At 43.4% G+C, this 72,089-nt stretch overlaps 3 protein-coding genes across 3 annotated transcripts; 2 read left to right on the plus strand and 1 right to left on the minus strand.

Annotated features, from left to right (window-relative positions):
* Nucleotides 1–26,469: 26,469 nt before the first annotated feature.
* Nucleotides 26,470–27,198, minus strand: LOC141022898 (uncharacterized). The gene has a single exon (XM_073499178.1). The coding sequence runs from the start codon at nt 27,196–27,198 to the stop codon at nt 26,470–26,472; it is 729 nt and encodes a 242-aa protein (XP_073355279.1).
* Nucleotides 27,199–31,708: 4,510 nt separating this feature from the next.
* On the plus strand, nt 31,709–32,486 carry LOC141022899 (uncharacterized). The gene is made up of 3 exons (XM_073499179.1): nt 31,709–31,800; nt 31,848–32,277; nt 32,385–32,486. The coding sequence occupies exons 1-3, from the start codon at nt 31,709–31,711 to the stop codon at nt 32,484–32,486; spliced, it is 624 nt and encodes a 207-aa protein (XP_073355280.1).
* Nucleotides 32,487–42,647: 10,161 nt separating this feature from the next.
* Nucleotides 42,648–46,924, plus strand: LOC141022900 (uncharacterized). The gene is made up of 4 exons (XM_073499180.1): nt 42,648–43,214; nt 43,310–43,314; nt 45,595–45,646; nt 46,862–46,924. Exons 1-4 carry the CDS (start codon nt 42,648–42,650, stop codon nt 46,922–46,924), a joined length of 687 nt encoding a protein of 228 aa, XP_073355281.1.
* The last annotated feature ends 25,165 nt before the right edge of the window (nt 46,925–72,089 follow it).

Here is a 72,089-nt window from a genome sequence, read left to right on the forward strand (position 1 = left end):
AGGTAACCTGTGCTAATACCTCTGCTATCTTCAAGAATGCTTGGTGGCAGTATCGGAATTACCTGAAGAAAACGTACTTCACCGACAAAGAAACTCATCAAATTCCCTTATGTTCTCCTGAGACACATTTACTGGACAATGACTGGGAACGCCTTGTTCTGTACTGGTCCCAAACCAAGAATGTGGTAAGGTCTATGAGCTCATTCTATTTTAAGTACTATATTCTTGCGTCTTACTGTACTCTGTTCATGTAGAACAAGTGCCTAAACCTAAAGACCAACTGTTCTAATTTAAGATTCCATTGCTATCATAGTTCAAACAAGCGCTAGGCGTTAATTGTGCGTTTTGCCACCGCCTTGCGCTTTACTGACCAAAGTGCATGCTTATGTGCAGTTATGCACAGATTAAGCGTAGTTATGCGCAATGCGTTTCGCCAATGCCTAGCGCCTAGGCGCGCTTAAGCGCTCGCTTAGGCGCACCTTTTTTAACTATGATTGCTATCGTGCATACTGCTTTGCTCTTGTATCACTGTATTTACTCATACAAACTTATTTTTAAATTGAAGGATCCAATCGAAACTTCAATGGCACAGCAGGTATGTTCACGCATGTTTCTTTAACAGGCTTGCTCTTATCAATAGCTCTGTTGATTTCAATTTCAATTGTGTATACAGTTGATTCTCATATCATGCACATTACTAGCATCACAACAGAGCCAATAGTGTTGTTGTACATGTAGACCCGTGGTACCCATCTGAAATCTTGTTGTGCCGTGTAGTTTCCCACGCTTTGTATTCTTTCACTGCTGCTTTGTCTTGAACTGATATGATTTGAACCGTGTCTCTATTTTGATTTGGCAAGATAATGCAATGACCATAGGACATAGATATATGTTTGTTTGATGCTTTTATTATGTACTAGTACTTGGCAATAGAAGACTTGGTAGTTTAATCCTGTCCACCTTACTAATGAACTGGTTCACCGAAATGAGTTTCATATACTAGTACATGCTAAACTGTTATGTGTCTGCTTGTTTCTTCTTTTAGAATGCTGACAGAATATTGGGGAAGAGTGCCTTATTAAGCAATGGTAAAGGAAGTAATGCAGATAAGGTTCAGGATAGTGACACATCCTTGTTGGTCTCCAACAAAGCTGATAAAACAGCTAAGGAAGACTATCTCGAAGACAATGAGACAACCCCAAAGTCCTGTCTTGGTTTAGTGTTGGAGTTACTGCCCACTACCGCTTGCACAAGCTATTCAAACTCACTATCTGAATCAGTTCGGTTTCTTGAGTCTCAACTACAAGCTGAAAGACATCGATCAGCTGTGCTGCGACAAGAAGCGGAAGGACTGCGGAAGTCCCTGGAGCATTCAGATGCATACTTTCTGGTGCAACAGCAAGCGTTAGAGGATTTTAGCGCCAAACATGACAAAGCTAATAAGCTTGCTAAGCTTATTGCCAGCATGGTGGATACCACGTTTCTTGAGCTCTTATGAAGTTGTTTCAGTTATGCTCTTGTTTTGCTGCCGCGTTTATTTGCACTGGTGGCCAATTTTGATGGCCAGTGTATGTAATATGCTGCTTTGTTCCCTATATTTGCACTGGTGGCGAACTTTGATGCCCAGTGGATGTAATATGTGTAATGGCGGTAATAGGCTAGCGTTAATTGCTTGCTTATTTATTTCCTTATTGTCTTGTTTAGTTGTTTGCTTGTAGTCACTACAGTTCTTTTTCTGTGCTTTTGTAGTGGCCACAATAACCTATTTTTGGAAACTAGGCCAAAATAATCATGGCAACACACGGACTGTTGTAACCATGGGCCTCCTGCGGGCCGTATGATCCATGGGCCTTCTACGGGCCGTAGGATCCATTGGCCTTCTATACGGGCCGTAAGATCCATGGGCCTTCTACGGGCCGTAGGATCCATGGGCCTTCTACGGGGCGTATCATCATTTCGCCAATCATGGGCCGTACTATTCGTGGACAATAAAAGGCCGTTTATTGGCCGTATTTGATAACTATATGAAAACAGCCCAACGGGTTTTTTTCGACATGAAAACGTCCCAACGTATTAACGGGCCGACTGTAACCACGGGCTAAATTTGGCCCACAAGCAGAAAATGACAGTAACGGGCCGTAAGTAAACGAATGTGGAAATGAGCCCAAGAATAAATGGGCCCCGAGAAGGCCGAAAGATAACATGGGCTGGAAACGGCCCAATGGAATAATGGGCCGTTAATGGGTATAAAGTGATACACTGTTCATTACGGGCCAGTTTCACCACGGGCCGTTAATGGGTATAAAGTGGTACACTGTTCATTACGGGCCAGTTTTACCATGGGCCATTAATGGGCCGAGAGTAATAAGGGCCTCATATGGGCCGAAAGACGTCATGGGCCATACATGGGCCGGAAGTTAAAACGGGCTGGAATTATATTGGACGGCCCAAATGACGCTACTGGGCCTAATTCGGTTAGGCCGTAAACGGGCCCTGGGTTAGCGGGTTGTAAATGGGCTATATGCGAACAGGCCGCTAACAGGCTTGCCGTGGGCCGGCCCGCCACCTTTTGACCAAGTCAAACGGGCCGGCCTTTTCACAGGAATGGGCCTCTGTTGTGCCATGCCACGTGTCGACGTATCATAGGCGCTTTGTGTCCAATGAGTGGATGACATCTGTCCCAACGGTGAGCCGACACGTGTTTCCTCCAGCCAATGATGATTTTACACGTGGAAAATCCCCATTGGTCGGGGCTGTTAACGGGTTATTGGATCCAAAACCGGACCCGATAGCTTAACAACGTTCCGTTACGGTGGATGCCACGTGTCGGTCACCCTTGACGAAAGCACTTCTGTGACGCGTGATTTATCGTCATGGAAGTGGACACCTCCGTGATGATAATTTTGGTAATGTCATGGAACACTTCTACGACAACACAGGTATGACTATCTTGATTCTGTCATAAATTTGTCATGGATGTACATGCATGACAAAAAATGCGACCTACTGTGACAAACACGTATCATCACGGAAGTGTCTTTTTTTGTAGTGTAACCAGGGCCGGTTCAATCATTACCTTATACAATCATAACAAAATATCATACATGTGATATTTGCTCACACTGCCAGTTTATCATACCTGTGCAGTAAGGGTACAACCCAAAAGATTGAACGCACAATGCCCTGTTCAACTGACTTACACCGCCGGCTTACAACGCCATATGCAGCAAGGGGTGATATCCCAAAACTTAGAGCACATCGCTTCTAAGTATATAAAATCATCATACACCGGCGACTTATAGTCCAAAGCCGGGCCGGGTTAACAAACACCGGATAAATTCATGTATGAAACATAAGGCAATATGGCCCTCATCAGTTTTCCACCATGTATTTATCATGGCACAAAAGATAAATCTGAAAAATGTTCAAATCAAAAAAGAAATTAAAAGGCAAAACAAGGCTTTCACAGGCTGCCAAACCTTCAAGTCAAGTGCTTTCAAAGGGTCGCACAGTCACTGAGTTAACCTTCATTCAACCTTATAAGTCGGGCCTCACATGACCAATCGTCGTTTTAACTTTGACAAGTTTAGGGTTTGTATAAGATTGACTTGTCAAAAGTACGGCGAGTCATTCCAGTCAATCTGGGCGGAGTGGCAGACTTAAAAGGCAGGATAACCCGAGTTTTTAGGTGAATACACCTGGCTTCCAAGCCTATTACAAGGGTCATAAAAACTCTTGTCCGTTGAACAAAGAGCCCCCAAGTAATATGTCATTCCAGGCGTATAAGCCGGATGAATAGGGTAAATCATAGCTATGCACAATGAGCAGGAAGCCCCCAAGTATTTTGCAATCATGGCATACAAGCCGGATCAAAAGGGTAATCATAGCTATGCTCAATGAGCAGGAAGCCCCCAAGTATTTTGCAATCATGGCATACAAGCCGGATCAAAAGGGTAATCATAGCTATGCTCAATGAGCAGGAAGCCTCCAAGTATTTTGCAATCATGGCATACAAGCCGGATCAAAAGGGTAATCATAGCTATGCTTAATGAGCAGGAAGCCCCCAAGTGACCATATGAAGTGACAATAAAGACAAATTATTCTAAAAAATGAAACGACAGAGGCCCTGAATTATCAGGGATGCCGACTTTAGTATATTCATCATAATATATACATTGTGGAAATATGTACATTACAAGAGCCGGTGGCTCAAGTATAGTAAGGCCGAAGATGAGCAATATTCCATGGCCGGCGGGTCTCCTCCTCCGACGTGCGTGAGTCCTTGTGGCCTCGAACATCGATAAGGTAGTATGACCCATTGTTCAGATTTTTGCTGACCACAAAAGGCCCTTCCCAAGGTGGGGATAGTTTATGCATATCAGTCTGATCCTGGATAAGCCGGAGCACCAAGTCGCCTTCTTGAAAGGTTCTGGTTTTAACCCGGCGGCTGTGATAACGGCGCAAATCTTGCTGGTAAATTGCCGAACGAGCCGCCGCAAGGTCACGCTCCTCATCCAACAGGTCAAGTGCATTCTGACATGCTCTTTCATTATCAGCTTCAACATAAGCCGCCACACGGGGCGAGTCGTGACGGAGTGCCACTAGGGAAAACTGCCTCTGCTCCGTAAACCATGAAGAAAGGCGTGTAACCCGTAGATCTGTTGGAGGTAGTATTGATACTCCATAATACTGAGGGTAACTCCTCCACCCAACAACCCGGCGTCCTCTGTAAAGGGACTGCTACCTCTTGAGCATGCGTTGGTTTTCCCTTGAAGAGGAAAGGGTGATGCAACAAAGTAGCGTAAGTATTTCCCTCAGTTTTTGAGAACCAAGGTATCAATCCAGTAGGAGGCCACACGCAAGTCCTTCATACCTACACAAACAAATAAGAACCTTGCAACCAACGCGATAAAGGGGTTGTCAATCCCTTCACGGCCACTTGGAAAAGTGAGATCTGATAGAGATGATACGATAATATTTTTGGTATTTTTATGATAAAGATTAAAAGTAAAGATTGCAAAGTAAAAATAGATTGGAAACTTATATGATGGAAAATAGACTCAGGGGCCATAGGTTTCACTAGTGGCTTCTCTCAAGATAGCATAAGTATTACGGTGGGTGAACAAATTACCTCGAGCAATTGATAGAAATGTGCATAATTATGAGAATATCTAGGCATGATCATGTATATAGGCGTCACGTCTGCAACAAGTAGACCGACTCCTGCCTGCATCTACTACTATTACTCCACACATCGACCGCTATCCAGCATGCATCTAGAGTATTAAGTTCATAAGAACAGAGTAACGCATTAGGCAAGATGACATGATGTAGAGGGATAAACTCAAGCAATATGATATAAACCCCATCTTTTTATCCTCGATGGCAACAATACAATACGTGTCGTTTCCCCTTCTGTCACTGGGATCAAGCAACGCAAGATTGAACCCAAAGCTAAGCACTTCTCCCATTGCAAGAAAGATCAATCTAGTAGGCCAAACCAAACTGATAATTCGAAGAGACTTGCAAAGATAACACATCATACATAAAAGAATTCAGAGGAGATTCAAATATTGTTCATAGATAATCTTGATCATAAACCCACAATTAATCGGATCTCGACAAACACATCGCAAAAATGAGTTACATCGAATAGATCTCCAAGAAGATCGAGGAGAACTTTGTATTAAGATCCAAAGAGAGAGAAGAAGCCATCTAGCTAATAACTATGGACCCGAAGGTCTGTGGTAAACTACTCACACATCATCGGAGAGGCTATGGTGTTGATGTAGAAGCCCTCTGTGATCGATTCCCCCTCCGGCGGAGCGCCGGAAAAGGCCCCAAGATGGGATCTCACGGGTACAAAAGGTTGCGGCGGTGGAAATAGGGTTTCGTGGTGCTCCTGGTTGGTTTCGGGGTATATTGGTATATATAGGAGGAAGAAGTAGGTCGGTGGAGCTATGAGGGGCCCACGAGGGTGGGGGCGCGCCTAGGGGGCAGGCGCGCCTCCCTGCCTCGTGGCCTCCTCGGTGATTTCTTGACGTCCACTCCAAGTCCTCTGGATCACGTTTGTTCCAAAAATAACTCTCCTGAAGGTTTCATTCCGTTTGGACTCCGTTTGATATTTCTTTTCTGCAAAATACTGAAATAGGCAAAAAACAACAATTTGCACTGGGCCTTGGGTTAGTAGGTTAGTCCCAAAAATAATATAAAAGTGCTTAGTAAAGCCCATTAAACATCCAAAACAGATAATATAGAGTTAAATACACTGTGAGTGCCTTAACTTGTCCGACGCGTTCAGTTTGGTTCCTAAACTTGCAAAATACACAAAACTGGTGTTGTAACTTGTCCGGGTGTTCAAATACAGTGCCTCTCGGTGTATTCAGTCGTATGCAGTGCACGGGTGGCATGCCAGCATGTCGCCACCCCACATGTCAGTGGCTGGGGGTGCGCTGTGAGCTGCCTGTGTTGGTTTCTTATGGGGAACCCCATGCACTTTAATTAAACATCACAAAAATGCCCCTGTAACGGTGGAAACAAAGACCGTGTTCACTTTTGCACGTAGGTACCCAAGCATCATTGCAGACAAATGGCGCCGGCCTTCTGGCCTCCTCGTCTATGTCCACTGCTCGCCGGCCAAAGGGCAACGACGAAAGATTCCGCCGCTGTCGCCGCCACTAGCCATCAGAGAATATTTCACCGCCAGCCATCTCTACCAGCATAGGAGGAGGGGGAGTAGAAAAATGACGCCGGCCTTCCGGCCTCCTCGTCTAGGTCCACTGCTCACCGGCCAAACAACAACGACGGATCAGAGAAGAATCCGCTGCCACCGCTGTCGCGTGGATAGAGTTAGGGATTCGCCTTTTCGATTTGGGAATCGGGGAATTGGCCATCGAGGGTTATACAGTACTAGGGGCTTTTTTGTGATGCTTAACTAAAGTACAGGGGGTTCCCAGTAAAACAAACCAGCATGGGCAACCACTGACATGTGGGCCGGCGACACGCTGGCATGCCACGCGTGCACTGCATACGGCCGAATACATCGAGAGGCACTGTATTTGAACGCCGAGACAAGTTACAGCACCGGTTTTGTGTTTTACAAGTTTAGGAACCAAACTGAACGCGCCGGACAAGTTAAGGCACTCACAGTGTATTTAACTCGATAATATAATAGCATGGAACAATCAAAAATTATAGATACGTTGGAGACGTATCAGGGACCATAAGATGGGGCTTGATGCCTCTCAAAATCTCTTGATTGGCTCGCTCAGCTTGACCATTGGACTGGGAGTGAGCCACTGATGATACATCAAGTCGGATATGCTCACGTTGACAAAACCCTTTCATAGCACCCTTGGACAGATTAGTGCCATTATCCGTTATAATGCTATGGGGAAAGCCAAAACGGAAAATCACCTTTTTGATGAATTGAACCGCTGTCGCCGCGTCACACTTACTAACTGGCTCTGCTTCAACCCACTTTCTAAATTTGTCAACCGCCACCAAAAGGTGGGTCTTTTTATCTTTGGACGTTTTGAAAGGCCCAACCATATCAAGCCCCCAGACTGCAAACGCCAAGCAATTGGAATCATCCTCAATTCTTGAGCCGGTACATGAGCTCGTCGTGAAAATTTCTGACAACCATCACATTTACTAACCAAATCCTCTGCATCAGCATGAGCCGTCAGCCAATAAAACCCATGACAGAAAGCCTTGGCTACAAGAGACTTAGAGCCGGCATGATGACCACAATCTCCTTCATGAATCTCTCGTAGAATCTCACAGCCTTCCTCATGAGAAACACAACGTTGAAACGCCCGTGTGACACTGCGATGATGCAACTCTCCATTGACAATAGTCATTGACTTAGACCGCCGGGTTATCTGCCTGGCCAAAGTTTCATCCTCAGGTAACTCGCCTCGGCTCATATAAGCCAAATATGGAACTGTCCAATCAGGAATAACATGAAGAGCCGCTACCAATTGTGCTTCCGGGTCAGGAATAGCAAGATCTTCCTCTGTAGGCAATTTGACTGAAGGGTTATGCAGAATATCCAGAAAAGTGTTAGGTGGCACCGGCTTATGCTGGGATCCTAGCTGGCTCAAAGCATCAGCCGCCTCATTTTTCCTGCGATCAACATGTTCAACTTGATAACCCTTGAAATGACCAGCAATAGCATCAACCTCTCGGCGATAAGCCGCCATGAGTGGGTCCTTAGAATCCCAAGTGCCAGAAACTTGCTGAGCTACCAAATCTGAGTCGCCGAAACACTTCACCCGGCTTAAGTTCATCTCCTTAGCCATCCGAAGACCATGGAGCAAGGCCTCATACTCAGCTGCATTGTTAGTACAAGGGAACATCAACCTTAAAACATAGCAAAACTTATCACCTCGTGGGGAAGTCAAAACAACTCCAGCCCCCGAGCCTTCCAACTGTCTGGATCCATTAAAGTGAATAGTCCAATACGTGCTATCTGGCTTCTCCTCAGGCATCTCCAGCTCTGTCCAATCATTGATGAAATCCACAACTGCTTGAGACTTGATGGCCATGCGAGGCATATACTTAAAACCATGAGGTCCAAGCTCAATGGCCCACTTGGCTAGCCGACCTATGGCTTCTCTATTTTGAATAATATCCCCTAAGGGAGCAGAACTAACCACAGTGATGGGATGACCGAGAAAATATTGCTTGAGCTTTCGACTAGCCATGAACACCCCATATACGAGCTTCTGCCAATGCGGATACCTCTGCTTGGACTCAATAAGCACCTCACTGATGTAGTAAACCGTCCGGTGAACCGGATATTCTTTGCCTAACTCCTTTCTTTCCACCACAATCACCACGTTGACTGCTCGGCTGTTGGCATCCACATATAACAACAAAGGCTCTTTATCAATGGGAGCAGCAAGAATCGGCGGCTCAGCCAATTGTTTCTTCAAGGCCTCAAACGCCTGATTAGCAGCATCACTCTAAACAAAATGATCTGTCTTCTTCATCATCTGGTAAAGAGGGATAGCCTTTTCACCCAGCCGGCTTAAGGCCGCAATTCGACCCGCCAGACGCTGAACATCATTAATACATGCCGGCTTAGCCAGGGAAGTGATAGCCTTAATTTTCTCTGGGTTAGCTTCAATACCCCGTTCAGAAACCAGAAAGCCCGAGAGCTTGCCTGCTAGCACACCAAAGACACACTTGGCCGGGTTAAGCATCATTTGTAGACCCGGAGATTGTCAAAGGTCTCCTTCAAATCATCTATCAGGGTCTCCTTCTTCCTGGACTTCACCACAATAGCATCCACGTAAGCATGAACATTGCGCCCAATCTGATCATGAAGGCAATTTTGCACACACAGCTGGTAAGTTGCCTAGGCACTCTTGAGCCCAAAAGGCATAGACACGTAACAGAAGGCTCCAAAGGGAGTGATAAAGGTTGTCTTCTCCTAGTCCTTAACTGCCATATTGATCTGATGATAACCAGAATAAGCATCCAGAAAGCTCAAACGCTCACAACCCGCTGTAGCATCAATAATCTGATCAATACGGGGGAGAGCAAAGGGATCAGCCGGACAAGCCTTGTTTAAGTCCGTATAATCCACACACATGCGCTAGGTGCCGTTTTTCTTAAGCACCAGCACCGGGTTAGCCAACCATTCAGGATGAAAAACTTCAACGATAAACCCAGCCGCCAAGAGCCGGGCCACTTCTTCACCAATAGCCTTGCGCCTCTCTTCATTGAAACAGTGAAGGAATTGCTTGACCGGTCTAAACTTTGGATCAATATTGAGAGTATGCTCAGCGAGTTCCCTCGGTACACCTGGCATGTCTGAAGGCTTCCATGCAAAGATGTCCCGGTTCTCACGGATGAACCCGATGAGCGCGCTTTCCTATTTTGGATCCAGATTAGCACTGATGCTGAACTGCTTGGATGAATCGCTAGGAACGAAGTCAACTAGCTTAGTGTCATCTGCGACTTAAACTTCAACAAAGGGTCGTGCTCTGTGGTTGGCTTATTCAAGGACGTCATATCCGCCGGGTCAACATTATCTTTGTAAAATTTCAATTCCTTTGTTGCATAAATAGACTCAGCGTAAGCAGCATCGCCTTCTTCACACTCCAAGGCTACCTTGCGACTTCCATGCACTGTGATAGTGCCCTTGTGACCCAGCATCTTAAGCTGCAAATAAACATAACAAGGCCTTGCCATGAACTTAGCGTAAGCTGGCCGCCCAAACAGAGCATGATAAGGGCTCTTGATTTTAACCACTTTGAAAGCCAACGTCTCAGATCTAGAATCATACTCATCTCCAAACGCAACCTCCAAAGATATTTTGCCCACTGGATACGCCGACTTACCAGGCACCACACTGTGAAAAACATTGTTTGACGGCTTAAGATTTTTATCAGTTAACCCCATGCGACGAAAGGTGTCATAATAGAGGATATTGATGCTACTGCCTCCATCCATGAGCACTTTAGTGAATTTGTATCCTCCAACTTGAGGTGCCACCACCAAAGCTAAGTGACCCAGGTTATCAACCCGGGGCGGGTGATCTTCACGGCTCCAGAGAATAGGGTGTTCAGACCATCGCAAGTAACGGGGAGTTGCCGGTTCAACCGCGTTTACTGCCCTTTTATGGAGCTTTTGATCCCGCTTACACAGACTTGTGGTGAAAACGTGGTACTGCCCACTATTCAACTGCTTCGGATTACTTTGATAACCAGACAGCTGCTGCTGATTCCCCTGACCAGACTGTTGATTATAACCATCCTGATTGCCTTGGCCTTTAAAACCGGAATTTGAACCACCACCACCATAACCCGGACCGTGAGAACCGGATCCTGAGCCGCCATTCGGCCCATGGTTGTTCTGGAAAATTTTGACTTTTTATACTCCTTCATAATGAAGCAATCCTTCCAAAGGTGAGCGACCAGCTTTTCCCGTGTACCATGCTTCGGGCAGGGCTGATTCATCAGCTCCTCAAGATTGAAATTTGGCCCTCCAAACCGAGGAGGTGGCTTTCCCTTACGACGCTGACCATTATTCTATGTATTGGTGTTAGCCACAAAATCCAAATTACTATTAGCTTTGCGCTTACCATTGCCCCCTTGACTCGCCGGGTTATGCTGCTGCCCTTTGGTGTTGCTACTCTTCTTTCCCTTTCTCGGCCTTTCATCATCAGACTCGGGGTCCTTGGTACTATCAGAGTCGGCATACTTAACCAGAGCCGCCATTAGCTCCCTCATGTCACTGCAGTGGCGTTTGAGCCGCCCCAGCTTTTGCTTAAGAGGCATAAAACGGCAGTTTTTCTCCAACATTAGAACTGCTGAACCGGCATTGATACAATCCGATGAGTGTAGGATGGCTGAGACCCGGTGCACCCAATGGGTTGTTGACTTGCCCTCTTCTTGGACACAGGAGTCAAATCCACAATTGACATAGGCTCCTTGCACATGTCTTTAAAATTCTGGATAAACCGGGCTTTTAACTCGGCCCATGATCCAATGGAGTTGGCAGGCAGCCCTTTCAACCAAGTACGGGCCATCCCATCCAACATCATAGTGAAATACTTAGCACATGCAGCATCTCCAACATCCAGCAGCTCCATTGCCATCTCATAACTTTCAGCCCAAGCTTCAAAGGGCTGATCTGCTGTGTAGTTAGGCACCTTACGAGGACCCTTGAAATCCTTGGGCAAACGCTCGTTACGCAGAGCCGGTACCAAACATGGCACACCCAAGGTTCTAGAGGTCACGCCTGCCTCCACTGAAGTTGTCAGATAAGCCGGAGAATATTGATGAGCCGCTTGCTGAGCCGCCAGCTCGGCCTCCCGACGCGCTCTGCCCTGATCCACCAGAGTCTGAGCATTGGCACCACCGCGCGTCGGGTCATGTCCACGAGGCTAGTTACGGCGCTGGTCACTGCTTTAAACCGTCGGTGAGTCAATGTGCCTGCTGTAACTCCGGCTCGGACGAGGGGTTGAGTGAATCTGCTGGCGACTATAAGAATAAGCCGCCTGCTGAGCCACCGCTGTCTGAAGAAGTTCCCTGGCCCGCCGTGTCTCTATCGCTGTTGGAGACTCGCCTTCAACTAGTAGAGCCGCCAATCGCGATGCTGCAACAATCATATTGTCCAAAGGGTTAGAATAATGACCCGGTGGCATTGAAACATGCTGAGGCGGGGTATTATTCACATGTGGAGAACCCGTGTGTGGCTGAACTGGCGCTCCCGCCCCAGGCGTATCAACCGTCCGGTTTACCAGCGGCAGGTCACTGGTCCCTGCTCCAGGCGTGTTGAAGAGGTTCCTTGGCTCATAAACCGGGGGTAGATGACTCCGGTGTCTCCTCCTCATGACCTCATTTGAAGCGTTCTGATCCAATGTGAGCTGGAAGGAATCTGCTTGGATCTGTTGTGCCTGAGAATCCAAGACAGCCCGTTCTGCAGCCATCCCAGCGTTCTCAGCCGCCAGCTCTTCCTTGGCTTGAGCTATCTCATCTCGTAGCTCAGCCATCCACCTTGTGTTGTTCCTGGTTGTCCAGGGTTACCTCCACCCCCATCAGAGTCGCTAGAGACTCTAACAATTCGGTGAGAACTTGAGCCGGCGGGCACGCAGAGCCGCTAGCATTAGCCACCGCCGCAGCCATCGAACTGGAGGTCATAGCCGTGGTGGTTGTTGAACCAAGCGCCGGTTGTGTGCCGGCCATGAATATCGCAACCCTGTTCGGCGGCTCATAGGGGTCCGGAATATTGTCACCATCGGAATAGCCCTCAAGCCGGCCGTCTAGCAGTTGATATAATGAATTGGTCTCGCCCGTGGACGACTCACCATCAGAATAGATGGTCGTCTCACCGCCATACACAGATCCATCTTCAATTTCCGCCCCATGGATGAAACCAACAAAGGCACGCTTCACGGCGGGTTGAACTCGGGCGGGTCACGCACGCTGAGCCGTCTCGAGGATGTCGGTGCAGATGTCCGGCTCAGGGCCCGGTTCGCCGATCTTGCCGATGAAGACGTGGATTCTGCTGAAGGGGACCCAGTACCCATACTCGATTGAGCCGGCCTCGGGGCCCCAACCTGCATCGTCGATGTAGAGCTTGCCGCGATGACTCTTGGTCATCCGGCCCACAGCGTATCCCTTGATCCCTTCAAAGTTGCCCTGTAAGAACTCGAAACAACCGTGCGCTGGCCCCATGGTGGGCGCCAACTATCATGGAATTGTCACGGCAGATGTCCTAGCAGAAGGACTTAGTCGTGGAGCCATCGCAACTAGGTTAGCTTAAAGGGGTTAGACGGGACAAAGGACACAAAGAGTTTATACTGGTTCGGCCCCTTGCGGTGAAGGTAAAAGCCTAATCCAGTTTGAGGTGGTATTGCTTGGGTTTCAATTACCAGGGAGCGAATACGCTTGACCTAGTTCTCGATCTCTTGTTTCTTGCCCTAAACCGCCGCCGGGTCGTCCCTTTATATACACAGGTTGACGCCCAGCGGCTCACGGAGTTCCGGCCGGCTCATACACAACGTGTCCGGCTCGGTGACTAACTACACATGCCTTATAATACAAGTCATACATATATGGCGGTTTACACCTGTGGGCCTCAAGCCGCCTTCGGGTTTCAGGCCTTCAGTAAGCCTGCTTCGTGAACTGCCATCTTCAACATCTTCCTGGGCTTTGTCATTATGAACCGCCAACGGTATGACCCGGCTCCTCCTGGGCGGGTCATACCCAATAGTTATATCCCCAACACAAACTTTGACACAAGAAAAACACATAAAAGAGTCCTTCTGGAACACTCTAGAATCGTGAAAATAAGGAGGTACATGATACGGTAAGTAATCGGACTCCGAAAAATCTGCAAAATATTTTTTATTAGTTTTGGAATATTTAAGAATTTTGGAAATAAAGAAACTTCCAGTAAGCGTCCCCTGGTGGGCACAAGACACCAGGGCGCGCCAGGCTTGCCTGGCGCGCCCTGGTGGGTTGTGCCCACTTGGGACACCTTCCGGACTCCGCTTTTCTCCCGTATGCTTGTCCCCCAAGATAAAAAAATCTATATATACTTCCCGAACCTATTAACACCCGTATCACGGAGAAATCCTCTGTTCTCCTTTCTTGCTGTTTCCGGTCAGATTTATCAAGCCAGGCATCATGTCTTCCTTCTCCTCCAACAACATGGAAGAAGATGCTTGGCTGATGAAGATCGAGACGAAGAGGGAGGAGCCTACGGACGCCGTCAAGGGAGACAAGGGCAAGGAAGCTACCGTAGATCCATCCCCGGTGGCTCCACAAGCATTGCTGGCCGAGGAGGAGGAGGAAGATATCCTTAAGCCCTACCTTACTCACCTTACTCCTGCTGAGATTGAAGCTTTTCGTGTCATTGAAATAGTTCGCATACAAAAGTATCTCACTCGCGAAAATATTCTGCATCAAGAGCATATCATCTATCTCCGGAGCGTCATCCGTCAGTTGGAGAATCTCCTGATCCTTAAGGATAGGATCGCTTCTCCACCACCATCTTCTTCACCACCAAAGTAGAACTGAGCATCAGGTATGGGCACTCCCCTTGGCTTCCGCCAAGCTTGGGGGAGGTGCCCCAGTATCGTATCATCCCACTATCTTTTTGCTTTTACTTATCTTAGTTCGATCTTTTTGCTTTAGATGAATAAAAGTTTAGTTCGATCTTTTCCTCTTTGAGAGTTTGCTTAGTGATCCATCCTTGTAATCGTGTGCAAGTTATATAATAAAGTTTAGTTTGAGTTTTTGCTTTCTCTACTTTCATGTTGCAAATAAAGAAAAGAAATAAGAAAGAAAGAAAAAGAGAAAGGAAATAAATCAATAAGATCATATACTAATCCTATGGTAGGTGATGGCACCACATAAGGAAAAGTATAAGTAGAAAATTTTATTAGAGATTGACAAACATAGCATTAGTCAATGATGCAACTCATGAAAGAATTAATAAGGGAAGAGAAGATTCACATATAAATATACTATCCTAGAAATCTTTTGTGATTGTGAGCCCTCATCAAAATATTATATGCCAAAATTGTTGATGTTGGACAAGGAAGACAACTTAATGGTTTATGTTTGTTTATATTCACATAGAAGTCATATTGTCATAGATCCTTCAACATGTGGTGCTTGCCCCTATCTTTGCTAGCCAAAAATTCCGCATTAAGTAGAGATACTACTTGTGCATCCAAAAACCCTTAAACCCAAATCTTATTTTCAAGTGTCCACCATACCTACCTAGGGATTGAGCAAGATCCCTCAAGTAAGTTGTCATCGGTGCAAAAAGGCAATAAAAATTGCTTCTAAAAGTGTGAGATCATTTAGTGTAAGAGAAAATTGAGTGTTGTACGAACTTGATGACAAAGAATAAAAGCGACAGACTGCATAATAAAGGCTGTCATCTTAAAGGGCAATACAACATGACGTTCTTTTGCACTAAGGGATTGAGCATACAAACAAATAAGCGCATGGCAACCTCTGCTTCCCTCTGCGAAGGGCCTATCTTTTACTCTTATTTCTTTACTTTTATGCAAAGAGTCAAAGTTTTCCTTCTATTCCTTTTTATTTTTCTCCTTTGGCAAGCATTATGTGGTGAGGAAAGATCTAGGCACATATGTCCAGTTGAATATAGATAGCATGAGTTATTATTGTTGACATCACCCTTGAGGTGAATATGTTGGGAGGCGAAACTATAAGCCCCTATCTTTCTATGTGTTCGGTTGAAACTATAAGCAATCATAGAAGACTATATGATGGTTGAGTATGTGGACTTGCCTAAAGGCTCCGACACGTGACCCTTCCTGAAAAGATGATGAATTGTAGTTGCCAAGTTGATTGAGAACATAGTTTGTTGGTTTCTAATAGAGTTTTTGCTTTGTACTTCGATTGTGTGATGAACTGTTACTTATTCATGAGAAGTATATGATAAAAGTTCTATGATAAAAGTCTTATGTTTAAGTTTGTTGCTGTTATAATAATCAACATGATGCTTCTATGTCCGTATTTTGTTTTTATCGACACCTCTCTCTCAAAGCATGTGGACATGTTTTTCGATTTCGGTTTTCGCTTGAGGACAATCGGGGTCTAAGCTTGGGGGAGTTGATACGTCCATTTTGCATCATGTTTTCTTACTGTTATTTATGATGTTTTTATCCATAATAATGCTTTTTGGAGTAATTACAATGCCTTTTCTCTCATAATTTGCAAGGTATACACCAAGAGGGAGAATTTCGGCAGCTGGAAATCTGGACCTGGAAAAGCTACGTCAGGCCACCTATTCTGCACAACTCCAAACAAGCTGAAACTTCACGGAGATTTTTTTATGGAATATTTAAGAATTATTGGAGCAAATAACTACCAGAGGGGGCCCACCAGGTGGGCACAACCCACCTGGGCACGCTAGGGAGCCCAGGCGCGCCCTGGTGGGTTGTGCTCACCCAGGCCCACCTCTGGTGCCCATCTTCTGGTATATAAGTCATTTTGACCTAGAAAAAATAAAGAGAGGACTTTCGGGATGGAGCGCCGCCGTCTCGAGGCGAAACTTGGGCAGAAGCACTTTTGCCCTCCGGTGGAGCGATTCCGCTGGGGGAACTTCTCCCAGAGGGGGAAATCACCGTCATCATCATCACCAACAACTCTCCCATCTTGGGGAGGGCAATCTCCATCAACATCTTCAACAGCACCATCTCATCTCAAACCCTAGTTCAACTCTTGTGTTCAATCTTGTTACCGGAACTATAGATTGGTGCTTGTGGGTGACTAGTAGTGTTGATTACATCTTGTAGTTGATTACTATATGGTTTATTTGGTGGAAGATTATATGTTCGGATCCATTATGCTATTTAATACTCCTCTGATCATGAACATGTTTATCATTTATGAGTAGCTACTTTTGTTCTTGAGGTCACGGGAGAAATCATGTTGCAAGTAATCATGTGAATTTGATATGTGGTTGATATTTTGATAGTATGTACGTTGTTATTCCCTTAGTGGTGTCATGTGAACGTTGACTACATGACACTTCACCATATTTGGGCCTAAGGGAATGCATTGTGGAGTAGCAATTAGATGATGGGTTGCGAGAGTGAAAGAAGCTTAAACCCCAGTTTATGCGTTATTCCGTAAGGGACCGATTGGATCCAAAAGTTTAATGCTATGGTTAGAATTTATTTTCTTAATAATTTTCTCGTAGTTGCGTATGCTTGCGGGAGGGTTAATCATAAGCAGGAGGTTTGTTCAAGTAAGAACATCACCTAAGCACCGGTCCACCCACATATCAAATTATCAAAGTAGCGAACACAAATCGAACCAACATGATGAAAGTGACCAGATAAAATTCCCGTGTACCCTCAAGAACGCTTTGCTTATCATAAGAGACTGTTTTGGCCTGTCCTTTGCCTCAAAAGGATTGGGCTACCTTGCTGCACTTTTGTTACTACTATCGTTACTTGCTCGTTACAAATTATCTTGCTATCAAACTACTCCGCTACTTACAATTTCAGCACTTGCAGACACTACCTTACTGAAAACTACTTGTCATTTCCTTCTGCTCCTCGTTGGGTTCGACACTCTTACTTATCAAAAAGAGCTACAATTGATCCCCTATACTTGTGGGTCATCACTAAGCGGAAGCGTTACAAGAACGTGGTTGATGGAGTCGTACTCGCGGCGATTCAAATCGCGGAAGATCCAATCCAAGCGCCGAACGGACGGTGCCTCCGCGTTCAACACACGTACAGCCCGGGGACGTCTTCTCCTTATTGATACATCAAGGGGAGAGGAGAAGTTGAGGGAGAACTCCGGCAGCACGACGGCGTGTGGTGGAACTCGTGGTTCTCCAGCAAAGCTTCGCTACGCTCAACAGAGGAGGATGAGGAGTTGGAGGGGGAGGGCTGCGCCAGGGGCAAGGGGTGCAGCTCCCATGCACCTCCCCACTATATATAGGGGTGGAGGGGGCTGGTTTCTTGCCCTCCAAGTCCATTGGGGCGTTGGCAAAGGTGGGAGGAAAGAAATCCCATCCTTTCCCTTCCCCACCGATTGTTATCCCCCTTTTTAGGGATCTTGATCTTATCCCTTCGGGATATGATCTTATTCCTTCTAAGTGGGGATCTTGGTGCGCCTTGACCAGGGGTGTGGGGCCTTGCCCCCACTACCCACATTCATGTGGGCCCCCCCATGAAGGTGGGCCCCACTTCGGAACCTTCTAGAACCTTCCCGGTACAATACCGAAAAATCCCGAATATTTTCCGGTGGCCAAAATAGGACTTCCCATATATAAATCTTTACCTCCGGACCATTTTGGAACTCGTCGTGACGTCCGGGATCTCATCCGACACTCCGAACAACTTTCGGTAACCACATACAATTCCCATTACAACTCTAGCGTCACCGAACCTTAAGTGTGTAGACCCTACGGGTTCGAGAACCATGCAGACATGACCGAGATGCCTCTCCAGCCAATAACCAATAGCGGGATCTGGATACCCATATTGGATCCCACATGTTCCACGATGATCTCATCGGATGAACCACGATGTCGGGGATTCAATCAATCCCGTATACAATTCCCTTTGTCCATCGGTATGTTACTTGCCCGAGATTCGATCATCGGTATCCCTATACCTTCTTCAATCTCGTTACCGGCAAGTCTCTTTACTCGTTCCGTAACGCATGATCCCGTGGCTAACTACTTAGTCACATTGAGCTCATTATGATGATGCATTACCGAGTGGGCCCAGAGATACCTCTCCGTCATACGGAGTGACAAATCCCGGTCTCGATTTGTGCCAACCCAACAGACACTTTCGGAGATACCTGTAGTGCATCTTTATAGCCACCCAGTTATGTTGTGACGTTTGGTACACCCAAAGCATTCCTACGGTATCCGGGAGTTGCACAATCTCATGGTCTAAGGAAATGAGACTTGACATTAGAAAAGCTCTAGCAAACGAACTACGCGATCTTGTGCTATGCTTAGGATTGAGTCTTGTCCATCACATCATTCTCCTAATGATGTGATCCGTTATCAATGACATCCAATGTCCATGATCAGGAAACCATAACCATCTATTGATCAACGAGCTAGTCAACTAAAGGCTCACTAGGGACAAGTTGTGGTCTATGTATTCACACATGTATTACGGTTTCCGGTTAATACAATTATAGCATGAACAAGGAAATATAATAATAAGTATTTTATTATTGCCTCTAGGGCATATTTCCAACAAGCGATCTAAAATAAATAAATGGGGTGGCCCAGTTGCTGTGCGAGATAAGAAGTCCTTGAGACGAAAGAAGCTACCATCTCGCTATAAGCGAGAATTGGTTCTCGTGGTAATTAACGGGCAAGAAGAGTTTGACCAGGCCAGGGCTGACGCTCGACGAGAACGGGCTTTGGCTCCCGCTTAACATGAAGTTCTCACTCTCTCTGTTCTTTGGAAAGATTGAACACGTGATTTTCCTATTTCTTTATTTCGTGATGAGCCGTATGCGAGCAACTATGTATTATGCGGGACCTCCTAGCCCACATGCAAATACTGGGACCTAAGGGGAGCAGAGTATCTACTCCCAAGCTCCAATATGATTTCAGAGGGGGCTATATGATCCTTGAATAGCGTTCAGAGGGCGAATATAGTGTATTACTTTAAATTTGGGCTAAATAAGGATATGCATTACGCATTATTGATAAATTTGGAGGGGGTGGGGGCTTAACCCACCTTGCGGGGCTTCGAGCGTTTTCTTCTTCCTTCCTTTCTTTTAATTTAATTTTTTAAAATGGACTTCAAAATATGTTCAAAAAAAGTTCAAAAATGTTTAAGAATATGAAAAAATATTCATGGATTTAAACTATGGTCATGAAATCATGAAAAATGTTTGTGAAATTAAAAAATAATTGCTCAGGATTTCAGAAAATGTTTGTGATTTTGAAAAGAATGTTCACATATTCAAAAATATTCATGAATTTGAAAAATATTTAAAATAAAAAATATTCATAAAGTTTTAAAATGCTCATAGTTTTTAAAAGCAATCAAAAAAATTTAGAATGAAAAAAGTAGAGAAATAAAAATGAAAAACTCAGAAGAAAACCAAAACAAAAAAAACCGGCAAGGGAAGATTTATAACCTTCCAAAAACTGATGACGAGAGTGAGCCACTGGGACCGCCAAAAATAATTGTGCTCATGGGAGTTTGCGGTAGGTCGCTCGGTGACCTAGGCGGGCAATAGGATTTCCTGAAACACAATTGAATTTGAACGAAATCTGCACCCTTCACATACTTCATTCGGGGTATGGGCTGGCCTGTCTATTCCTTATTCGACGAAGGTTAGCTTCGGACCTGTTTTAACATGAGTTTTGTTTTTGTTTTACTATTTGTTTTTTCTTATTTTTATTTTCAAATTCATGATTTTTTTAAATTAGTAATTTTCAAAATTTGTGAACTTTTTAAAAAGTTCAAGAATATTTGAATATTTATTGAATCTATTACAATTTTATGAACATTTGTACAAGTCAAAAAAAATTGAAATTTAAAAAAAATCTCAAACACTTTTGTGAACATTTTTGAAATTTCACAAATGCTTTCTTATTTTTGTGAATATTTTCTTCAAACCTGTGGAGTTTTAAAAAATCATGATTTTTTTTTATTCTTACTTTTTAATTAGCAAACATTTTTCACATTTTATGAACCTTTTTTAAAATTCGTGAACATATTTATAATTAGTGTTTTCAAAAATCATGAACAGTACCAAACTCGCAACAAACACAAAATTTTTGCAATAGCTGAGCAATTTTGTTTTTCTGCACACCTAGCAAACACTTTTTGTTTTAAAATGTTCGCCATATATAAAGACATGCTTGCTACATGTGCAGCAAAACCCGTAGCAAATACATACTTCTAAAGAAAAATACCCGAGCAATCTTGTTTTCCTGCACATGTAGCGAACACGTTTTTTTAATGTTGGAAACATGTTTTTTTAGGTAGCATCTCTTAACTTTATTGAATAATAGGAATGCTTACGGGAACATACATTGTACGAACAGGAAGTACAAGCCACACATGGCGTCCCAACGTCAGCGAACTAGCGTACTTAGTGATGTTGTGAGCTTCGTAGTTATTATTACATCGCTCGTGAGTGACAAAACACTCTGAAAAAGATTTAGAGCGTTGAACATCTCCTTAGTTATAGCCACACGAAATCTGAATTCCTCCATCTGCAATATCATCAACGAACCCTTTGCAATCCGTGGCTATTTGAAGTCTCTCCAGCGTCAAATCAGAAGCCATGCAAAGCCCCTCACGACATGCAATTGCTTCTGCAACAGCTGATGCACCAAGATAGGGCCCATCTGAATCCCAGCATATTGCCGCTAACTCAACAAAACTCTCCATTGCGTGAAAAAGCTGCATCACAATTCACCTTAGCATGACCTGCCCTTGGCGCCATCCATCTTCTCTGTACTTGTACCCCGTCAAGTAGGTTCCTTCTCACTGCTTTTTATTCCTTCAATGAAGCTTTTCATGAAAAATTGTGTTTCAAGCGGGCATTGGTTTGATAGAGAAGGACAACTCTAGATGGGCCAGCCCAGGTGTGCTGGAGGGCACATCCTCGTTTTTTATTTGTATTTCTTTCATGTTTTTTCATTTTTACTTTTGTTTTACACTTCCGAAAATTGTAAACATATATATTAAAAAATATACTTTACATAATGCTTTGAAATTTTTTAATCATGCATTCAAAAAATGATAAATGTATATAGATTTTTTTGACCATGTATATGAAAAATGTTGAACAAGTATGTCAAAAATTATGAACAAGTATTTAAAAAATGTTGAACAAGTATTTCGAAAAAATTGAAAGAATATTTGAAAAATGGTAATCAGGAATTCAGATTTTTTTTTTGAATGTGTATGAGAAAATTGTTGATCATGTATTAAACAAATGATGATTTTTTAAACATGTATATAAAAATGCTAATCAAGCATTTTGAAAAAAACATTGAAAAAGTATTTGAAAAATGTTAATCAATGATTTGAGAAATCTTAAATGTGTATAGAAAAAATGTGCACCATGTATTAAGGAAATGAAGAAAAAAATGATCATGTATATAAAAATATTAATCAAGCATTTCAAAAAATGTTGAACGAGTATTTGAAAAATGTTAATCAAGCATTTGGAAAATATTAAATGTGTATAGAAAAAATGTTGTTCATTTATTAAAAATTGGTGAAATTTTTGGTCATGTATATACAAAATGTTAATCAAGCATTAAAAAAGTTGAAAAAGTGTTTAAAATGTTAATCAAGTGTTTGGAAAATGTTAAATGTGTTTAGATTTGAAAACCGTTAATCAAGCATTTAATGAAATGTTCAAAATATGCATAGAAAAATGTTAAACGTGCATATACAAAAAGTAGGATGAAACCCAGAAGAAACGAAAAAAACCAAAAAAAAGAAAACTAACAAAGAAACAAAATAAACCCAATAAAAAAGAAATTGAAAAATAAAACCAAGGAAAAAAATTCAAAAAGAATGAAAACAATAAAAAATGGAGAAGAAAGAAGAAAGGAAACAAAGGAAAATGAAAGAAAGGGAAAACCCCCCCGAAGAGAAGCGAATAAAACAGAAGAAAAACAGAAATACGTAGAAAAACCTATGGAATATCAGCTCATTTCCTGTCAAGTACGACGCGCCTTGTAATCTGTCACAAAACGCATGCTATCCCAGTTGCTAGCAATGTAGACTCTTAACCATGAGATTGTGGGATCGACTCCGGTCGCTCTGCTTTTTCTCGAAATCACTAATTGAGGAGCGCTCCCCGCAACGATTAGTCGGGGAGTGCTCCCCGCGCGCCAAGTGTCACGCGCGGAGCGCTCGTGAGACTTTCCCGAGGTGCTCCGCGCGCGACACTTGTCGCGCGCACGGCGTCTCCCGTGATTTCCGGTTTTCCTTTGTGGTTTTTCCTTTTTTCACTTTAGTCCTTGTACTTTTAATGTTATGTAATACCTTTTGATCTGTTTTGAGATCTGTTTCTCTCAGGCGTGGGTGAACCGTCGTCGCGCACTGTTCTTTTTTTTGCCGTCGTCTCCGCCCGTCGCGGTTGCCGCTCTTGTCGCGTGGTTACGGCAGCCCCTGTCCTGGTCGCCGCGCTTGTTGCCTGCTCTTACGGCGGTCCTTCTTTAGCGTCAACTGCGCTTCCCCGTTCGCGATATCGTCGTTCCCTACCGGTTGCCTTCATGGGTTCCCTGTTTCCCTTTACCATTTCTCTTTTTGTTCCCATTATATTTTCGGGATATGGAGATTTATGGGGTAGTTACGGGTGGGGACTACCAACACTATCAGATGTCAAGTTTCAACTGCGTTTTGTGGGATTAGTTCTTGATAACCATTGTGTTCCTTGCAGCTATGGCTTGTCCTTTTTGCCGTATGCCTGATGGCCCGTGTTCTTTTGTTGATTCTTCTTGTTCAATTTTTGGCACACATGCTTATTTCCTTTGGTGCTGCTCATGTTGTTTAGATTTTGATTATGATCCTTGTTTTGATTTGTTGTGCAGTATGTTCAGTGGAGTGTTAGAGCTCATCTTGCTCGTTACATCGAGGAGTGTAGGGCTTTAGCCATAAGGAGGGGTGACGAAGATACTGATCTTGCTTTTCAATGCAATGAGGGTTATTTGTATGGTGTTCTGTTTAGTCATGGTCGGGTGAGGAGCAAATTCCATGGTCCTTCCTGGGAACGATTGGTCAGTGATTATGGTGTTCGTCCTCGTGATATAATGACCATTAGGCTTGAACATTATGGAACGTGGATCGGTATTGATTTTTATCGTGTTGGTCGTGGAGATGCGTTGTCTCCTTTACCGTCTGTTGGTAAGGTTTATTTTTAAGGAAGTTTTTAGCTTGTTTTATTGTACATGATGATTTTTCTGTTCTCTTGAGCCTGTGTAATTATATTTTGTAGCTCTTGATGGTTTGAGCGACTCCGAGATGGAACTTGTTGGGAGTTGTTATTACACCTGTGGTGTTTTTCTTAATTATCAGCAAATGTATTTCATGAGGTGTCAACTCTTTGATGATGACTACATACCCTGTTGTCCTTTTGTTCACAGGATTGATTGCATGAATGTTAATGGTCATCATATGGTCAGATTTTTTTCCACTATTTTTCTTTTTTTCGGTTTATTTATTTATTTTTATTATCTCTTCTATTTATAGTTTTGAATTTTTGTTCTATTTCTGATAGCTTGATGTTTTTTGTCAGGTTATTCCTGGTATTGTTGTGAGGAGTTTGAAGGAGTTTGTGACTTTTCCTAGGACTGACGTTTTAACTCTTGAAGTTACTATGGAATCTGGTTATGATGATATATATGTGAGCACTCCTTGCTCCTACTTCATTGGCTTGGGTAATAGAATGGTATTCAAACAGGAAGGTTTCAGTGATTTTCTCCAGGCATCGTCTATTGAAGTAAACAGCTTGGTGTTGATAACTTTCAAAGAGCGTGATGGGAGGCTTGTTGTTATCTTCAATCTTCTGTCGCAGTGATGTTAGTTATAGCCTTTGAACATAATGGATTTTGTTTAAAATCTATGCTACGGTTTAATGTTATTTAGATATATGAAACGATATGAACCTAAATGTTCATTGTTGTTGTTCGTTTGTAGAAGAGGTATGGTTGTGCATCTCTTTTAAAGATGTTTTTTTGGACGGATGTTATTTAATTGGGGTCATAGTTATAAATACAGTAGAGGTACGTGTGTTGTTTACTTTGAGGCACGGCCGTGCATCTCTTTTATGTGAGGCACGTGGATTGAAGTCAGTACAGGCACGGTTGTGTGGAGGCACGTGTATACTGAGAGGAGCGTGTGTGCAGCACCAAAGTTGCACGGGCGATGACGCGTGCGGAGCACGTAGAGTTACTGTGGGTTTCATGTGAGGCATGTGGATTCAGCAAACGGAGGCACGGAATTGCCTTCAGTACAGGCACGGTTGTGTGGAGGCACGAGTATACTGAGAGGAACATGTGTGCAACACCAAAGTTGCACGGGCGATCACGCGTGCCGAACACGTAGAGCGAGAGGCACATGTGTGTGTAGTACGTAGAGTTACTGTTGGTTTTATGTGAGGCACGTGGATTGATCAAACGGAGGCACGGAATTGTAGTCAGTATAGGCACGGTTGTGTGGAGGCACGGGTATACTGAGAGGAGCGTCTGTGCAGCACCAAAGTTGGACGGGCGATCACGCGTGCGGAGCACGTAGAGTTACTGTGGGTTTCATGTGAGGCACATCGATTGAGCAAACGGAGGCACGGAATTGAAGTCAGTATAGGCACGGTTGTGTGGAGGCATGGGCATACTGAGAGGAACGTGTGTGCAGCACCAAAGTTGCATGGGCGATCACGCGTGCCGAACACGTAGAGATACTGTGGGTTTCATGCGAGAGGCACGTGTGTGTAGTACGTAGAGTTACTGTTGGTTTTATGTGAGGCACGTGGATTGATCGAACGGAGGATCAGAATTGTAGTCAGTACATGCACGGTTGTGTGGAGGCACGAGTATACTGAGAGGAGCGTCTGTGCAGCACCAAAGTTGCACGGGCGATCACGCGCGCGGAGCACGTAGAGTTACTATGGGTTTCATGTGAGGCACGTCGATCGAGTAAACAGAGGCACGGAAGTGAAGTCAGAACAAGCACGGTTGTGTGGATGCACGGTTTTGAACCCTCTTGCTGCTGTCAAGTTTCTAGAGGCACAGATGTATGGCAGCAGAGGCATCGGTCCGAATATTTGGTTAGAAAGGCTCGGTTGTGGATGCACAGGTGTGAAGTCTCTAGGGTCACGGGTGCGTGGCACCAGAGGCATGGGTTGAGTAGACACTTAGAGAGCCACGGTTGTACATAGGTTAGTTGCACACGGTAGTGTAGTTTTGTGGCATCGTGGAGAACTGGTGTACGGAGAGGAACCTGTGTGCTATAGCAAGGATGTTCTGAATGTGTGATTTTTTTTCCAATGTGGTTAAAGTAACAAAGTTCTTGTCCCTTGCGTCTGTGTACCGAATGTTCTTCTTCAATATTTATGATTGTTCACGCCAATGTTGAGTAAGCATTGTACTGAAAGTTTATAACGATACCATCGCATATTCTTGTAAATGCACGATGCATCTTGTAAAGGTTAAGTATGAAAATTGTAATACAATATCGTGCAACATATCTCTCATTCTATAATCATGGATATAATATATGCTTTCTCATACTGGGACATAACTTACTAATTGCATTTAGACATGCAAAACGTACTATGCATTTGTACATGAGCACACCACTGTGTTCAAAGTTCAAACGTAAAATAGTAATACAATACACACAACATCTTTGAGCAACAACAAACATATTTACAACATAGGTTCATTCAATCTAAATTATCATAATAGTAGTTCCTACTAGTTTAATGTAGACATCCTTCTCGCAATTTACCAACCACTGTTTCCCTTGTGGCGCTTCCAGCCGCTGGAAGATCCCTCGTCTTTGTTCTTACGTGGGCGGAGTCTTTCCTTCATTGGTTGTTGGTGGAGGTGACGTAGCCCGTTCTTGATGATTAGGATTCTACGGTACAACTCGTAGCTAACATACCCGTCCTTTGCTGCGTACTCAAGGTGTATCGAGGAAAGCGGCTTCCACTCCCAGAACTGGTGCTTCTCCTTTGGGAATGATTTCTTCATGTTCTTGTATGAGGGGTCGATGATGGCCGCTGCAAGGTCACCCATGGAGTCCCTTTCTCCACCACCCTTGATGCAGAATAGCCTCTGGATGTCGACGTGGTGCTCGTCTAGAATTTTGATCCATGCACGGGCAAGCATCGTCTTGTCACTCCTCGTGTCGACGCTAGTGAAAGTTACCGCTTTCCGTTGTAGGAAGTCAAGTAACGCCTGGGAGCGCTCGGACCTGCAGTAGTGGTATACGAGGACATGCTCGCGCATGGCAAGTTGGACGACGGCGATCCCTTGTCGTATGTAACTGCTCTTACGTGTGTACTCGAGGTCGAGGCCGACGAACTTGTTCTTCTCCTCCTTTAGCCATTCCTCGTACTTTTTGATGATCCGCTCCACGGTCCTTGGGTCGTTGGTGTACACCATCTCCAGCACGGTTGTACCGTGGGTAGTGATGTGTTCGATGAGAGTTGTTAGTTTCCCGTCGTCCATGGCTGGAGGTGTGTGGTGGTGAACTGCGGCCGGCGAGAAATTTTTGAGGAAGACGATGCAAATGGAGTCGAAAAAGTGAAAGGGATCTTTACTTTGTCGTGAAAAAAAGGAAACCGCCAAAGAGCATTTGGTAGTCATCCGGCGGTTCCAGGCGTAGATTTTCGGAAACAAGCGTTTGTTTTATCTGTTTTTTTTAAGATTTTCACTTATCTTGTTCATTGATTTTTTTTATTCATTGCGTGCTGCGTGCGTGATCCATATGTGTGTATTCCATCTTTGGCTGTGAAAGTAGTCATGTAAACGGTAGAACACTCAGCAGATGCACAGTCGTGCCTTTTTTGTGAAAACGGTTTTTTTCATTTAACAACCTTCCTTGGTCAGGGAGGCACTGTTGTTATGTTATTCGGTGCACAACTGTGTGTTTAGGAAAATTTGGTGAAGTAAATATGGTTTGCACTTGAAAATGGAGTCCTGTTTGGTTTTTAATTGAGATATGTTTCACTATATGGGTTGAATAAGTTTGATAACATGGCATTGGTATAGGTTTTGAATCAAAAACTGATTCTTGTTTCGTTTGATTTTTGAAAATGATTCTTTCTGTTCTTTGGTTTTTTGAGTGAACTTTTCAAAGGATAAGAACTACATTTGTTCCAATGAATCATTCCGATAGTTCAAACAACATTTGTTGCAAAGGATCATTCTGATGGTTGAAACAACGAGTTGTGGGTCCGTAAGAGCTACATAAGTTCCAAAAGATCATTCCGATAGTTCAAGCAAGCACATGGTCCATAATAGTTACATTACTCTACCATCCTAACTAGCAAACTTATATTAACCAGTGTTTTGCTTATGGGAGGCATCATCATGAAACGAGCGCTGAACATCCTAGGAGATACACTGTTTGCTTCCATTTTAGGTGCTGGTTTCGACGGAATCTACAGAATGCCCTAAATGATGATGGACACAGAACGATCATGTCGCTCTTTGAAAGTGATTAGAACAACGTTCTTTTCAACAAAGGATGCAGCTGATATGAAGTCTTTGAAAGAAGATTTTTCTATTACCATCCTGCCGTCGTTTTTGCAGATGTAGTACGACGAAGGAGTGATGACATGGGTAGGTTCATCAGGAGCTTCAAGGGTCACCTTGCCATTGGTTGGCATGTCCACCCATCTCTTCAGTGTTGAGACAACGCTCCTCGGAATTTTCTAGAAGAAATCGAAATTAAATAGAAATTAAAACCGTTGATTTGTCACTTGGACATTAAATAAAATAATGGCTGAATACGGTGAGTGCGCAAATATTAAGAAATTCCATATTGAAAATAATATAATTCCTGGCATATTCAGGTTTGTGTGTAAACAGGTAAAACAATATATTAAGAGAACAACTAAAGTTTTGTTGTTTTAGGTTTGAATAAATAGGTTCTTTATAATTTTACATATAAGCAAGATTACGTCAATATTGTTTATTTTACATATAAGCAAAATACGTTTGGTATTTTAACAAGGACATTTGTAACCAACCATGACGCAGTCTTTGGTGTTAGTGGGAGTCAAGACGTGGACAAATGGACGGCAACGGATGAAAGTATCTCTGAAAAGGCGTTGTAGAAAGAATCGTGTCTGGTCGTAGGTAAGCTCAATATCCTTAGAGTAGACACAACAGTGAACATGGTCGAAATCGTCAGAAGAAAGATCGTCGAGAGCTAGAAAAAGAACAAGATTTTAAAGTTAGATAAAGTTATATCCAACCCGGGGTTAATAGTAGTCAGGTCGATGCATGCATATAAAAATACAGCGAAAGAAGATAAGTTTGTAATATTAAATACCTACCAACATGGGGTAATGGAAGCAACCTTTTGTCATCCCGATATGTTTGTATTTCGAGATTGAGACCCTCGTCTGGTAGTTCAAATTCTATGCGGCCTCCAGCACGTAGTTCATAATCATCCGCAAAGATGTTCCACTCACCACCGCAGAACTTTGTGTAGTTCGCCCTATGCTTAAACAAAGCATTGTAAGACCTTTCTTCATGTGTAAGAAGGGTTGGCTCTACCTGCTCTTTACGCAATTTTATTGCTTCTTTCTTCCTCTCATTAATGTATTCAGCGAGAAAAGCTCTGACATTACAAGGTACATACTGGAAAAAATAGTAAAAATAACAACCTGTAAGTATAAATTTGAACTCGCGTATTATTAATGTTAAAAGTTTTCTTAAATTGGATATGAATTTTTGATAAGAATTACAGATAACAACATAATGGTATTATAAATTAATGGATACAGATTTTTGGCATATGTTGACTAATTTTAATTAGAACTGAAGAGGCCCTATAGTAATCAAGGCATAGGCAGGCAAACTAATGGAAAATGAAAACACAAGACAGGTGCAAAGAAGTGACAGCAGGGGAACCTAGTGTAGGTGCACGGGGGTATGAGTAACATCGACGATTTCTACTGTGTTGTAAGCAACTAATATGTTAGTAATGCTTACTAACCATGCGGCTCCAGCAATTTTCATCAAGAATAACCTCAAACTGCTAGAGAACTTCAGGGTGTGGTTCGCAAGGGCCGCCTGATTGGCGGCAGGTAGGGAAAATTATACCTAAATAATTCAGAACAACTATGTTAAGAATACAAGAATATCATAACAATTTAAAACAAGCTTCAACGTTGAAGGTAGACAACGACTAGCTTCAACTATGTTAGCCATATTAAAAATATCCGTACGAAGGCAGACAACAACTACAAATTTACCAGAAATCTTCTCATCTACTCCTTCCAGAAAAGCAGTATGACAGAGTTTAGATCACTTGTTTAGATTTTCAAATGGTTTTTATATTCCTTTAGAGAATGAAGTCGTTGTACTGGATCTGATGCTTCAATAACTATCAAATGAAAAACCTAAACGTAAAACAGTAGTAATTTACCTAGGAGAGAAGAAGAACGGGCGTCGACGAACGGAGATTGGGGTAGGGGAAGCTTAGGGCAAGCACCCACGGCCAGCAAATCTACGAGAGAAGCATGGCTTAGAACTTAATCGAGAGACCCAATAAAAACTCTACAATAACTTGTTTGAAATGAGACTGTGTGTGGGGAAGAAGCACGAACCCTAGAAGTAGGCGGACGGGTAAGGCAGATGGCTTGTGATGGGAAGCTTATGGCAAGCACCCACGGCCAGCAATCTACGAGAGAAGCACGTCTTGGAAATTAATCGAGAGACCCAATAAAAACTCTACAATAACTTGTTTGAAATCAGATTGTGTGCGGGGAAGAAGCACGAACCCTAGAAGCAGGCGACGAAGAAGGCAAGTGAGTTGTGATGTGGCTGAGGGAGTCGGAGCTTATTGAAATATAAAGGAGTCTTGAGAGAGCAAGAGTAATAATGAGTGCTTCTTGTTTTATTTTTTATTCTGCGAAATGGAATGAATGCTGGTTGTGGATGGTGTGCACGCATTCCGAGGTGTTATGGGGACGCGAGACGTTTGACTCGTCCAGCTGCCTCCCATTGTAGTTGTCCAGCTGTGCTGCCTCCCAGCGGAGTCTTCTACGTGCCTATCGTGCCTCACAGACTTTTTGTGAGGCACGGTTATACATGCTGAAAAGCATACTCGTGCTTCTGTGATTTAATTTTTTTTAATCACATGTTTAATCAGATATGGTTGGGTGTGTCTTTAGGAGAGGAACGGTGATGATGTTATTAGATGCACGGTCGTTGTAGCAGGAGAGGCATGGTCGATACGTCGGGGGAAGCAAATTGACGGGAGGCATGATGGTTCTTAATGAGAGGCACTTTTGCATCTGAAATGGAGTCACGATTCGTGACTTTGCGATTGCAATTTTTTTTTCAGGCAGTCGTTGACCCAGAGAGCCACTGTTTTTATGTACGTTGGGTTCAGGAGGGAATATGTATGATAGCCCACGGTTATATGTATGTCAGAAGCATGGACGTGCTTTTGTTTTGGCAATGTTTTTGGTGGTACGCAGACATAGATGTTTGTCTTTAACAAAGTGGAGGCATGCGTGTGGCTTTTGTGCTAGCCGAACCGTGCTTTTATTTTTGTTCACTCCCCGTGTAGTATTTGTACTGCAGAGGTCTAGGTTGGACGACAGGGTCATCGTTTGCCTCCTTGCATTCTTCTCTCTCGGTCAAAAGATGTGCTGGTGACCGATGGGATGACTATTTATTGTTAGTATTCATTGTGCTAGATACCGTGCTAGAGTTAAACTAGAGGCTCCTCGATTACAACGTGGCAGCCGTGACTTTTGAAGTGCATGGTTTCACAAGCTGCAGAAGCACGACCGTCCATTCATCGTTCCCGATGCAATTTAATGGGCGCATGGTAACTGAGTCATCTCTGTCCAAGGTTAAATAGTGGACTATTCCGGGAGGTTATCGGGTCTTATTCTAACCAGAGAAGTGCAGGTAGCTCTCATCATCCTCGCCACGTACGAGTGATGCCGGAGTAGGACAGTCAAACTCCATTGTCACTCTCACCCTCTTTTCCATGGACGACTTCAGGAACACTACTGAGCGTCTGTTTGTAGATGCCGACGGTAATACCAAGCTCGAGGTGTTGTACACCAACGAGCCCTACAGGTGGAGGAGATTCTTTCTCTTTATGAGTAATGGCTGTGTGAGGATAGGTACAAGTTTGTTGGTCTTGATCTGGAGTACACACGAGAGGATTACTTTGGTCGGAGCAGAAAAGTCGCCGTCATGCAACTGGCGATGCACAAGCATGTTCTTGTCTATCACTTGTGCAAGGCCAGGACGGAATGCGCTGCTCTGAAGGATTTCCTTTGGAACAAAGGTATAATTTTCGCTAGTGTCGACATCAGGAACGATAGAGATGTTCTCACAAACAGTTTCCTCAAAATCCCAAGAGAGTGTCACATCGACCTTCAGGAGGAGCTCATGATCAAAGGAGGCATTCTAAGGGATTCCACGGCAGATTTGGCAGGAGCCGTCATAGACAAATCTTACTTGCCTATGAATATGTCTTTTCCAAAAGGTCAGCATGACTACTGGGAGTGGAAGCCGCTTTCCCTTGACCACCTGAAATATGTGGCAATTGTAAGTGAAAATTTCGTTTTTTTCTGTCTTTATATTTTTGTTTTATTGCAACAATAGTATTTTTCCCCTTTACCTATATCTTCATTCTCATCCGCTTTTTGTTTTAGGATGGGTATGTCAGCTACGAGCTCTACCGGCGAGTTCTGTCGATGAAGGACATGATGCATCCTCGTTGTCTTCCCGACCGTAGACGCCGCAGATGTTTCTGAGGAGATCTCCAACTGAGTAGAATGGTCACTGTGGATGTTTGTGTCGACGTTTCTGAGCAGAATGGACTCCTGGAAGACTTCCATTCTTTTTTTGTATAATTAATGAGCACTTTTAGTTCAATCCTATGGAGTACCGTTTTGGGATTTTGGTTTTTTATTTTCGAAGCATCGTGTTTGGCTTGTCTCATGTTATGTGAATATAATTTTTTATGTTTTTTCATGTTACAAGTTCATTGTTGACGTTTGCGCGAGTTCATGTACATTTAGAGAACCTGTTGAAGTGGCGCATATGTATTGTTTGGGAGAAGCGCGCTTTGTGTTTGGCTTATATTCAGTGCCGTTTGTTTGTGTTTGTATTGTTGTCTTCTACACGTTCGCACAAGAGAGGCACGTCTGCTAACGTATGGCAACATTTCAGTTTCATGTCTTTGTGTGCTTCAGGACCGTGCCTCAAGAATCCGGACATCCGTGTCTGTTGAGGCTTCACTCCCGTGGCTTCTTTCCGTCTATGCATGTACCTCACGTGACACACGCCATGTCTGTATGTGCTGGTGTCACACGTCAGTTCCTCTTGACACTACACAACCGTGCCTTTGTGATGTCTACTACGCAACCTTCTTCTTGTAGACGTTGTTGGGCCTCCAAGTGCAGAGGTTTGTAGGACAGTAGCAAATTTCCCTCAAGTGGATGACCTATGGTTTATCAATCCGTGGGAGGCATGGGATGAAGATGGTCTCTCTCAAACAACCCTGCAACCAAATAACAAAGAGTCTCTTGTGTCCCCAACACACCCAGTACAATGGTAAATTGTATAGGTGCACTAGTTCGGCGAAGAGATGGTGATACAAGTGCAATATGGATGGTAGATATAGGTTTTTGTAATCTGAAAATATAAAAACAGCAAGGTAACTAATGATAAAAGTGAGCGTAAACGGTATTGCAATGCTAGGAAACAAGGCCTAGGGTTCATACTTTCACTAGTGCAAGTTCTCTCAACAATAATAACATAATTGGATCATATAACTATCCCTCAACATGCAACAAAGAGTCACTCCAAAGTCACTAATAGCGGAGAACAAACGAAGAGATTATAGTAGGGTACGAAACCACCTCAAAGTTATTCTTTCCGATCAATCCATTGGGCTATTCCTATAAGTGTCACAAACAGCCCTAGAGTTCGTAGTAAAATAACACCTTAAGACACACATCAACCAAAACCCTAATGTCACCTAGATACTCCAATGTCACCTCAAGTATCCGTGGGTATGATTATACGATATGCATCACACAGTCTCAGATTCATCTATTCAACCAACACAAATTACTTCAAAGAGTGCCCCAAAGTTTATACCAGAGAGTCAAGACGAAAACGTGTGCCAACCCCTATGCATAGGTTCATGGGCGGAACCCGCAAGTTGATCACCAAAACATACATCAAGTGGATCACGTGATATCCCATTGTCACCACAGATAAGCACGACAAGACATACATCAAGTGTTCTCAAATCATTAAAGACTCGATCCGATAAGATAACTTCAAAGGGAAAACTCAATCCATTACAAGAGAGTAGAGGGGGAGAAGAAACATAAGATCCAACTATAATAGCAAAGCTCGCGATACATCAAGATCGTGCCAAATCAAGAACACGAGAGAGAGATCAAACACATAGCTGCTGGTACATACCCTCAGCCCCGAGGGTGAACTACTCCCTCCTTGTCATGGAGAGCGTCAGGATGATGAAGATGGCCACCGGTGAGGGTTCCCCTCTCCGGCAGGGTGCCGGAATAGGGTCCCGATTGGTTTTTGGTGGCTACAGAGGCTTGCGGCAGCGGAACTCCCGATCTATTCTGTTCCCCGAAGGTTTTAGGGTATATGGATATATATAGGCGGAAGAAATACGTCAGGGGAGCCACGAGGGGCCCACGAGGGTGGAGGGCGCGCCCCGGGGGGGTGGGCGCGCCCCCTGCCTCGTGCCTCCCTCGTTTCTTTCCTGACGTGCACTCCAAGTCTCCTGTATTGCTTTCTTCCCAAAAGTAACTTTTCCGGAGGTTTCATTCCGTTTGGACTCCGTTTGATATTCCTTTTCTGTGAAACACTGAAACAAGGGAAAAAACAGAAACTGGCACTGGGCTCTGGATTAATAGGTTAGTCCCAAAAGTAATATAAAAGTGCATAGTAAAGCCCATTAAACATCCGAGATGGATAATATAATAGCATGAATACTTCATAAATTATAGATACGTTGGAGACGTATCAGCATCCCCAAGCTTAATTCCTGCTCGTCCTCGAGTAGGTAAATGATAAAAGAAAGAATTTATGAAGTGTGAATGCTAGCAGGTGCGTAAGTTTGATCAATGATAATTTCAATCACCCTTTCTAGCATCATTATATGTCATAATAGTAGTTCAACTCATAGAACTTTTCATGATCAAGTAACAAGCTATTCACATGTTAAAGTATAGATCATAAACTTTCTTGAAAACTAACAAACCGTGTTATTAGTCATCAAACAATTACAATTCATCTTATTTTCAGGAAGAGTCTATGTCAGAGCCTTCAGCAAACTTCACATACTCAACTATCATTTAGTCTTCCATGATTGCTACCACTCGAAGCATATTTTTAGAACAAATAGTATTCATCGAACACAGAGAAAGATAGGGGCTTAATGTTTCGCCTCCCAACCTTTTACCTCAGGGTAATGTCAACAGTAATAATCCATGCTCAAATATATTTGAATGGCCATATATGCCTAGATCTTTCCATCACATGATGCTTGCCAACTAAAGAGTAGGTTGGAATGAGAAGGAATACTATTGACTCTTGCATAAAAGTAAAAGATAGGCCCTTCGCAGAGGGAAGCAGGGATTTGCAGAGGTGCCAGAGCTCGAAGCAGAAACAGAGATGAAAATAATTTTGAGAGGTATGCTTTCATTGTCGACATAACGACCAAGAGTTCCCAATATCCTCCATACTACATACATTATAGGCGGTTCCCAAACAGAAAGGTAAAGATTTTTACTCCCCCTCCACCAACAATCATCAATCCATGGCTTGCCCGAAACAACGGGTGCCTCCAACTAACATCAATCCTGGGGGAGTTTTGTTTGCAATTATTTTTGATTTGATTTCGATCTTTTGATCATGGGACTGGGCATCCCAGTTACCAGCCATTTTCTCGTGAATGATGAGCGGAGTCTACTCATCGTGAGAATAACCCACCTAGCATGGAAGATACTGCTAACCCGTAGTCGCTACATGAGCGATTCGGGCATACAAAACAGATTATTATTTGAAGGTTTAGAGTTTGGCACATGCAAATTTACTTGGAACGGCAGGTAAATACCGCATATAGGTAGATATGGTGGACACTCATGGAAGAAACCTGGTTCAAGGATTTTGGATGCACAAGCAGTATTCCCGCTTAGTACAGATATTTTGGCTAGCAAAGGATTCTAAATAGCAAGCACCACATGTTAGAGGATCCATAACAATATAACTTCTATACAAATATACCCAAGCATAACTCATTACGTTGTCTTCCTTGTCCAACTTCAACTAATTTGCTCAGGTATGAAAATAATTAATGGGGCTCACAATCATTGAAGATGTCCAAGATAGTATATTTATATGTGAAATCTCTCTTCCTTCAATATTCTTTCATGAATTGTTCAAGTGACCAATACAATGTTTGCTAACCTTCAAAAATTTTACCACCTCTACTTCTTATATGTGAAGTCATTACTCCCCATGGGATAAGCATATGAAACATATATAATTTCAGATTTATGACATTCAAATCATTCAACCATTTACTCATAGGATATAAGTGAAGCACACGAGTAAATGACAAACTACTCCAAAAAGATATGAGTGAAGATCAATGAGTAGTTAAATAATTATGTAGCTATGTGAAGACTCTCTATCATTTAAGAATTTCAGATCTTGGTGTTTTATTCATACAGCAAGCAAAACAAAATAAAATGACATTTCAAGGATAGCACTCATCATGTGAAGAAGCAAAAACTTAGGCTCAACCGATACTAACCGATAATTGTTGAAGAAGAAAGGTGGGATGCCTACCGGGGCATCCCCAAGCTTAGATGCTTGAGACTTCTTGAAATATTATCTTGGGGTGCCTTGGGCATCCCCAAGCTTGAGCTTTTGTGTCTCCTTAATTCCTCTCATATCACGGTTTCCTAAATCTCGAAAGCTTCATCCACACCAAACCCAACAAGAACTCGTGAGATAAGTTAGTATAAACCAATGCAAAAACCTTATCATTTTCTACTGTAGCAAATCACTAAAATTATTATTCAACATTGCATACTAAATGCCTCTGCATATTTAATACTCCTATCCTCAAATAGAATCATTAAACAAGCAAACATATGCAAACAATGCAAACATAACAGCAATCTGCCAAAACAGTACAGTCTATAAAGAATGCAAGATTCATCATACTTCCCTAACTCCAAACATTATGAAATAAAATTCCCACTGTAGTAAATTTATCAGAGCTTATTATGCAAAAGGTTTCAACATTTTATCACATTCGGACTTCTCTAGGGAATTTTTGCAACAGCGGTAAACTTTCTGTTTTGAAACAGCAACATGTATACTTGCAAAGTAAGCATGGTAAAAGTTGTCCTTGACATTTTTATTGAAAATAAAGATGCAAAACATTATTATAAATAACAGCAAGCAAATACTAACAAAATAAAATGATGCTCCAAGCAAAACACATATCATGTGGTGAATAAAAATATAGCTCCAAGTAAAGTTATCGATGAACGAAGACGAAAGAGGGGATGCCTTCCGGGGCATCCCCAAGCTTAGGCTCTTGGTTATCCTTGAATATTACCTTGGGGTGCCTTGGGAATCCCCAAGCTTAGGCTCTTGCCACTCCTTATTCCATAGTCCATCGAATCTTTACACAAAACTTGAAAACTTCACAACACAAAACTTAACAGAAAACTCATAAGCTCCGTTAGTGAAAGAAAACAAAACACCACTTCAAGGTACTGTATTGAACTCATTCTTTATTTTTGTTGGTGTTAAATCTAATGTATTCCAACTTCTCTATGGTTTATAAACTATTTTACTAGCCATAGATTCATCAAAATAAGCAAACAACACACGAAAAACAGAATCTGTCAAAAACAGAACAGTCTGTAGTAATCTGTATCAAACGTATACTTCTCGAACTCCAAAAATTCTGAAATAAATTGGTGGACCTGAAGAATTTTTATAGTAATCATATGCAAAAAGAATCAACTAAATAGCACTCTCCAGTAAAAAGTTGAAGCTAATCTCGTGAGCGCTAAAGTTTCTGTTTTTTACAGCATGATTATAAAGACTTCACCCAAGTCTTCCCAAAGGTTCTACTTGGCACAAACACTAATTAAAACATAAAACCACATATAAACATAAGTTAGATGGATTATTTATTAATAAACAGAACCAAAAATCAAGAAACTAAAATAAAATTGGGTTGCCTCCCAACAAGCGCTAACGTTTAACGCCCCTAGCTAGGCATGATGATTCCAATGATGCTCGCATAAAAGGTAAGAATTGAAACATAAAGAGAGCATCATGAAGAATATGACTAGCACATTTAAGTCTAACCCACTTCCTATGCATAGGGATTTTGTGAGCAAACAACTTATGGGAACAACAATCAACTAGCATAGGAAGGCAAAACAAGCATAACTTTAAAACTTTAAGCACATAGAGAGGAAACTTGATATAATTGCAATTCCTACAAGCATATGTTCCTCCCTCATAATAATTTTCAGTAGCATAATGAATTAATTCAACAATATAACCATCACATAAAGCATCCTTTTCATGATCTACAAGCATAGAAAATTTACTCTCCACATAAGCAAATTTATTCTCATCAATAGTAGTGGGAGCAAACTCAACAAAATAACTATCATGTGATTGAAAATTAAGATCAAGATGACAAGTTTCATGGTTATCATTATTATTTATAGCATACGTGTCATCACAATAATCATCATAGATAGGAGGCATGCTTTCATCATAATAAATTTGCTCATCAAAACTTGGGGGACTAAACATATCATCTTCATCAAACATATCATCCCCAAGCTTGTGGCTTTGCATATCATTAGCATCATGGGTATTCAAGGAATTCATACTAACAACATTGCAATCATGCTCATTATTCACATATTTTATGCCAAGCATTCTATGTAATTCTTCTTCTAGTACTTGAGCACAATTTTCCTTCCCATCATTTTCATGAAAGATATTAAAAAGATGAAGCATATGAGGCACCCTTAATTCCATTTTTTTTGTAGTTTTCTTTTATAGATTAAACTAGTGATAAAACAAGAAACAAAAAGATTCAATTGCAAGATCTAAAGATATACCTTCAAGCACTCACCTCCCCGGCAACGGCGCCAGAAACTACTTGATGTCTACTACGCAACCTTCTTCTTGTAGACGTTGTTGGGCCTCCAAGTGCAGAGGTTTGTAGGACAGTAGCAAATTTCCCTCAAGTGGATGACCTAAGGTTTATCAATCCGTGGGAGACGTGGGATGAAGATGGTCTCTCTCAAACAACCCTGCAACCAAATAACAAAGAGTCTCTTGTGTCCCCAACACACCCAATACAATGGTAAATTGTATAGGTGCACTAGTTCGGCGAAGAGATGGTGATACAAGTGCAATATGGATGGTAGATATAGGTTTTTGTAATCTGAAAATATAAAAACAGCAAGGTAACTAACGATAAAAGTGAGCGTAAACGGTATTGCAATGCTAGGAAACAAGGCCTAGGGTTCATACTTTCACTAGTGCAAGTTCTCTCAACAATAATAACATAATTGGATCATATAACTATCCCTCAACATGCAACAAAGAGTCACTCCAAAGTCACTAATAGCGGAGAACAAACGAAGAGATTATGGTAGGGTACGAAACCACCTCAAAGTTATTCTTTCTGATCAATCCATTGGGCTATTCCTATAAGTGTCACAAACAGCCCTATAGTTCATAGTAAAATAACACCTTAAGACACACATCAACCAAAACCCTAATGTCACCTCAAGTATCCGTGGGTATGATTATACGATATGCATCACACAATCTCAGATTCATCTATTCAACCAACACAAAGTACTTCAAAGAGTGCCCCAAAGTTTATACCGGAGAGTCAAGACGAAAACGTGTGCCAACCCCTATGCATAGGTTCATGGGCGGAACCCGCAAGTTGATCACCAAAACATACATCAAGTGGATCACGTGATATCCCATTGTCACCACAGATAAGCACGGCAAGACATACATCAAGTGTTCTCAAATCATTAAAGACTCGATCCGATAAGATAACTTCAAAGGGAAAACTCAATCCATTACAAGAGAGTAGAGGGGGAGAAGAAACATAAGATCCAACTATAATAGCAAAGCTCGCGATACATCAAGATCGTGCCAAATCAAGAACACGAGAGAGAGAGAGATCAAACACATAGCTACTGGTACATACCCTCAGCCCCGAGGGTGAACTACTCCCTCCTCGTCATGGAGAGCGCCGAGATGATGAAGATGGCCACCGGTGAGGGTTCCCCCCTCCGGCAGGGTGCCGGAACAGGGTCCCGATTGGTTTTTGGTGGCTACAGAGGCTTGCGGCGGCGGAACTCCCGATCTATTCTGTTCCCCGAAGGTTTTAGGGTATATGGATATATATAGGCGGAAGAAATACGTCAGGGGAGCCACGAGGGGCCCACGGGGGTGGAGGGCGTGCCCAGGGGGTGGGGCGCGCCTCCCTGCCTCGTGCCTCCCTCGTTTCTTTCCTGACGTGCACTCCAAGTCTCCTGTACTGCTTTCTTCCCAAAAGTAACTTTTCCGAAGGTTTCATTCCGTTTGGACTCTGTTTGATATTCCTTTTCTGCGAAACACTGAAACAAGGGAAAAAACAGAAACTGCCACTGGGCTCTGGGTTAATAGGTTAGTCCCTAAAGTAATATAAAAGTGCATAGTAAAGCCCATTAAACATCCGAGATGGATAATATAATAGCATGAGTACTTCATAAATTATAGATACGTTCGAGACGTATCACTTTGCCACCACTCTTTTGTGCATCCAGGTGGTTTGTACCCATGCCTCGAGAACTCCGAGAAGCCGCAATTCCGTGCCTGTATACGCTTCAATTCCGTGTCTCCTGTACGTGCATTTGCGTGTCTCAGGCGTCATGCTGGCTGTGACTCTACGTGCCTCTGGTGCCAGACGCCAGTCCGTGAGGGGACGCATATGTATTGTTTGGGAGAAGCATGTTTTTTTGTTTGGCTTATATTCGACGCCGTTTGTTTGTGTTTGTATTGTTGTGTTTTACACATTCGCACAAGAGAGGCACGTCTCGTAACGTACGAGGCAACATTTCAGTTTCCTGTCTTTGTGTTCTTCGGGACCGTGCCTCTAGAAGCCCGGCATCCATGCCTGTGGAGGATTCACTCCCGTGGCTTCTTTTCCGCTATTCATGTACCTCACGTGACACACGCGATGTCTCTATGTGCTGGTGTCACACAGCAGTTTCTCTTCAGACTACACAACCGTGCCTCTGCCACCACTCTTTTGTGCATCCAGCTAGTTTGTACCCGTGCCTCGAGAACGCCAATTCCAAAGCCATGCCTATGTGCCAAGAAGCCGCAATTCCGTGCCTGTATATGCTTCAGTTCTGTGCATCCTGTACCTGCATTCGCGTGTCTCAGGGGACACGCTGGTTGTGACTCTATGTGCCTGTGGTGCCAGACGCCCGTCCGTGAGGGGATGCGGTGGCTGTGACTCGTCGTGCCTGTGCTTCTACACGCCCGTGCCTCCGGAGACTTTAAAACTGTGGTTCTCTGACTTCTCCCAGTGATTTGCTGCTTGTATTGATGTATCTCACGTGATACACGCCATGACTCTATGTGCCTGTGGTGTCACATGGCTGTCCCTCTTAGGAGTTCGCAATTGTGCCTCTCGAACAGAGTGTTCTCACCGATGCCTCTGCCACCTCTCTTTTTTGCATCCAGAGGATTTGTACATGTGCCTCGAGAATGCCAATTCCAAAACCGTACTTGTGCGTCGGAGAAGCCGCAATTCTATGTCTGTATAGGCTTCAATTCCATGCACGTGTCTTGGGCGACACGCTACCTGTGACTCATTGTGCTTGCGGTGCTTCAAGACCGTGCCTCGGGATACTATATAACTGTTGCTCTCTGACTTCTCACGTGGCTTCACTGCCTGTATCCATTTTTTCACGTGAGACACATTATGACTCTCCCTGTGCCTGTGGTGTCACACGTCTGTGCCTCTAAAGACTTCTCAACCGTGCTTATGCATCTGAGTATTTCTACCGATACCTCTGCCACCACTCTTTTGTGCACGCAGAGGGTGTGTAGCCGTGGCTCGAGAACGTCAATTGCAAGGTTGTATCCGTGCCTCGCGAAGCCGAACCACGTGCCTGTAGAGGCTATGTTTCCGTGCCTCCGTTACCTGCATTCACGTGTTTCCGGCGAGTTTCTGCCTGTATCTGTACGTGCCTGTGGTGATACCGACCGAGATCTCGAAAAGTCGTACGCCCGTTCCTGTGGAATAGACACGTATGTGCGTCTTGTGCCTACATACCCGTGCCTCACGTGAAACCAGCCTTGTCTATCGAGGGACAGATGGTGTGAATCTAGCTAGATGAGGCACGCATGAGTTTTGGCCTTCGGATCTAAGGTGTACGGCAGGCTGTTCGTTTGCTTCATTGGATTCTTCCGTCGGTGGTCTTTGTTCAAAGGAGGAATTGATGAACGATGTGGCGACTATTCGATGTGACTATTCAGTGTGTCAGTTACCGTAAAATAAAGTTAGAGGCTCCTCGATTTCTCCACGGCATCAAATATTTGTGCACAGCCGTGACTTTAGGAAGTGCATGGTTCCATGAGCTTCGGAAGCACAACCGTCTATTCGCTAATCCTAGTTCACACGTTAATGCACATGGTAACTCAAACGTCCCTTGCCAAGGTTAAATACTGGCCGTGTTTGTGAGGTCTCCACGTCGTATTGTAGCCACAGAACATCAGGAGTTCCCACCCTCCTCACCACTCCCCAACCTTGTCGCAGGGTCTCAGGAATCTCCATTGGCACCTTGCTACTCGCTGCCATGGACGACTTTTTGAACACCACCGAGTACCATCCGATAGTTGCTGATGGTAACACGAAGCTCGACGTGTGGTACACCAACGAGCCTGGCAAGGTGGAGGAGATCATTGCCTTGTACGAGGACTGGTTGCGTGAGGAGAAGTACAAGTTTGTTGGTCTCGGCATGGAGTTCACACGAAAGGATTGTTATGGGCGTAGAAAAGTCACTGTCATGCAACTGGCTATGCGGAATCATGTTTTGGTCTATCATTTCCGCAAGGCCAGGACGGAGTGCCCTGCCTTGAAGGATTTCCTTGAGAATAGAGGTATAACTTTCTCTAGTGTGGGCGTCAGGAATATTAGAGATGCTCTTTTTCAAGATTTCATCAGAATTCCAGAAGGGTACCACATCGACATCCAAGAGAAGTTCATGATCAAAGGCGGCGAAGAAAGGGACTCCATGGAGGATTTAGCAGGAGCCATCATTGACGAATCTTATTCGAAGCTGGAGTCCTCTTTTCCAGAACTTCTTCGTCACTACTGGGATTGGAAGCCACTTACTTTTGATCACCTGAAATATGGAGCTACTGTAAGTGAAGATTTCATTTTTGTTAGTTTCTGCCTTTGTTGCAAGAACAGTATGTTTTTTTTGTATATTCATGTTTTCATTTGCTTTTCCTTTAGGAAGGGTATGTGAGCTATGAGCTATACCGCCGGTTTCTGTCGATGAGGGACATCCTGCATCGTCGCTGTCTTCCTGATCTCAGATGGCGAGGACGTTTCTGAGGAGTAGTCCAAGTGGAAGTGCTGGCAAGATGGATTGTGTGATGAATTGGTTATTTGATAGTTATTGTATGGGGTAATATTACATCGACTGATGAATTTGTAATTGTGGTGGTTTTATTTTGAACCGGATGGAGTTGACTAGTTTAGAAATTTAAGTTTATTTTCGTTCCATTATGTTTTTCTTGATTGGGTGCCTTCAAGAATATTTTCCTCTATGATTTTTTGCTACGCGTTGGTATAAGATGAGATGTATTAAGAGGACCACTCAGATGTGCACTTTCGTGAATCTAGGCAGCGCACAGTCGTCTGCTCTGGGAGGCATTGTTTTTGTTTTAGGCAAGGCACGCTCTGGTGTTATTAGTTTGCTAGCTGCTTCAGTTCTTCTCTTAATATGGTCACACTGACAGGTAGGGGTGTCACTTTCACTTTGTGTTCGTATTGTGTTTGGCACGGTTGTTTTTATATCGATTATACGGTTGTGGTTGTGTGTTTGAAATGTTTTTATGCAGAGCTTGAGTGTGTTTAAGATTCTTCAGATTTTCTCACTGTGTTGTCTGTTTCAATATATGTTGTCTGTTTTAGGGACGATAATCCAGTGTGAGAGTTGCTGTGGGAGTATTGTGTTAGCGACGGTTGCGTTTCTGTGTTCCAATTATTGTGGTGGTACTTTGATTTTGAAAGGCATGGCCGTGAAGGTATTGGATGCATTGTCGTATGTTTGGCAGAGGCGTCATCCTTCCTTTGGGTACTAAATTCGGAGAGGCACTACGTTATGTTAGTATGAGTCACTGTCATGGTTGTATGTTCTGTAATATTTCTAGTTAGTCTGCTAGTGATGTCATGTCTGTCTAGTTAGTGGAGGCATGTCCTATGTTATGTTGAGTCAGAGTTCTGTCTGTCGTTCGCAAATGCTTCCTCTGACACGTTCGCTTGGAGAGGCACGTCTACGATGTTATTCAAAGGCAAGGCCGTGCCTTTCTTTCGAAACGTTTGCTTTCACTTATTTGCTGAGAGAGACTCGTCGGTGAAACTTGTGAGGTCACGGACCTTTTACAGTTGAAGTCACGGTCGTTCTTCTGTTTTGGTATTTTTTAGTTTAGTCGTCTATCACAGAGGATGATTCTTCTTTTGTTAACTTGAGTCATGGTCGTGCTTCCATGACTCGTTGGCTTGGAGAGGGACCGGTGTTAAGCTATCGAGAGGGGACGGTCCTGTGTTAACTGGTGGCACACTTGTGTGTGTTAGCTTAGTTGTCCGTGGTAACAGAGGCACGTTCTACGTGGATAAGAGGCACGACAGTGCTCTGTGAGCCGCATTACTGGAGGTGAGTCATTTAGCAACATTACTGGAGGTGAGTCATTTAGCTCCTTCGTCAGATGCTTACGAATCGATAGTGTTTTTCCTCTGTGTTCCAGTTGTTTCTTTTATTATGTCTACTCGAAATGAGTGGTGTTCTAGTGCAAGGAAGTGATGTCTTGAATATCATGTTTAGAACTTTTGGAAAAACTACGATTCTTATTTATAATGTTTATGTTCAGGAATTTAAGACTTGACCATTTGAACGCACAGCTGTGTTTAATGGGATCCATAGCAGATATCTTGGACCGACAAAAAAATAGCTGAAACATTGTTGTGATTACATGAGTCGATATGGCTGAAATAATGTTCGGATGGCCCCAGCTAAATTAAGACACATTTAAGCAGTAGTCATCTTCTTCCAACTCTTCTTCTTTCGCGCCGGATATTGTGTTTGTCCAGGACGATGCTCAGTGCCTCAAATACATGGCCTGTGTTGTAGTTGGATGTTATCATTTTGTAAGTTAGTTGTTCTCTCATCGGTTTCACATGGATCTGCAAACACATAACCGTGCAAACTAATAAAATTTATTGTAAAACATAATGTTCAGCTGGCTTGGATGAACGTATGTTGATGTGTTGTCAATGAGAGTGAACTTACATTATTGATAAAAAATGATTTATTATTCAAATTAATGAGCGGCATCAAATGCATGGTGTAAATAGCACTGTCATCCCTGAAAATTGGGAGCATTAATGTTAGTGATTAGAAGGTGAACAGTAGATATGGGATGTGTAGTGGAACAAAAAAATGCATGGTTTAAATGAGGTAGAGCTACAGTTAAAAGAAACTCACTCTCTGTCTGAGTTACATACACTCTGCACAGGTTTGACATGAAAGGAGGCCATGGTGTGAGGATGGTTGTTGTAAGCAGAATGGTAAGCTCTCTTGAAGTTTTCGATGACAATGTCCGAGTGTTCCTTTATACCGTCGCAATTGATATAAGGACACATAATTTCGAAGCGACGCATTGCAATATTCACGATGATGAGGTAGATAAAATGTGGTTCCTTTCTCACAGGTATTAAGACCTAAAACAATTAACAGGGAATAATATCATTGTAACAAGAAAAACTGGTAGAATCGAAGACGAACACTGGGCAGATAGAGTGATAAGGGTGAACTCACGATGTTACATTTGTTCGGCAGCCTGTACCCAATAGTTTTTTCCACAATGTGTTCCTTGAGTAGTTCAATGCTTGTTCCTAGAACTTGAATTTATCCTGCAGAAAATTGAAGCTGTGTCACTCAGTGTGGTAGTAGTAGTAAATGTGGTTTGTTATTATTATTTATGAGAAGCAAGAACTTACAGAAGCGTCGATGTACATTATATGCTTGTGCACAAGTGTTGGCTGCCTGTAGAATTGTTCTTTCATCAGCAACATTGAGTAAGCGTCGACCACGAATGAGTTGATATATCCATATACCTTCATTGACAAACCTAAAGTTCGATGATCGGCCCAACGTTGATCGACGAAGAATATCCTCTTGCTGCCAAAAAAATAAATGAATTTTAAATCATATGATTTTCCTTTTAAACATAAGAGGAAATGATTAGTATTCAATTACAATAGTAGAAGAATCGAGCCGAAACACTTGAATATGATAGCTTCAGGAAGAATACATTGCATTAGTAAACGAAGGGACCAAAACTTTACCGTAACAGGAACAACGAATTCATTACCTATCATTTTGCCTGACACCTGGCGTATTGTCGACGATTGTTTCATACACTTCTTTCTCCTCCATTGTAGAGTCTCTTATTTCCAAAAGTTGGCAGTGATCTTGATGGTCATTCCCTTGGTTAGTGAATCGAGTCTGTTCTAGCTGAGAATGATGTTGATGAGGCTGGAAGACATGACCACCGGAGTTCAATTGACCATTACTAAGTTGCAGATGACCCTCATTATAATTGTTGTTTCTTTGGAACATTAGGCCTTGCGGTTGGTGCTGCATGCGCAGTTCTAATGTTCTGACAGTTGGATCACCGGTTGAGCTCGAAGGAATATCTGTTGGAAAATGCTGCAGAGGATGGTCGGAATACTGCATGCTGTTGAACTGTTGTTGTAAGGCACTATAACTTTGCCCATTAGACTCGCCTCTGTGTGGTTGCTGATGGTTCTGCTCTTGAGGTTGGCGTCGTTGGCATCGTGTAGTGCTGTTATTCTGAGCATCATTGTGTTGGGGGTAGTGGGCATTACCGACAAGGGTTTGTTGCTAGTACTGCTTGTGACTTTGGTTGTTCATCGCATAAGGTGAGCGCTGGCTGCTGTTTGAACCGCCGTCATTCTGAGCACCGGGATGTCTGTAGAAGTGGTTTTTGATACTAGGAGCTGGTTGGTTGTAGTGTTGGGACAAGGGAGTTGCTGGTAAACTTTGGGACAAGACAGTTTGAGTTAAACCTATAGAGTATGACGTATCAAAAGCCTGTGTGAGGTGGCTACTGCCTCACATTGATCCTGATCTGCTGGGTATAGGTGGCTCTGGATAATTAGAAAAGGGAAGATCTCGCTGACGAGCTTGAATTCTTGGCCAAGTACGAGACGGTATCAGGTTGGCATTGTTGGGATGCTACTTGGTTATGAAAGGGTTGCTTCTTTTTTTGTTCAATGACTCTGTCAAGTTGTTCATAGATAGATGGGTCAGACCATATTTGATCATGTAAGTGCATCTATAGCCCCTTAGTGATTTTGGTGTATTGAAGACTTATAGGTTAAGGGACTGATGCGTTTGTGAGTGTACACAGGTCTATAAGTCTATGAGGAGTTTGCTATTTACAGAGAAAGTCAACCCCTAAAAATGAATATCTTCGACTGAAAACTCTGGATTTCTGAAGACTTTGAAAGTGAAGAAATTGGTGTTATCCTGAAGACTTGGTATTCATTCGAGGAACATGAAGCGTGAAGACTTTTGTTTTCGTAGTTTCATTTCCCCCTTCTTGAGTCATAGGAATCTCCGTACTGTTAAAGGGGTCGAGGAAATACTAAGGAAATATTTCCATGTGATGCTCAACTCAAAATCCTACACCTACCAATCCCTTCGAGTGAAGCCATTGGAAATCTCACTACAGTTCAGTCAATTTCTTCAGTGACAGAGACGAAGCTCTTATGGTCTCTGAGGAATTTGTTCTGACTGAGGAGTTAGGAATTCGCCAGTGCGGATTGCCTACAAGTGAGGAACATGATAGCCCTGAGGAATTTGATAGTCAAATTTCCGACCGTTGCTGTGCTACGCGCCAGCTGTCCCAAAATATCTACCCATCTAACGGTCATATCATTGAAGGGCATTTATGTCTTATCATGTCGGGCTGCTCCCTAGGCTATAAATTGCCGCCCCTACAACCACTAGCTGGTTGGCTGCTCCGAGAAAAACTAACACTTGTCATTTGAGAGCATCCCATCCTCCGAGGACTTAGAGCGAAAATCATCAAGTGAGGAAAACCCAAACCCAAACACCTACAAACCCATAGTGATTGAGCATCACTGAAGAGATTGATACTGCGTGGATCTGACGCTTGTTACCTTTGAAGACTGTGCATCTTCCAGACGGTTAGGCGTCATGGTCTAAGCATCCAAGAGGAAATTGTGGATCGCCGAGTGACCGAGTTTGTGAAGGTTTGGAAGTCACCTGAAGACTTACCACGAGTGATTGGGCGAGGTCTGTGTGACCTTAGCTCAAGGAGAATACGGTGAGGACTGTGTGTCCGGGACTGTGTGTCCTCAGGTTTAAATTCCTAGCCGCTCCAACCAGACGTACAACTGTCATACCAGTTGGAACTGGTCTACCAAATCATTGTCTTCACCAAGCCTACTAGTTCTATTTCCTCAACTCTTCCATTTCCTCATTACTGTGTTGTGTGCTTGTTCATATCTGTTTGAAGACTTTGACTGAAGACTTTCTCAATTTCCTCAGTTCAATTTCTTCAGTCTGTTTGTCTTCATCCTGTTTTATCCTGTGTCTATGTTTTCGGTACTCTGTGTTTGTTTTCATTTCATCATGATGACCATGCTTCTGTTCTGTTATGTTAGCATCTGAGTACTTATTCCGCTGCAAGTAGTTCTTCGCTTAGGAATTTCCTCACCCTGAAATTCCTCAGTGATGAATTCATAAAAATCGCCTATTCACCCCCCCTCTAGTCGATATAACGCACTTTCAATTGGTACCAGAGCAAGGTACTCCCTTGTTCTGTGTGATTTCGGTTTAACCGCCTAGAGTTTTAGTTATCTTGACCGCAGGAATGAAGACTTTGTCATGCCCCATCTTTGACGGTCACGACTATCCCAAGTGGAAGGCCATGATGAAAAAGCGCCTCATGGTGATGAATAGCGAACTGTGGACCGTCACTGAGATTGGTCTTACCGATTTGTGCAAGATGGTGGAAGCTGATGACATTCGCAGGTACACTCTTCTCAACCTCATGGCAAAGGACGTCATTTGCTCCCGTCTGTCTCAAAATCAGTTCAGGAATATCATGCATCTCAATCATGCGAAGCTTATCTGGGACCGTCTCTCTGAGGTCTATGAAGGTCATCGAACCCGTCATGATCCCTAGTTTGAGGATTTCAAGGAATCACTCAAAGCGATGACATTCGAACCAGAATCATCATCTTCTACACCATGCCTTATGGCAAAAGGTGCTAAGGTAACTGAATGCTACCTATCCGAGTCCAGTGATGATGAATCTGGTGATAAATTTGGACCCAGTTATGTCAAACTTGCTTCCCTTGCCACTAAACAACAAAGAGCTTTGGAAAAATTTCAATACATGCTCGATAAGAGCGATGATATGTTGGGTGAAGAAATGGATCAGTCGAAAGCTTTGGCTGAAAGTCTTCAAAGACATCAGTCTGAGTTTGACACCCTTCAAGGTCATCATAACACTCTCTTATCTGATCATGAGAAGCTTTCCTATGAATTTCTTCAAGGAAAGCAAGATCTTGAAAACTAAGGGTGAGTTATGAAGATCTTCAGAAGGAGCGCGATTCATTACTTGCTCAACAAATCAGCGCTGCTCAGGAAGAATTTGTTCCTCCATGTTTGAAGTGCATTGAACGAGAATCTGCTAATTCTTCACCTGAATGTTCAAATGCTTCTAATGTTACAAATTCTTCACCTGTCTCTGCTATCACTAATTCCTCATCTGAGGACAATGCTAGTATCACTAATGATGCAGGGCTGAAGGAATTGTACATGACAGACATGTATAAAAGCCTCAAAGGGCATCAGGCTCTTTGTGATGTGCTTAAAAAGCAGATCCTCAATAGGAACCCTAGGAAAGAGGGTATTGCCTTTGCGAGGAAACTCAATGTTGATGGTACATACTGGAAGCCTGAGCAGTATCCCAAAACCTCATGGGTTGCTGCAAAGGGACCTCCAGTAGATCCGTCTACTTTATCTGGCTTTATATGTGAATCTCCTCATTCTGCTGATGAGTCATTTGACTCCAACTATAAACTGTTCAAAAATTAGAATGGTGAAGTATTTGCTAGATATGTTGGCACTAACTGCAGGAACGGTTCCTCTATGAAGAAAATCTGGGTACCCAAAAGGTGCCTTGAAAGTCTTCAGGTGAATGTCATCATGGCACTGCCTGTGAAGAATAGGAACCCCAGATCAAATTCTTCATATGGACCAAACTCTTCATATGGATCAAAGTCCTCATATGAACATCATCGTGCTAACACTTCTGTTTCGAAGGGAAGATCTAAGGGCTATGAATATGTGCATTATTCTTCAAACCATTATGTTCATAAGTCCTCGAAGAATTTCTCTGCTTATTCATATGCTTACCCTAACTCCTCTTATGTGAAACGAAGTGGACTGGCTTCTATGCCACCGTTCTCGTATGGAGCTCGCAGAGTGATGAACACTTTGCCACCCCTCCAGATGTGGGTGGTGAAGAACAAGAACTAATCTCTTATGCAGGGTCAGGTCTCCAGACGTGCTCAAACGTCTGAAGAATTTGCTAGAGACCTGAAATTGCCTGATAGGACGCAGGCTAATTATGAAGAAATGAATCCTGATTTCTCACGTCCTCATACTGCTTTATCTGTTCTATTGCTTGATGTAATTTATGTCATATTCTTCACTGATGAAGTATATGAGTTCGTAAGCTGCACTAATTCATCTGCAGGATGATCTACCCAAAGCCACTAAGTGAGTCCTCGATAGTGGATGTACAAATCACATGACTGGTGACAAGAATCTATTGATGGATGTTCCCTTATCCCCATCACATCTGAAGCATATCATCTTCGCTGACAAAGGCAAAAGCAAGGTATTGGGTCTAGGTAAGGTTGAGATCACAAAGGATCGACACATGGACAAAGTCATGCTTGTCGAGTCCTTAGGATACAACCTCATGCCAGTCTCAATGCTTTGTGATCTTGATATGGTTGTTATCTTTGGCAAGTATCGTTGTGTTGTGATTATGGAAGCTGACAACTCCAAAGTCTTCAAAGGCTTTAGGAGTGGTGATCTGTATATTGTTGATTTCTCTACAGGAGCAGAACCAGCTATATGTCTACTTGCAAAAGCTTCATAAGGCTGGCTGTGGCATCGACGACTAGGTCATGCTGGCATGAGGAATCTTCACACGCTCGCGAAGAAGAAGCATGTTATTGGCATTGAGAATGTCAAATTCCTCAAGGATCACTTGTGCGGAGCCTGTGAAGTTGGAAAGATGACCAGGGCCAAACATCCAGCGAAGACTATCATGACTACCACTCAACCATTTGAATTGCTTCACATGGATCTCTTTGGTCCTAATTATTATTTAGCAGTTACAAATGATGCATCTCTATATGGCCTTGTTATTGTTGGTGATTACTCTCGTTACACATGGGTGCATATTGTCACTTACAAACATGAGGTGCAGGAAGTCTTCAAACGATTTTCCTCGAGGGCTTCAACCAACTTTGGTGTGAAGATCAAGCACATCAGAAGTGACAATGGAACTGAGTTCAAGAATTCTGGTCTTGATGACTATCTTGATGAACTTGGTATTACTCATGAGTTATCTGCTGCTTATACTCCTCAGCAAAATGGCGTCGTGGAGCGCAAGAACATGACTCTTGTTGAGATGGCTTGCACTATGCTTGATGAATGCAAGACGCCTCGTCGTTTCTGGATTGAGGCAATTGATACTGCGTGCCACATCATCAATAGGGTATATCTTCACAAATTCTTCAAGAAGACTGCATATGAACTCCTCACTGACAAGAAACCCAATGTGAGTTATTTCAAAGTCTTCGGTGCTAAATGTTGGATTAGAGATCCTCATCACAGTTCTAAATTTGCACCGAAAGCACATGAAGGTTTTATGCTTTGTTACGGAAAGGACTCGCACACCTACAGAGTCTTCAACACCATTCACCACAAGGTTGTTGAAACTGTAGATGTGCGGTTCGATGAAACTAATGGCTCGCAAAGAGAGCACCTACCTCCTGTGTTAGATGAAAAATCACCTAAGGAATCCATCAAGTTCAAGGTTACTGAGGATGTCATTCCGACCGAAGAATCTGCTGAAGAAGTCATTCCAGAACGTGAAGAACGTCATGCTGATGCACCTGAGGAAAATGACGTTGAAGAAAATGCTAATCAAATTCCTCAACGACAACCAGCTCATCCTCGCGTTGCAAATGAAGTGCAGATTGAGAAAATCATCAGCGACATCAACATTCCAGGTCCTCTCACACGCTCAAGAGCTTCACATTTATCTAAATTTTGTGGGCATTTTGCTTTTGTCTCTATCGCAGAGTCCACTAAGGTAGATGAAGCATTTCTGGAGCCTGAATGGATTCAAGCTATGCAAGAGGAATTACATCAATTCGAGCTCAACAACGTCTGGGAATTGGTCAAACGTCCAGATCCTCGCAAGCACAATATCATTGGCACAAAGTGGATCTACCGCAACAAGCAAGATGAAAATGGCCTTATGGTGAGGAATAAGGCACGGCTTGTAGCTCAAGGCTACACACAGGTTGAAGGAATTGATTTCGATGAAACTTTGGAACCTGTTGCTAGACTTGAGGCTATTCGCATATTACTTCTTATGCTAACCATCATGATATCACTTTATATCAAATGGATGTGAAAATTGCATTCCTCAATGGTAAGCTTGAGGAAGAAGTATATGTTGCTCAACCCCCAGGTTTTGAAGATCCAAAGCATCCCGACAAAGTCTTCAGACTCAATAAGGCCCTCTATGGCCTCAAGCAGGCCCCTCGGGCGTGGTATGATACTTTGAAGGAATTCCTCATGAAGAAAGGCCTCAAACCCGGTTCACTTGACCCAACTCTTTTCACTAAATCTTATGATGGTGAATTATTTGTGTGCCAAATATATGTTGATGATATCATATTTGGCTGTACTGACCAACGAGTGATGAATTTGCCTATATGATGAGTGAAGAATATCAAATCTCTATGATGGGAGAATTGAAATTCTTCTTAGGTCTTCAAATTCGTCAACAGCGCAATGGCATACTCATATCTCAGGAGAAATACCTCAAGGATGTACTGAGGAAATACGGCATGCAAGATTGCAATGGCGTCAAAATCCCTATGCCCACCAATGGCCATCTATGCATTGATGAAAATGGTATTGACTTCGATCAAAAGGTATACCGCTCCATGATTGGTTCTTTATTGTATTTATGTGCATCTAGGCCAGATATTATGCTTAGTGTTTGCATGTGTGCCTGATTTCAAGCTACACTGAAGGAATCACACCATAAGGCTGTGAAGCATATTCTTCGATATCTAGCTCACACACCAACACTTGGATTATGGTACCCCAAGGGCTCGGCTTTTGATCTCATTGGATATTGAGACTCCGACTATGCTGGTGATCATGTGGACCGCAAGTCAACATCAGGCACATGCCATTTCCTCGTACGATCTTTGGTCTATTGGTCCTCGAAGAAACAGAACTGCGTATCACTGTCTACTGCTGAAGCTGAGTACATTGCTGCTGGTTCTTGCTGTGCTCAATTGCTGTGGATGAAGCAAACTCTCAAGGACTACAGCGTCAATATGAAGGATGTGCCTCTCTTCTGTGACAATGAGAGTGCCATCAAGATTGCTCACAACCCAGTTCAGCACTCGAAGACAAAGCACATTCAGATTCGTCATCATTTTCTTCGTGATCATGTGTGGAAGGGTGACATCTCTATTGAGCATGTAAGGAGTGAAGAACAGCTAGCCGATATCTTCACAAAGCCCTTGGATGAGAAGAGATTTAGCAAGTTGTGCTGTGAGCTAAATATCCTAGAATCTTCGAATGTTCTTTGAAAAGGACACTCATCCTAACACTTATGCAAAATTGATGACTTAGATGTGCAACACATGAAGAAATGTTTTTCTTCAATCAATGAGGACTAACACTCTAAGTGTGAAGAAATTAATGAAGAATTTGATTCTCAGAGCCCTACGACAATTGTACGCGGTGTCTGAAATCATCATTCTTACACGGTGGGTCACGCCACCACCAAAAATTGAAAATCTTCAATTTGAGTTTTTCCTCAATTCTGAAATTCCTCAGTTGTTCAATTTCTTCATCTTTGCAATGTCTTCACTGTTTCGGTCATTTTTCTTCATTGGCTATATATATATACAACTCTCATATATATATATATATATATATATATATATATATATATATATATATATATCGTGTTACTATTCATCACCCAGGATGCAGAATAAGTTATTCTTCAGCCGAGGTAATCTTACGATCGCTTCCTAAATAAATTACGTTTAGAATATAAATAGTTACATGCACATTAATTCAATATGTAAAATTTGGTCTAAAAAAGTTATAAGATCAGAAAAATCACATTTTATGTATGTTTTACAATGTGTTTTTACATTTGTAATTTTATGTAACATAAAATATTTTTTACTGCGAGTACATATTTTCTTACGTTCTTTTTTTATGTATGAAATAAGACAAAATTTATAAAACATAAAAATACGGTGCATTGATGTCAAAATAGAGAGGGGGTGAAGAATAACTATTCCTCACCCAGGGTGACGAATAGCGCGACCCTATATATATATATATATATATATATATATATATATATATATATATATATATATATGAGTTTATGTCCTCTACAGCATTCACTTATTGCTATTTCTTCAAGATGTTTTTTCTAAGTGAATGTGATTGGACCCTTCCCTCTCTATGCTAAACTCAACCCAGTCTATTCACAAATTCTTCATGTGCGTTCTATTTGAAACTCGTTCAAAATCTTCACTGTGTCCTTGATAGCTGAAGAATTTGCGAACAGAACTTTAAAACTTATCCTATCTGAATTTTCGGCGTTTGCCGCTCAAACCGTTCCACATTCCACGATACATTATCTTATTCACCGACGATCTCACACGATCGCCACCTCTCAGTACGTGGGTGACACATGTCACGCGAATGAGAAGGGTCAGGGGAACGTTCGTCCAATTTCCTCGGGCGAGCAGTTTTTCACTTTGGCTATAAATACCCCTCCCCTTCCTCACTTCGTTTTTACTCCGCTCAACCTCACTCCCTCGCTCGAGCTTCTCAAACCCTAGCACCACCGCTACTTCCATCGTCGCCGGTGACGAAGAGCTTCACTGCCTCGACCTCGTCGCCGTCGTACTCGCGCCGGCCGCGGATTTCTTCACTCCGCCGCCGCCGTAGCTGTCTTCCTCTGCCAAGTTAGGGTGTGGAAGTTCTGAACCGACGAGCTTCAAATCTACACTTCCTAGTTCGTCGTGTTCTTCGTCAAGGGTAATTAAAAGTTACTTTTACTGCCCTTGTTGATTCTGATGTTTTCAACAAAATCTGCAAAAGGTGTTTATTCTTCAAATCTTCACACTAAACACCTCACACATCATCTGTTCTTGATCTGTTTCCCTAAGCATCATTTTTCTTCAAGATTCCTCAATTGTGTGGATTTCTAATCTGTACAACTTTGGAACCTAAGACAAAGAGCGCTTAGTGAAATTCCTCAAGACTCATCTGGTCAAATTCCTCAAACTTGTTCTTTTTGCAAAAACTTCTGAGAACGCATATGACCTCTCCAAATTCCTCGCAACTATATTCTGTTCATAGGTACACATGTCCGCTGCTGAATCTCTAGGTTCTCATCAAATTAACTCATTTGCAGCGTTCCTCGAAGAAAAGTTGCACACCTCTTCAGAAAATTCTGTTGTTCATATTCCTCAGCTGAAGAAAATGGCTGATGGCAAGACGCCACAGAAGGGTGGAAAGAGACTTGAGGTCAACACTGCTTTCGAAATCCTAGATGACATTTACAAGGATTATCGCACACCTGATGAGGCTAAACATGGCAAGGAGGACAAAAATTAGCGCAAGGTGCACATACAAAGGATAGAGAGGAGCTGGGCACGGGAATGGAGGGAATACAGATATGTCACTCCTAGGTACATGAACAAATTCGCTCTTAACCCTCCATGCCCAAGACCTCCATTGGCACCTAGCCAAGAAGCTGATCCTACCAGCCTCAAGCATGGTGAGGACTATCCTGATGAATGGGCCAAGCGTCAGGCCAAACTAGCCAAAATGGCTAAGGATGCAGTGAGGAAATTCAATGAAGACTCTGCTGATGCTGCTGCCATTGCTGAGGCCTCTGCTAGCAAGCCAAAGAAGGCCATGTCAAAGAAGCCTTCTCACAAGCCCAGTGCTTCAACCTCAATGCCCTCACGGCCAAGCTCCTCAGCAATGCCCTCACGGCCAATTTCTTCAAAGCCCTCACGGCCAATTCCTCAAGCTGCACCAGCCCCTCCAAAGTCCTCAGCTCCTCCGTACAAATCCTCAGCACCTATGCATCTTGCCTCGTGCCAAAGGACGACAGGCATCTCTATTGCCTCAGGAGCCTCTGGAAGTTCTTCTGCTCTCCCGCATTCTTCAACTGGCCCCACTACAATGAAGACTAAGGCCACTGTTGGACGCGGTTCTCGACCAAGTCCTCACAAGAAGCAGGTCGCCTTCCATGTGCCTTCTGATGATGATGAAGCTGATGATGAGGAACTTGCTGAAATCATCAGGGACAGGCAGCTCCGGGCCGCTAGAGCCAAAGGCACAAATGTGCCTCTGCTTTTGGATCCAAAGTTGATCCTTGATTTCATCGATTTGTGGCACAAGGACCCAAACACGCCCATGCCTGACTTCAAATTGACTCCTGGCCAAAGTCACATGTTGACCGCCTTTATAGGCGAAGAAACATTGAAATTTGAAAAGGCCAGACAGTTGAAGAAAGCGCAGTACAGGAAGGAGCGCTTCCTGAAGAAGAACGTTGTCTCTATGACAACTGAAGAACTTGTCACTATCCAATCTGAGATCAAGAAACTCAGTGATGAATTTGACGCATACCACGCTGATTGGCTGGGAGCCAAGGTCCGTTTTGTGAAATTAGCTGAAGGATTCACTAAAAATGTTGCAGCCCCAACGCAACAAGAAATTCCTCAGGCTGAGGCATCTGCTCAGCCGACTGAAGAACATGCCAGTGTTGGGGAACGTAGCAGAAATTTAAAATTTTCTACGTATCACCAAGATCAATCTATGGAGTCATCTAGCAACGAAAGAGAGGGGAGTGCATCTACATACCCTAGTAGATCACGCGCGGAAGCGTTCAAGAGAACGGGGTTGATGGAGTTGTACTCGTCGTGATCCAAATCACCGATGATCCTAGCGCCGAACGGACGGCACCTCTGCGTTCAACACACGTACGGAGCGGGGACGTCTCCTCCTTCTTGATCCAGCAAGGGGGGAGGAGAAGTTGATGGAGATCCAGCAGCACGACGGCGTGGTGGTGGAAGTAGCGGGATCCCGGCAGGGCTTCGCCAAGCGCAAGCGGGGAGGAAGAGGTGTCACGGGAGGGAGGGAGGCGCCAGGGCTTGGGGTGCTGCTCCCATGCGCCTCCCCACTATATATAGGGGTGGAGGGGGCTGGTTTCTTGCCCTCCAAGTCCATTGGGGCGTTGGCAAAGGTGGGGGAAAGAAATCCCATCATTTCCCTTCCCCACCGATTGTTATCCCCCCTTTTTAGGGATCTTGATCTTATCCCTTCGGGATATGATCTTATTCCTTCTAAGGTGGGATCTTGGTGCGCCTTGACCAGGGGTGTGGGGCCTTGCCCCCACTACCCACGTTCATGTGGGTCCCCCCATGCAGGTGGGCCCCACTTCGGAACCTTCTAGAACCTTCCCGGTACAATATCGAAAAATCCCGAACATTTTCCGGTGGCCAAAATAGGACTTCCCATATATAAATCTTTACCTCCGGACCATTCCGGAACTCCTCGTGACGTCCGGGATCTCATCCGGGACTTCGAACAACTTTCGGTTAACCGCATACTAATATCTCTACAACCCTAGCGTCACCGAACCTTAAGTGTGTAGACCCTACGGGTTCGGGAGACATGCAGACATGACCGAGACGACTCTCCGGTCAATAACCAACAGCGGGATCTGGATACCCATGTTGGCTCCCACATGTTCCACGATGATCTCATCGGATGAACCACGATGTCGAGGATTCAATCAATCCCGTATACAATTCCCTTTGTCAATCGGTACGTTACTTGCCCGAGATTCGATCGTCGGTATCCCAATACCTTGTTCAATCTCGTTACCGGCAAGTCACTTTACTCGTACCGTAACGCATGATCCCGTGGCTAACTCCTTAGTCACATTGAGCTCATTATGATGATGCAATACCGAGTGGGCCCAGAGATACCTCTCCGTCATACGGAGTGACAAATCCCAGTCTCGATTCGTGCCAACCCAACAGACACTTTCGGAGATACCTGTAGTGCACCTTTATAGCCACCCAGTTACGTTGTGACGTTTGGTACACCCAAAGCATTCCTAGGGTATCCGGGAGTTGCACAATCTCATGGTCTAAGGAAATGTTACTTGACATTAGAAAAGCTCTAGCAAACGAACTACACGATCTTGTGCTATGCTTAGGATTGGGTCTTGTCCATCACATCATTCTCCTAATGATGTGATCCCGTTATCAATGACATCCAATGTCCATGGTCTGGAAACCATAACCATCTATTGATCAACGAGCTAGTCAACTAGAGGCTTACTAGGGACATGTTGTGGTCTATGTATTCACACATGTATTACGGTTTCCAGTTAATACAATTATAGCATGAACAACAGACAATTATCATGAACAAGGAAATACAATAATAACCATTTTATTATTGCCTCTAGGGCATATTTCCAACAGTCACCCACTTGCACTAGAGTCAATAATCTAGTTCACATCACCATGTGATTAACACTCAAAGTTCACATCGCCATGTGACTAATACCCAAGAGTTTACTCGAGTCAGTAATCTAGTTCACATCACCATGTGATTAACACTCAATGAGTTCTAGGGTTTGATCATGTTATGCTTACGAGAGAGGTTTTAGTCAACGGGTCTGCAACATTCAGATCCGTGTGTGCTTTACAAATCTCTATGTCATCTTGTAGATGCAGCTACCACGCGCTACTTGGAGCTATTCCAAATAATTGCTCTATTATACGAACCCGGTTCACTACTCAGAGTCATCCGGATTAGTGTCAAAGTTTGCATCGACGTAACCCTTTACGACGAACCCCCTTTCCACCTCCATAATCGAGAAAATTCCTTAGTCCACTAGATACTAAGGATAAGTTCGACCGCTGTCATGTGATCCCTTCCTGGATCACTATTGTACCCCTTGACTAACTCATGGCAAGGCACACTTCAGGTGCGGTACACAGCATAGCATATTGTAGAGCCTACGTATAAAGCATAGGGGACGACCTTCGTCCTTTCTCTTTCTTCTGCCGTGGTCAGGTCTTGAGTCTTACTCAATACTCACACCTTGTAACACAGCCGAGAACTCCTTCTTTGCTGATCTATTTTGAACTCCTTCAAAATCTTGTCACGATATGTATTCATTTGAAAGTACTATTAAGCATTTTTGATCTATCCTTATAGATCTTGATGCTCAATGTTCAAGTAGCTTAATCCAGGTTTTCCATTAAAAACACTTTTCAAATAACCCTGGATGCTTTCCAGAAATTCTACATCATTTCTGATCAACAATATGTTAACAACATATACTCATCAAAAATTCTATAGTGCTCCCACTCACTTCTTTGGAAATACAAGTTTCTCATGAACTTTGTATAAACCCAAAATCTTTGATCATCTCATCAAAGCGTTCATTCCAACTCCGAGATGCTTACTCTAATCCTTAGAAGGATTGCTGGAGCTTTGCATACTTGTTAGCATCTTTCAGGATTGACAAAACCTTCTGGTTGTATCACATACAACCTTTCCTCAAGAAAATCGTCGAGGAGACAATGTTTTGACATCCTATCTGCAAGATTTCATAAATAATGCAGTAACTGCTAATATAATTCTAACAGACTCTTAGCATCGCTACGAGTGAGAAAGTCTCATCGCAGTCAACTCCTTGAACTTGCCGGAAAACATCTTAACGACAAGTCGAGCTTTCTTAATGGTGACACTTACCATCATTATCTGTCTTCCCTTTAAAATCCATCTGTACCCAACAGCCTTACAACCATCAAGTAGTTCTTTCAAAGTCTATACTTTGTTTTCATACATGGATCCTCTCGGATTTTATGGCCTCGAGCCATTCGTCGGAATCCGGGCCCACCATCGCTTCTCCATAGCTCGTAGGTTCATTGTTGTCTAGCAACATGACTTCCAAGACAGGATTACGTACCACTCTGAAGTAGTACACATCCTTGTCGTCCTATGAGGTTTGGTAGTGACTTGATCTGAAGTTTCATGATCACTATCATAAGCTTCCACTTCAATTGGTGTAGGTGCCACAGGAACAACTTCCTGTGCCCTGCTACACATTAGTTGAAGTGACGGTTCAATGACCTCATCAAGTCTCCACCATCCTCCCACTCAATTCTTTCGAGAGAAACTTTTCCTCGAGAAAGGACCCGTTTCTAGAAACAATCACTTTTGCTTCCAGATCTGAAATAGGAGGTATACCCAACTGTTTTGGGTATTCTATGAAGATGCATTTATCCGCTTTGGGTTCGAGCTTATCAGCCTGAAACTTTTTCACATAAGCGTCACAGCCCCAAACTTTTAAGAAACGACAGCTTAGGTTTCTCTAAACCATAGTTCATACGGTGTCGTCTCAACGGAATTGCGTGGTGCCCTATTTAAAGTGAATGCGGTTGTCTCTAATGCCTAACCCATAAACGATAGTTGTAATTCGATAAGAGACATCATGGTATGCACCATATCCAATAGGGTGCAGTTATGATGTTCGGACACACCATCACAATATGGTATTCCAGGCGGTACTAGTCGTGAAACAATTTCCACAATTTCTTAATTGTGTGCCAAACTCGTAACTCGGATATTCATCACTATGATCATATCACAGACATTTTATCCTCTTGTCACGACGATCTTCAACTTCACTCTGAAATTACTTGAACCTTTCAATAATTCAGACTTGTGTTTCATCAAGTAAATATTCTCAGCATCTACTCAAATCATCTGTGAAGTAAGAACATAACGATATCCACTGCGTGCCTCAGCACTCATTGGACTGCACACATCAAATGTATTACTTCCAACAAGTTGCTCTCTTGTTCCATCTTACTGAAAACGAGGCCTTTCAGTCATCTTGCCCATGTGGTATGATTTGCATGTCTCAAGTGATTCAAAATCAAGTGAGTCCAAATGATCCATCTGTATGGACTTTCTTCATGCATATATACTAATAGACATGGTTCGCATGTCTCAATCTTTTCAAAAACGAGTGAGTCCAAAGATCCATCAACATGGAGCTTCTTCATGCGTTTTATACCAATATGACTCAAGTGGCAGTGCCACAAGTATGTGGTACTATCATTACTATCTTATATCTTTTGGCATGAACATGTGTATCACTACGATCGAGATTCAATAAACCATTCATTTTAGGTGCAAGACCATTGAAGTTATTATTCAAATAGATAGAGTAACCATTATTCTCCTTTAATGAATAACCGTATTGCGATAAACATAATCCAATCATGTCTATGCTCAACGCAAACACCAAATAATAATTATTCAGGTCTAACCCCAATCTCGATGGTAGAGGGAGCATGCGATGCTTGATCACATCAACCTTGGAAACACTTCCAACACATATCGTCATCTCACCTTTAGCTAGTCTCCGTTTATTCGACAGCTTTTATTTCGAGTTACTAACACTTAGCAACCGAACCGGTATCTAATACCCTGGTGCTACTAGGAGTACTAGTAAAGTACACATTAATATAATGTATATCCAATATACTTCTGTCGACCTTGCCAGCCTTCTCATCTACGAAGTATCTAGGGTAGTTCTGCTTCAGTGACGGTTCCCCTCATTTCAGAAGCACTTAGTCTCGGGTTTGGGTTCAACCTTGGGTTTCTTCACTAGAGCAGCAACTGATTTGCCGTTTCATGAAGTATCCCTTCTTGCCCTTGCCCTTCTAGAAACTAGTGGTTTTACAAACCATCAACAATTGATGCTCCTTCTTGATTTCTACTTTCGCGGTGTCAAACATCACGAGTTGCTCAAGGATCATCATGTCTATCCCTGATATGTTATAGTTCATCACGAAGCTCTAATAGCTTGGTGGCAGTGACTATGGAGAACCATCACTATCTCATCTGGAAGATTAACTCCCACTCGATTCAAGTAATTGTAGCACTCAGACAATCTGAGCACATGCTCAACGATTGAGCTTTTCTCCCTTAGTTTGCAGGCTTAAGAAACTTGTCAGAGGTCTCATACCTCTTGACGTGGGCATTAGTCTGAAATCCCAATTTCAGTCTTTGGAACATCTCATATGTTCTGCGACGTTTCAAAACCGTCTTTGGTGCCACAATTTTAAACCGTTAGCATCACACACTGAACTATCACGTAGTCATCAAAATGTGTATGTCAGATGTTTCGTAACATCTACAGACGACGCTCGAGGTTCAGCACACCGAGCGGTGCATTAAGGACATAAGCCTTCTGTGCAGCAATGAGGACAATCCTCAGTTTACGGACCCAGTCCGCATAATTGCTACTATCAACTTTCAACTAAATTTTCTCTAGGAACATATCTTAGTAGAACTAAAGCGTAAGCTACGACATTATTTGCAAAGACCTTTTGACTATGTTCATGATAATTAAGTTCATCTGATTATTTAATGAACTCCCACTTAGATAGACATCCCTCTAGTCATCTAAGTGATACATGATCCGAATCGACTAGGCCGTGTCCGATCATCACGTGAGACGGACTAGTCATCATCGGTGAACATCTCCATGTTGATCGTATCTACTATACGACTCATGTTTGACCTTTCGGTCTCTTGTGTTCCGAGGCCATGTCTGTACATGCTAGGCTCGTCAAGTCAACCTAAGTGTTTTGCTTGTGTTCCGAGGCCATGTCTGTACATGCTAGGCTCGTCAACACCCGTTGTATGCGAACGTTAGAATCTATCACACCCGATCATCACGTGGTGCTTCGAAACAACGAACCTTCGCAACGGTGCACAGTTAGGGGGAACACATCTCTTGAAATTTTAGTGAGGGATCATCTTATTTATGCTACCGTCGTTCTAAGCAAATAAGATGTAAACATGACAAACATCACATGCAAATCATAAAGTGACATGATATGGCCAATATCATCTTGCGCCTTTTGATCTCCATCTTCGAGGCGCGGCATGATCACCTTCGTCACCGGCATGACACCATGATCTCCATCATCATGATCTCCATCATCGTGTCTTCATGAAGTTGTCTCGCCAACTATTACTTCTACTACTATGGCTAACGGTTAGCAATAAAGTAAAGTAATTACATGGCATTTTTCATTGACACGCAGGTCATACAATAAATTAAGACAACTCCTATGGCTCCTGCCGGTTGTCATACTCATCGACATGCAAGTCGTGATTCCTATTACAAGAACATGATCATTCTCATACATCACATATATCATTCATCACATCCTTTTGGCCATATCACATCACATAGCATACCCTGCAAAAACAAGTTAGACGTCCTCTAATTGTTGTTGCATGTTTTACGTGGCTGCTATGGGTTTCTAGCAAGAACGTTTCTTACCTACGCAAAAGCCACAACGGTGATATGCCAATTGCTATTTACCCTTCATAAAGACCCTTTTCATCGAATCCGATCCGACTAAAGTGGGAGAGACAGACACCCGCTAGCCACCTTATGCATCAAGTGCATGTCAGTCGGTGGAACCTGTCTCACGTAAGAGTACGTGTAAGGTCGGTCTGGGCCGCTTCATCCCACAATGCCGCCGAATCAAGATAAGACTAGTAACGGTAAGAAAATTGAACAAATCATCGCCCACAACTACTTTGTGTTCTACTCGTGCATAGAATCTACGCATAAACCTGGCTCATGATGCCACTGTTGGGGAACGTAGCAGAAATTTAAAATTTTCTACGTATCACCAAGATCAATCTATGGAGTCATCTAGCAACGAGAGAGAGGGGAGTGCATCTACATACCCTTGTAGATCGCGCGCGGAAGCGTTCAAGAGAACGGGGTTGATGGAGTCGTACTCGTCGTGATCCAAATCACCGATGATCCTAGCGCCGAACGGACGGCACCTCCGCGTTCAACACACGTACGGAGCGGGGATGTCTCCTCCTTCTTGATCCAGCAAGGGGGGAGGAGAAGTTGATGGAGATCCAGCAGCACGACGGCGTGGTGGTGGAAGTAGCGGGATCCCGGCAGGGCTTCGCCAAGCGCAAGCGGGGAGGAAGAGGTGTCACGGGAGGGAGGGAGGCGCCAGGGCTTGGGGTGCTGCTCCCATGCGCCACCCCACTATATATAGGGGTCGAGGGGGCTGGTTTCCTGCCCTCCAAGTCCATTGGGGCGTTGGCAAAGGTGGGGGAAAGAAATCCCATCATTTCCCTTCCCCACCGATTGTTATCCCCCCTTTTTAGGGATCTTGATCTTATCCCTTCGGGATATGATCTTATTCCTTCTAAGGTGGGATCTTGGTGCGCCTTGACCAGGGGTGTGGGGCCTTGCCCCCACTACCCACGTTCATGTGGGTCCCCCCATGCAGGTGGGCCCCACTTCGGAACCTTCTAGAACCTTCCCGGTACAATACCGAAAAATCCCGAACATTTTCCGGTGGCCAAAATAGGACTTCCCATATATAAATCTTTACCTCCGGACCATTCCGGAACTCCTCGTGATGTCCGGGATCTCATCCGGGACTCCGAACAACTTTTGGTTAACCGCATACTAATATCTCTGCAACCCTAGTGTCACCGAACCTTAAGTGTGTAGACCCTACGGGTTCGGGAGACATGCAGACATGACCGAGACGACTCTCCGATCAATAACCAACAGCGGGATCTGGATACCCATGTTGGCTCCCACATGTTCCACGATGATCTCATCGGATGAACCACGATGTCGAGGATTCAATCAATCCCGTATACAATTCCCTTTGTCAATCGGTACGTTACTTGCCCGAGATTCGATCGTCGGTATCCCAATACCTTGTTCAATCTCGTTACCGGCAAGTCACTTTACTCGTACCGTAACGCATGATCCCGTGGCTAACTCCTTAGTCACATTGAGCTCATTATGATGATGCATTATCGAGTGGGCCCAGAGATACCTCTCCGTCATACGGAGTGACAAATCCCAGTCTCGATTCATGCCAACCCAACAGACACTTTCGGAGATACCTGTAGTGCACCTTTATAGCCACCCAGTTACGTTGTGACGTTTGGTACACCCAAAGCATTCCTACGGTATCCGGGAGTTGCACAATCTCATGGTCTAAGGAAATGATACTTGACATTAGAAAAGCTCTAGCAAACGAACTACACGATCTTGTGCTATGCTTAGGATTGGGTCTTGTCCATCACATCATTCTCCTAATGATGTGATCCCGTTATCAATGACATCCAATGTCCATGGTCAGGAAACCATAACCATCTATTGATCAACGAGCTAGTCAACTAGAGGCTTACTAGGGACATGTTGTGGTCTATGTATTCACACATGTATTACGGTTTCCAGTTAATACAATTATAGCATGAACAACAGACAATTATCATGAACAAGGAAATACAATAATAACCATTTTATTATTGCCTCTAGGGCATATTTCCAACAGCCAGCACCGCTGATGACAATCAGGTTGCTGATGAAACTGCAAGTACCAGGGCTGATGACTTCATTCCAGTCTCTGATGACTCTGCCAGGGCAACCACTAGTGTTGCGCCTGAAGAAACTATCAGGACAGCTGAAGCTTCAACAGCTGTGCCTGAAGAAACTGAAAATGCCAGGGCAACTGCATCAGTTGTGTCGAAAGTAAATGAGCCAATTTCCTCTACTCCTCCGGCATCAACACCAAGTCCAATTCTTCCCTCTGCATCAGATGTGAAGAAGACCAAGGCTGCGGGACATGCAGCTATGAAGAAAAGAAAAGCATCAACTTCATCAGATTCTTCAGCTCCGAAGAAGATGAAGACATTAACTAGCTCTCTTGAGAATCCAATTGATGCTATTCCAGTCTCAAGCATGCCATCAAAGGAACTTGTTCCTTTTGATGAAGAATATGTGATCCCACACGGATCAGATGAAGAGATTCCTTCTGCTGCTTCTTCAGAGCAGTTGGATGAAGAAATTGAAGCGGATGCAATCCCTTCAACCCCAATCGTCTCATCGCCCATGCCTCAGTTCACAGCTGAAGAGGCCGACGTTGAAGAAAAGAGTGCTGAAGAAGAGGATGTGGACGTTGGAAGCACTACTCCAGTAATGAATGATGACTTTTGGGAAAGTCAGCACCCCAATTCTCCCCTGTTCACACCTCTGCAACAAATTCCTCAGTCCCCAGTGACTACAGTTCAAATGGGATCTGAAGAACCGCACCCCACACCGTCTGTCCATGAAGAGATTCCAGCCATTAGTGCTGATGAAATTACGGATGAAGAATTGAAGACCCAGGCTGCCACTGAAGAAGAACCTGAAATTCCTCAGCCTGTGGATCCTGAGATTGTGATTCCTGAGGTTGTGATGCAATTGACTGATACACCTCAGCCCAAGCCAAAGGATCCCTTCTCAAAGAAACAAAAATTCAAGGCTGATGACTTCTTCGGCGAGCATGTGTTCTTCACCGACTATAACACATATGAATCTGCTCGTCTTAGAAGGAAGCGGTTCTGGACTGCCAGCCAAGCCAACTTCTACTCTTCATTGCTGTTCAACAAAGACAAAGTCTTCGACCACGAGCATATTACTCACGTAGACATGGAATCCATGCCTTGCTTCACCCCAGTCCTCAGTGTGCTTCATGATGCAGGACTGCTCAACTTTTGCTCTGACATTGTTGATTGGAATGAAGATCTAATTCTTCAGTTCTATGCAACACTGCACATCACAGGAGATGCTGACGATGTGAACTATTGGGTTTTGGACTGGATGACCGAAAATACTCACTGTAAAGCACCGGCCTCTGAATTGCTTCATGCCCTGCCAATCAGTCCCCCCCTTGATGGCACTCGTTATCTGTATCATGAACCTAAACTCACTGCTCATTACATGCAAGTTCTGATGAAACCGCTGAAGCCCAGTCAAGCCCCAAGGACCAAATTCCTCGCGAAGGAATTGCTCTATGTGCCTCGGACTGTCTATCGCATTCTGTCGAAGACATTGAGTCCAATCAAAGGCCACGACTCGAATGATGAAGAAGTAGTTGGCATCATGAAGAATCTCCTATTCAATATCATGCATGGCATTCCTGTCAACTATAATGATTTCTTCATGAGGACTCTGGCAAATGTTGCACTCTCTCCGTTTGAGTTGCAGCCTTATGCTCCTTGGATTATGAGATTCCTCAGAACAAGGTCTTCACTCAACTACAAGGCTGATATTCAGAATCACCTCAGCTACTTGCCCCCAATTGAAGTCCTCAAGCGGACAAATTCCTCAGCTGATGACAAGGGCAAGGCACCTGCTATTATTGATGAAGGCATTCGTCCATTGGATGGTCAGTTCCGCAAAGCTGCTTCTTACTCCACCAATGATGACTCTGCCACTCATGATTCTGCCAATGCTTCCAAGCCAAATCCTCAAGCCACAGCTCCAAGAGTGATGACTGACCGTGAGCTTCTCCTCAGTCTTCACCAGAAGGTGGATCAAAACCACAAATGGGTTAAGCGTCAGTTTGGTTCTATTCTTCACAACATGACTGCTACACACAATGCAGTGAAGAAAAACCATTACTACCTCCATGAAGTCTTCGGTCGCACCTGGGTTGTTCTGTCACATCTGTATGGTGAAGAAGATTGATCGTGCTACCTAGTCCTTATTTCCGGTGCACTCTTCGATCAATGAGTTAGGATTGTGTCAATCCCTCGCTCTTTTGATCATATCATCTTGCCTCGAAAGCAAGATTGCTCCCGAGCTTAATAACATTTCGGTGGTTCGTGATTTTCCGAATGTCTTCTCGGAAGTGTTACCAGGTTGTCACCTGACCGCTATGTTGAGTTCGTGATCAAGTTGGTTTCTTGTAACTACCCCTTCTCCAAGAATCTGTGTTGGATACCCCTAAGCTAGTTGGTTAAGCTAAACAACAACTTGGAGAGTTGGAAGATCAAAGCCTTGCCTTATTTAGTTCATTCCAAAGGGATATCTTTTGCGTGTATGTGTTGAAGGAAGATGATATCTTCATCGATTGGTCCTTGTGATCAGTTGTTGGATCTATTGTCTTGTCAAAACTTTGATTTGAGTGTGGGCTATCATCAAATCAAATCAGAACCAACGATGATCATAATGTTGTCTTACTCGTGGTTGATTCCTCGAGCATACACCATTACATCTTTTGGTCTGACCAATGCTATCCCCGTGTTCACTTAATTGTGGAATTCCATCTATATGGAAGCCTGGATGGATTGTTGTTGAGACCATTGACAACATTTTCATCTTGTCCATGATTCATGTTGAACATCTAAGTTAGTGTTGGAAACTTTTGAAAGCATCTTCTTCGTGCTACCTCGTGAAGTTTATGTTTGAATGGAATTAGTGACTTCCTCTAAGTTCACATGCATTTGATGCAAGTTGCCGCCATGAATTCAAGAAAGTTTGTTTTGCCTCCTCTGGAATCATCCCAAATCAGTCATGCATACGTGCGAAGTATTCTGTGGTTTGGAGACTTGCAACCTTCATTCTATATGTGTCCCTAGCACACCAAGCCACTGATTGATTTGTTCAAGGAGAAGAAGTTCCTTTTTAAGAGCTAACCCGGGCTTAATCAAGGACTTTGTTATCCGCAATGATGGTTCCCCACCTGAACTCGATAGTGTTTCGTTGTAAGACTACTACGTGGTCATGCTTGTCTGGGACAGCGTGTTCACATATTTGTAGCAGAACCAGCTCATGTTTTGGAGCTTACCACCGTAGTCCATTTCCCGAGAATCCTGCAACATCATCTCGTGGACTTGTGTTGCAAACTTTCATTTTTCTCTCTAGACTTGATGAGTCTAGAATATCCTAACACCAACCAGATCTGAATCTCAGGCAGATATGATGGTTGGAACGTTTCCCAAGAACTATAATATTGGTCTCTCTGTAACCGGTAAAGTGGATGTCGTGGCCGACACACCCAGCCGGAAGACCTATTATTGTAGTGTTTTGATTGAGGAAGTTGGCTACCTCCCCATAAGGATTTCGTAGGATTTACTTCCATAGTTATTCCTTATGGATTCTTGTGCTCCCGAAGTCCGACCTTTTACTTGATGTTATAGATACCATACCATATCTATAAATGGGTTACGCTAGCACATCAAGGAGAACATTAGAAGCGGAGTGCTAAATGTCTCTCGGTCGATCATCCAGATTTTGTTTCCTTGGCCTCGCTAAGGTGAAATCTGAGAAGGTGTTATCTTCCTTTGCATCTGCATCGTCTATCACTATTCAACATGGTAGTATGTTGTGTTTTTTTGAAGGAAGGATAGTAGGAAAGGCTCCTACTGTATTTTCAAATATATATGAACATAGTGTTTACAAATGCTTTACATTTTACATATGGGTATCAACCTGCCCAGTCAGATTGGGACAGGGAGATAGGGGGAGGGGGTGTTACCACTACTGCAACTCAGAAATAAAAGAAGAAATGAAAGCAGGGTGAACCCCCCTAGTTCTATGTTGGAGGAGGTCAAAATCGTCATTAAATCTTTTCAGCCACCCACTGATGGTTGGGGAAATCCTCCTAAAGTGTTTATTGTTTCTTTCCTTCCAAAGACTCCAAGAAGCCACCAAAAAGATTTCAAAGAAGAGCGGGCGCCCCCAAGAGTTTTTAGCCTGTTGAAGCAGTTCGAGGCGGCAGGTGAAGGAGGGCCAGCTAATACCAAGTTTTTGCCAGCAAGATTGACTGAAGGGGCAAGTGAAGATCATATGGTCCACCGTTTCCTCGTCGTGGTTGCCGCATAGCAGACAACTATGGTCATCTCCTATATCGTAGTGTCGAAGTTTGAGCATGTCACGTGTGTACAATCTGTCGTTCATGAGAAGCTAGCCAAAAACTTTGATCCTCATGATGCAACGAGAGCGCCAGAGAAGAGAGAAAGCTGGATGGGCATTGGCGTCTCGAAAAAAGAATCTGTAGTAGTCGGCTGGTTGATAAGCAGATTTCCCCCAGGTATAGTGCCAGACATCGTTGACAGACGTGGACGGGTGCATGTGCGTGGAAATCCGTTGAATGTCTCGAACCTCATCCAGGGCTTGAGGAGAGGAAAGGCTTCCGACAGCGCTGTGCTCTCCAAGAATTTTTTGACGGTCTCATCCTCATGCATGGCAAAGGAGAACACATGGGGATGCGAGTTTTCCAAAACGTCCCCCACCCAAAGATCTTTCCAAACTAGAGCAGTTGTGCCCGAGACCACCTGGACTTGTGAGATCCCTCGGAAGATAGGGGTGAGCTTTAGGATGTCACGCCACCAGAACAAGCCCACCGGATTCGTGGCATGAGGGACTTTGTCGGCATAGTACGTGTTCCAAATGAGATGCACCCAAGGGACGTCGAGCTTGTTGTAAAACTTGTGTAAAAATTTCATGAGCAGAGCATCATTTTGCACCTTAATGTTGATAACACCCAGGCCACCATGCTTTTTGGGTTTGCAAACCATGTCCCAAGCGGCAAGGGAGTTGCACTTGTCCCCTTGCTCTGTCTTTTTGGTCCAGAGACATCTCCTTCTGATTTTATCGAGCATCTCAATCAGTTTGGGTGAGAACTTGAGTGTGCACATGGCGTAAATGAGGAGGGATGTGACAGTTGCATTTAGCCACGAAAGTTTGCCACCGTAGGACATCATCGCGATCGTGGAGGTGAGGCGACGTTCAACACTGCACACTAGAGGCATTAGATCTAGAACGGTCGGTTTAGTTGTGCCGAGAGGAAGTCCAAGGTAAGTAAATGACATGGACCCAACAGAACATCCAAAAAGGTTTGCAAATGCCATGGTGGTTTCCTCCGACAGATTGATTGGGATCAGCGTAGATTTGTGGAAGTTAATCCAGAGCCCGATGTAGGATGCATAGTCCACAAGGATTCCTTTGATGACCGTAGCTTGCTGAGGGCATGCAGGCATAGCCAGTATCATGTTGTCGGCATATTGGATTACTGGATAGTCCATTTGACCAACGCAAGGGAAGGGCAGCTGAATTCTTCCTTGTCGAAAAGCGTCGTTGATAGCTGCTTGGAGGAGATCAGCTGCAATCACAAAGATCAAAGGAGATAGCGGGTCCCCCTGCCGTACACCGGTGCGGCAATGAAATTGGCGGCCGGGCACACCATTCAATAGAACCGATGAACGCCCGGTCGAGAAGATACATTTGATCCAAGAGAGCCACTTATCATTGAAACCCAAGTGTTTCATAATGTTCAGCATGGGAGCATGTTCAATTGTATCAAAGGCTTTGGCGAAGTTCAGTTTCAGTAAGATAATTTCCTTCTTCGATGCATGGCACTGGTGTATATATTGGAAGGCCCAAGCAAGGCAGTCCTGTATCGTTCTCCCCTTTATAAAGCCATACTAGTTCTTGTGGATAATCTTTAGAATTACTCGTTGCACGCGGTTGGCGAGCAACTTAGTGATCATCTTAAGGCAGCAGTTGAGGAGTGTGATCGGGCCGTAGTATGTTGTGTTGCCAGGATCCTTGACACGGATGTTGGTAGAACCTTGATGAATAAGGAAATGCTCAAGTTCTTGAGAGCACGCGCAAGCAAAATCATCCCTTGCATT

Source organism: Aegilops tauschii, chromosome 5, assembly GCF_002575655.3.
Source record: "Aegilops tauschii subsp. strangulata cultivar AL8/78 chromosome 5, Aet v6.0, whole genome shotgun sequence".
NCBI lineage: Eukaryota > Viridiplantae > Streptophyta > Magnoliopsida > Poales > Poaceae > Aegilops > Aegilops tauschii.

Excerpts from the sequence above, each read along its gene's own strand:
- LOC141022900 (XM_073499180.1), top strand. The coding sequence starts at position 42,648 with ATGGACGACTTTTTGAACACCACCGAGTACCATCCGATAGTTGCTGAT. Across the intron at positions 45,647-46,861 it reads TGGTTGTTGTAAGCAGAATG|ACTCGCCTCTGTGTGGTTGC; the intron begins GTAAGCTCTCTT and ends TTTGCCCATTAG.
- LOC141022899 (XM_073499179.1), top strand. The coding sequence starts at position 31,709 with ATGGACGACTTCAGGAACACTACTGAGCGTCTGTTTGTAGATGCCGAC. Across the intron at positions 31,801-31,847 it reads TACACCAACGAGCCCTACAG|GTACAAGTTTGTTGGTCTTG; the intron begins GTGGAGGAGATT and ends GTGTGAGGATAG. Across the intron at positions 32,278-32,384 it reads ACCTGAAATATGTGGCAATT|GATGGGTATGTCAGCTACGA; the intron begins GTAAGTGAAAAT and ends TTTTTGTTTTAG.
- LOC141022898 (XM_073499178.1), bottom strand. The coding sequence starts at position 27,198 with ATGGACGACGGGAAACTAACAACTCTCATCGAACACATCACTACCCAC.